Source organism: Microtus oregoni, unplaced genomic scaffold (genome assembly GCF_018167655.1).
Source record: "Microtus oregoni isolate MIOR12 unplaced genomic scaffold, Mior012 000011F_ref0000422, whole genome shotgun sequence".
Lineage (NCBI taxonomy): Eukaryota > Metazoa > Chordata > Mammalia > Rodentia > Cricetidae > Microtus > Microtus oregoni.
In genome coordinates, this window is record NW_024543070.1 from 52142599 (window position 1) to 52214303 (window position 71705).

Below are 71705 nucleotides of genomic sequence, written 5' to 3' on the forward strand. Positions count from 1 at the left end.
TTCCCCAACAAGTTCACTGCTCATCTTCTGAGCTTCTGCAGCACTGTCAGAACAGATAACATGGAGGACAAGGACAGGGCTTGGACCACTCTAGTTCTGAGTGTGACCATTCCTTTCTCCTCCCTCCTCTAAGACTCCTTTTACAATGTACCCCAGAGAAACACACACAAAGAACAAGTCCATCTTGCCCATGGACTCCAAGCCAGGGCATCTTTTCAGCAGCTACTGTGGGAGGAATCCCATCTTTTCCCAAGCACCCAGGATCACCTGTCCACTAGGCCTGGAAATCCTGGGGTCCATGCTTGGGGCTAGCAGGCTGCCTCTGGCCACTGGCAGACAACTCCTGGAATCACCCAGCACCAGCAATGAGATCCTGCGGGCGATGCTACCCTCTGGTGTTCCCTCGTGGTACTGCTGTTCCCTTTGTCCTGGAGCTTGGCTAACAAGGCCTGGCTCTGGCCTGACAAGGAAGCTCTGAGCTAGGCGGTGCTTCTGTCATTGCCTGTGCGCAGCTGGAACCAGAGGGGGCTGTGATTGACTCAGCAACTCCAGGGACTGAGTAGGGATGTCAAGAACCTCTCTTCAGGGCTGCCTCCAAGACTGCTCCAGCTGGGGTCTCAAAGTACTCTTTCAAGAGGACCAAAGATTTGGGTCCTGACTCTAGCTAGGAAGTTGCTCAGAATCCTCAACCTTCAAGAAAAATCCGAGATGGAGAAACTGAAAAGGAATAAAGATTATCTATAAACCCATAGACACCTACTGTTGACTACTTTGGAGGTATCTATCATTTGAATCTATCCATGAATTTATTCTAAAATGGGGTTTAGAATATACAGAAGGGAATTTGTGTGTGGGCAAATGTGTGTGTGTGTGTGTGTAGTGTATGTGCGGGTGTGTGGACATACCTGGAGGTCAGAGGCCGACCTTGGGCTTTGTTCCTGGAGACATAAACTTGTTTTCTGATTCACTGTCTCTTATTGGCCCAGGACTCCCCAGTTAGGTCAGGCTGATTGCCAGTGAGCCCCAGAGATCTGCTGGTCTCTGTCTCCCCAGTTCTGGGTTCCAAGTGATTACCAGGCACGATACCCAGATTTTTATGTGGGGGCTGGGGATCGAACTGAGGTCCTCATGGCTTCATGACACTTCATCTCTTCAGCCTCAGACTCACGGAGATCCACCTGCTCCTGTCTCCCAAGGGTGTGCACTACTGTGTCCTGCTAGGAACTTACTTTACAATAGCAGTCAACATTTACTGAGTTCAAGAAATAGAAAATAGAGGAAAACCAACCAACCAAACAACCAAAACCCAATAATCGGGCCACCGCCAGTCCTAGCGCCCAGTGGCAGCCTTTCTCCCAGCTTAGCTTACATTTGCGACAATGCACCTACTTATCTATTTTGCAAAACTTTAAAAAATACTAAAGGACTTGAGTTCTAGCACCTCTGATTATCCCTATAGCAGAGCATGCCTATTAATTTCTTCTAGGAACTATCTCACCACCTTCTGGAGACATCCTCCAACCTCTCTTCCCCTCCCCCGGTTGATGCAGCTCCCATGGGAGAATTGATACATTGATAGAATGTATATCAAGAGTGCGAGGGTATATTCCCGTGGGATTGCTTCGTAGGACTGAAATGGTTAAAAGGAGAGGCACGCTATAATTTTATAAATTTTGACAGATACTGTCAAACCCTTGCAGAAAAATTGTCAAACCTTGCACTCTGCAGTCGAGCGTGCTTGTTTTCCAAGTAGGGCTGCAGACGAAACGTTATGAAATTCTGAGTATCGAACACACACCGTGCCAAGCAGCGTGCTGTGTGAACCTCATTATGGCCCAGGGAAGCAAGGACTGTCTTTGCTTTACAGCCTCGGGAACTGTGCTTTGAGGAACTTGGCCTGCTGCAATTGAAGGGGCTGAGCTGAATCCAAGTCAGTCTGTCCTGCCACAGCCTGAATTCTCTCAGCCCATGGTTCTCAGGCCTGCGTCTGTCAGAACCCTCAGGGGGGTTGCTAAAAGCTGCCTGGGATCACCTGAGTCAAGAAGCAGTTCTCAGTCTCCAGGGATGGGGCACTGTGTTCCAGGGACCACTCTCTGACAACCATTGATCCTATTGCCCCGCTATGTATGGGACATGGCCATGCTAAACTTGGGTTTTGACTGGGTGTGCACTGAAACCCTGTATCCATGTGAGCAGACCCTTCAAGGTCTTCTGGATGTTTCAGGTAAGGTCTGTGGGAAACTAATTTTCTACTTTTGGCGTGTTATGTGCTGCGTGCACTTGTTACTATTGTGTGTGCATGTACATGTGTGTATGTGCACATGTGTTTGTGCTTACAGAGGCCAGAAGTGGACTTGGAGTATCTTTCCTTGGTTGCTCTCTGCCTTTATCCTTTGAGACAGGGTCTTTCAGGGAATCTAAAGTCACTGGTTAGGCTAGGCTGGTCGGCCAATGAGATTCAAGGACCTACCTGCCTGCCTAGCTGCCTCCTCAGCACTGGGATTATAGGCGCAGCCTACCTCACCTGGCTTTTTATGTGGGTTCTGGGGTCAGGACTCAGGTCCTCATGTTTGTATGGTAGGGACATTGCAGACTGAGCCATCTCCTTAGCCTTGGAATATTTTCTTGCTTCATTATTGTTGCGGGAGCTCCTTCCGCTCCCTCAGCCAATAGCCGCTGAGATACCAGCCCATTTGGGGCGTGGTCTCTCTCCCTTTAAAAAAGCAGCCACTTCCCTCCGCGCTCTCTCTCTGGCTTCCGACTCTGCTTCCGGCGACTAGACTCCTTTCCTGATTGTGCAGAGGGCTGTTGTCTGGGACGGTGATCTGTAAGTTTTTCCCTTTAAATAAATAACCATTCTATTAATCATAATTCCAAACTGGTGTGGGATTGTTTGTGACTTACGCCTTCACATTATTATGATTATTATTATGATTATTGTTATTTTGGTCATTATCACTTCCTTATGACGATTCTTATGTTTAATGGCAATAATGCTCGTGGGAACCTTTGGGGGAGTTACTGTGGAGAGTGCAGCACCATGGCCAGTTATATTGTCACTAGAGATAGGGAAGAGTTGGGCAGATATGGGTCAAGAGGCTCAGTGACCAAGTGACACTAGATATGCTGTTTTAGTTAGGGTTTCTATTGCTGCATTGAAACACCATGACCAAAAAGCAAGTTGGGGAGGAAAGGGTTTATTTAGCTTACACTTCAGCATTGCTGTTCATCATCAAAGGAAGTCAGGACAAGAACACAAGCAGGGCAGGAAGCATGAGGCAGGAGCCGATGCAGAGGCCATGGAGGGGTGCTGCTTACTGGTTTGCTTCACAGGGCTTGCTCAGTCTGCTTTCTTAGAGAACTCAGGACCAGCAGCCCAGGGATGGCACCACCCACAATGAGCTGGGCCTTCCCCGTGGATCACTAATTGAGAAAATGCCTTACAGCTGGATCTCATGGAGGCATTTCCTCAACTGAGGCTCCTTTCTCCTTGATCCTAGCTTGGGTCAAGTTGACAGAAAACCAGCCAGTGCACATGTCAATCCACTCCTCAGCCTCACATCTCTTTAGAAAGGACAGTACGTGCTCCAGTGAATCACCTCTGTCTAACTCTATCCTGCTCCGGAAGAGGCTGGGCGTGGACCAATTTGACCATCGCTACAGTTGCACTCCACCGCCACCAGAGTCCCAGGGATAACACACCTTCTCAGCTATTCCCAGATGGGTTGCTTCAACCATTTTAGTGGAGGCGATCACTGCATAGGCTGCCTGGCAGGTTCCCCATCTGTGTATGAGAGTTTCCATCGACAAGGAGGGTGAGCTGGGGTCTGGGAAGGTTTGCTCTAGGAGACCAAGTTGAGTGAGCATAAGGCCTCCATAGCCCTGGGCAGGAGTAAGGAGGGCATCAGAGGAGAAAGGGACAAGGGGAAGGGTTGCAGGATTTAGGACAGGGCAAGAGGCCAAGGTAATTTGGGGTTTATCTAGAAATAATAAATGAAAGACCTGGATCCATGAGGGCCCGAGGAGGAAAAGAAAGAATGATGCAGAAGGCCTGAGAGAAGATGAGTGGAGTACACAGAGATTGGCTGAAACAGGGTGATCATGAGGGCTTCCTAGGTGAGTTTGGTCACCTCTGCTGGGGCTCTCAAACATGGCTGCCATCCATACACGGTGGGGTTTAGCTGTTTGGGCAAGAAAACAAAAACCCAATGTGGGCTAGAACTCCTGTGACCACTCCCACCTTTTTGTCTGTAAAGAGGAGGTAGGGGAGGTGGAATTCAGGAGAGTCAGGCTAGGGACTGTCTCACAGGGCATCCCACAATAAAGGCAGCTGGGTGAGTAAGGGGGTCTGTCTGGATGCTTGGTACAGGGACTTGGCCGTGATGGCAAAGTTAGGGCTAAAGTGACAGAAATCATGGAGGAAAGAAGGGAACCATGGGACCTGAGTGAGAGGTCAGGACAGAAAAGGTGGCTCCTGTGTCCACTGGGAAGGTGATGGATTTACTTGCTACCTGTAGCATTACCCGGGGTTCAGCGAGTCTTATGGGAGTCTCTGAGTCTGCATGCCGTCAGCCTGCCACCAGACTGAGGAGCTCAGAGGCTGGAAGAGTCTCAGATGCCTGCACTGGTGGGGATGGAACTCCGTGGCATGGCACGGAGGATGAGCCCACGTGGTGGCTCTCTAACTTCCAGCGGCTAGGCTGCTGGCAGACAGGATGTGGCCTGAAGGGTGCCTGAGGGTTGGGGCAGCCTGGGGACCAGTCGGCCTTCCTGGCCACATTTGATGCAGGCCCCAGTGGGATGGAGCCTTGTGGATTTCCCATGTTTCCTCTGTGGGAGTACCACTGGCCTCAGGACAGCCGTTAACACTTGAGCTTAGCGTGTGCCCTTGTGTTATAGCTGAGGCTGCTAGGAAGACTCGGGCACCTCCTCTCAGGCATTAAAAACCTTAAAAGCCATTTTCACCAACTCCTGTGTGGGGACCATCCTCAGCCTTTTTAAGTTTCTTATATCTGTCAGTGACTGAGAAATAAACAGTTGGCCAGGACCACAGCTCCAGCAGGAAAGGCTGGGTCAAGGCAGGTATATTGGATCATGGTCTCTTGTAATCATTTTAGGAAAACAGCCAAATTTTTGTCAGTTTGCTATGTAATCTTGTGGAGCTTGTCAAAATAAACAACTTTGTTCGAGGCTATCTCCATACCTGAAATCCCTCCCCTGGCAGCCATTTTGACCTGGTTGGTAATCCCAGTTGAGTTCTGTAGCTGGCACTGCCATGTCCCCCACAGGGACCATATTGTCTACTGGGTGGCTCTGGTCTGCATACTGTGTAGCCACTGCCTGAACCCATCTGAGCTTGGGAGTGAGGGTGGGGACCTGGATGACATACATAAACATCATGTCAGGTCAGGTCATAGGAAAGACGACGAACTCTTTGATACAGGCAGAAAGATTAGCAGAACCTTCAGTCTGTGAGAGGACCCGAAGGGAGAAAGGGACGTGGACTTGGACAATTCCATCGGCTCTGGCCACTTCACGAAGGGGGCAGAGGAGGGCAGGAGTCTGCCAAGACCATGAATGAGAAGCCACAGGGAAGGAGTCGAGAGGGGTAGGCTGGTGTGTGGACTGGGACCAGGGTGAAGGTTGTGACTGTGTGTGTGTGTGTGTGGGGGGGGGGGGGTGGAGCAGGGCCTGTGATGATGAAGAAGGAGAGGCAGTAGGAGGAGGAAGAGATGGAGGTGGTCAAGAGGGAGGAGGATGGACCTTTGTCCTGAAGTGGGAGGGAGAAGGGCAGGTAAAAGGAAGAAGGCTGGCCACTGGGTGGAGCATGGGACTGTGTAGGAGGGGAAGGGACAGGCAGGGTTCGCGGAAAGGGTGGGGGTGCCAGTGACTCGGGTGGCTCCTTCGGGGGTGGATAGGGCTCAGGGTCCAAGTCCCCAGATGAAAGGGTGTCTGGAAACATCGCAGCCCTAGCGAGCGAGAGACCTGCCATATCGAGCACTGACTACAGGAGGAGGAATGGGAGAGCAGAACCCCAAAACCTGCACATAAGGGAGCTCAGACAATTTGTCCATAAACTGGTGGAAACGCTGGTGGATGATGGAGGATGTTGAAGTCAAGAGTGCCCTCTGGTGGCCATTTAGACTACTTACCTAGCATGTAATGAGGCCAGGCATATGGATACATTTTACAGCCGACACCCCAGAGGTTACTGAGGGTTGGGTTTAGACCTGGCACTGCCCATTTCCAAGCCTGTGCAGGAGACCAAAGACTAGGGCAGGCATCCCACTCAATAACCTGGGGTTAAGCAGTGGAGTAGCCTTTGGTAGTCTCCAAACCCAAAGGCTCCTTGCAACAGTGACTGTCTCTGCTCTGCAATGGAACGCTCTTGCCCTGGCATGGTGTGGCCTGGCAGGGGATCCTGGGGTTCTAGATACCCGGAAGAGACACCCGGTACCTCTTTAGACAGCGGCTGGGAAATGGACTTCCCTGAGTAGAAAGTCGATCATGTCTGGTGGAGAGAAAGATAGAGGGAGTCCCCCACAAGAACGTTTTCTGCCCCCTACCCATCGCGACTATAAGTAAGCCAGATCAAGCTGAACTGAAAAAGTAGAACTACAGGTATATTGAGCAAAGCAACACCTGAGTGGGTTCTCCAGCCCCAGAGATGGAGGCCAGAGAAGCTGCATGCCCAAGTCAGGGCAGGAAAGTTTTATAGACTGTAGCTGAGGGATGATGATATATCTGCTACAAGTTGGATTTGTGTTCAAGTATGGTCGGAGGCTGAGCACTTAGCACTCCAGGATTTGGAGGACAGAGGCAGATGGAGTTCAAGGCCACCGTGGGCTATACAAGATCAATGCTGAGACAAATCCAGGTGGTGGTGGCTCACACCTTTAATCCTAGTATTAGTGAGTCACACACATTTAATCCCAGCACTAGAGGGAATGGAAAATGGGAGAGAGCTATTTAGTCTGCAGTCGGCCAGCCTTGCTAGAGGTACGGCTTCTCTAGAGACTTGGCTGCTTTGCTTTTCTAGTTGAACTTCAATATGTGTCTCTGGGTTTTTGGGTTTTTTGGTGTGTGCTATAGTTATGTCCACTCTGGACTCCCTCATATCTATAATAGACTTTCTCCTCCTCATACCTAGCAACAGTCATGTCCTTTCCCTTTTTCTTTCTTTTTTTTTTCATTCAGAAACCATTCAAGCATTGTTTACTTTGTGCCAGGAACCATGATAACTTACGCACAGGGGCTTAGCTTTAATATTTACAGCTACTGTAGGAGGTAGCACCAGTTACTTTCTCCAAACAATCAATACACATGCACAGACATGCACACACACAAGTACACACACCTCAAAGGTCCATCTGTTCAAGATCAGGTTCCCAGGTGGCACTGTTGGGAAGTGGTGGAACCTATAAAATATGGCGTCATATTTAGGTCACTGGGGATACGCTACTGAAAGGGACTGCGGGGCCTTCTATCTTTTTCTCTGCATTTCCCAGTCACTTCAGCAGCCTCGCCCCGACATCACCAGCCCCCACTTCCACCAGTGGCCTAAGAACAGCAAGGCCATCTAACCACTGACTAGAACTAAGTAACCCTTTTCTTTTTACTAGATTAGCCTCAGGTAGTTCTTACAGTGATTGGAAGACAATACACACAAAGAACACCACTAGTCAAAAAACATCCATGTTATAAATGGGAACAACGAAGGCTGGGCCCAGCTTTTCTGACTCTTAGACCCCATGCTCCTGACTATAATCAATGAGGTGAGAACAGAGCTACAGAAGGAAAACCGGTGCAGGTCTAAAACACTCAGCCCTGGGACTGTCGGGATGGCTCAGTAGGCAATGGTGCTTGCAGCCAGTGCTGATGACCAGAGTTTGACTGTGAAGGGCACCATGACTACAGCAATTCTTACAAAAGAAAGCGTTTCCCACCATTATCATCATGGTGGGAAAGCTGGAGAAGTAGCTGAGAGTTCTATACCTGGATTCCCAGGCAGAAGCAGGAAGAGAGACAATGAGAACAAACTGCCCTGGGCATCCCCGGTGGCACTGGGCACTGAGGTCTGAAGCAGAGACTCACTCCCCTCCAGGCTCACAATCAGACTAGTGGCCTCTGTCAACAGCAGTCTCTTTGCACTTTGGGTTTTCCTGTTTTTATTCATTATCCTCAATAGTCTAAATGATTGCATGGAAAATTCCAGAAATAAACAGCCCATGAGTTTTAAATAACTCATGTATAAATTAGTTCATCATTTACCTTTCTTGCTTGTCCTTGTTATCACTGTTAAACTTGCTGTGCTTAACTCATCAATGAAATTTAACAACTGTTCTTCAAAGGGACCTGTTTCAGGGCTCCTTTGGGGGTCTAAGAACATGTCTGCAATGAAGACAGGGTACTGTCTCACAGGGGTTCCTGTGAGGTTCAAGAGGGTGGAAGCCCAGCAACCTAAAGCAGAAACACACTATTTGTTAAGGGACAGCCGGTCACACAGAGCATTGCATTCAGAGTTATTGATAAAGCACAGATGAAAGGCAGCACGGATTGTTACACTCAAACTGCATGCAAATAAAAGAGAGAGTTTATTTTCATTCTGCATTTATTTGACATTTCATCCAGTTAAACTGAAATGACACATTGGCTGTGACATTGGCAGGACACCTCACTAATACTGATAGCTGCTAGTCAGCCACACACACAACGCTGTCTCACATTGAAGAAATGTTAACTAGTCACCTTACAACCTTATTGCACTTCGTGTGGCTGTGTCTTCAGAAAAAACAGGCTTTTAAAAGACCAGCAAAGGTTGCCAATTTTTGCTCATTTGTTCTTTTTTTAATAAATCATGATTAAACCACACAGTGAGTATTCCTATACAAAAGCATTAAGAGGCCAAAACTTCAAAAATAAACTGAAAAGAGCCCAGCTCCACATCGACTATGCATTCCTCGGTACACCTGGGCTGACACTTCGGTGAGTGTGTCTGTCTCCCCACTAGCTACTGAGTTTTCATGTTCTCAGAGCTGAGTGTGCACTGGCGTGAGGGCTCAGGGATGAGCCGGGTGGGGCGGACCTCAAGGCCTTTAGCTTCCCGTGGAAATGTCCTGTAAGCACCTTGTGAGCCCTGCTTTGAGCTCCAAGCTCTCCCACCATTTACACAGATGCACTGAGGGCAACAAGGCTCATCCAAGGCCAGAATGTCACAGGAAGCCATTGTATTTCAAGTAGCTTGGCATTTAACTCTACAGAAGATTCCAGCAGCACGGGGAGGGCTGAGAGCTTCAGATCCATACATCCTTTCAGAGAAAACAGAAACACAGACACAAGGCACACCAGTTTTTCTTTATGAGGAAATTCAGTCTGGACACATTACTGGGAAAAAGGATCTACAGAAACTGGGTAGCTCCTTTTTTTCCACTTACAAACCTCTGAATTGGAATTACTGACACGGAACATCTATGGACTTCCAACACGACCTCAGCTACACTGAACAGATAGCATGTAAAATTCCTAGAGAGATGTGGACATGCCCCGTCATTTCGGGGTCTTCAAACAGAGTGGAATGCAACACGACATTCACTGTTGCTGACTTGTTCATGTATTGTCTCTGTATCTTCTCGAAACACACACACAAGGGGAGAGGCAGATAGGGACTGGGAACTATGGTTTCACGGTCCTAAAAAAACCCAATATACTCCTAATAGCATTTGGGCATTTCGGTTAATTATTTGATGGAAATTCATGATTCTTAAATACCTTTGAGGTCATATTAGTAATTTCATAATAACATTAGACAAATTGGAAAGTTAACCAAGAGAATCCAGTACCATGAACACATGCTCAGCTGCAGGGGCGGCTTCATACCCTGCTCTGTGGCTGACTTCAGGAAGGTGTATGGAGTGTTTACCCTCTGAACCTCAAGTCTCCTCACCATCTGCTATGAACTGGTCCATTGCCAAACCGGAGACAAAGTTTCCTTAGTATTTACGCTTGTGTAGTTAGTCTTAGACCTTTGGTGGATTTCCCAGTTCACGGCAGAAGTGGAAATGAAATCGGTATTTGCACAGGTAACCTTTCCAATGACTGACAACCATGTTTACTGAGCACCTAGCTGTGCCTACCAGTGCTTTAGAAAGCTCCAGGTGAGGGCTTTGAACAAATGATGTCATTAAAGTCTACCAGAAGGGTATGTTTGTAAATTACAACATGATTCAAATGTCAGGCTCCTGACCCGCACTGGGGGCTGTGTCAAGGGGCAGCTTGATTCTAACGCAGATCTTTTAGAGGCTTTTGTAACTGGGAGTGCCCGTCACACGGGATTTCCTCACTGCTGTGGCTTCGGGAGGTCCACAGATGATGGCAGGAGCCTCCAGAGCTTGATCGTGGCTTCACAGGCCCTTGTTAAAGTACACACGCTGTAATTCAGGATGACTCCTCTGGATGCTGGCTTGCAACTCATCCTCCAAGCTTGTCACAGACATGGAACTGGGACAAGGCAGAGGGAACAAGGTTATCACATGGGCAAAGAAGGGACCCTGAACTAGAAAGGGCAGGGAAAGGACACAGGCTCAGAGACCCAGGTCTGGTGTGCATGAACACACCAGGAAGGCTGCACATGGCTACAAAAGGAGCATTCTGTTCCTGCCATGAAAACAATCATCACAACAAAGAATTGCAAGAAGCCAACTGCTAAGCCTGTTCACCTCTGTTATTTCAAGCTGAAACTGTCTCCTTGCTGGTAAGCACACTGCAATGACATGCACAGACCTGCGTGTCACAAGCAGCTACTCAAGCTAAGGGCAGAGCTGAGGTCACAGAACCCCATTCATGAATGAACACAGATGTGCTTGTCTGTGGATCCAGTGACATTAATGAGTCATGCTAAAGGTCATAGAAGCAAAATGAGCACGAGGCAACCCGACTCTTACAAAGGCTAAAATGTTCTCAAATGAAACAGTAGGGGGCAGGAGAGAACTGGGTAGAGCGAGTATTGAGGCCCCACAGACCGGAGCTTGTCTGCCCAAGTCTCTTCCTTTTAGAGGTTTTCCTGGCCCGTTAGAGACCTGATTGAAATCAACTATCTTCACTTGTCTCTCCAGCTCATTTTTAAGATCAAAATTCACAATAATTCTGAAGCAAGCAAGCAAACAAACAAACCACCACCTACCTCTTCTGAGGAAACAGAGCACAGCAAAGGGGGGTGGCGAACACCAAACTTCAAAATAAACAGAAAGACAGGTCAGTTGGCTGAAGTTGTCACTTCTCGGCTTCTCTCTTTCTTTCTCTCTCTCTCTCTCTCTCTCTCTCTCTCTCTCATACATATATATATATATATATATATATGTCATAGATATATGACAACCTCTTTTCTTTAGAGCACAGAACTGCCTTACGAATATTTAATGTTTAATCGCCAAAATGGTAAACAAAAGCACCAGGAACAAAGGGGTAACTGGAGTTTACGTGGGAACACCCAAATAGCCCTAACTGTGGAGGTTCCTGTATGGACAGTTTTCATCTTTTTAATAATTGGGGCCACAAATTGCTGGCATTCTGGGTTGGTGCCATTTTCAAAACTTTTCTGTCACCCAAACTCCCACAGGCACCAAAATGACTTATGTAAGTGTGATTTCTGAGAGAACATATAACACCTACTGAATAAATACATACACAACAATAACAACAGCAGCTATGCTTTTAAAGGCTCATTTCCACTTACCAAAAGCCAACCAACGTGACTTGAATTGGTGCACTCATCCACGGGAACCTCTGTATTGAAAAACACACAGGTGTCAGAACTTGTGTGGTTCTTCAAGAGTCTCTCCTGCTGACTGAAGAGCATCCCCTTGGCATAAAACCCAGCGCAATGGGATTAGTGAGACCTTGGGCAACACTACCACACCAATTAGTCCTGACTTCACGGCCCTGAGCTATGAATGACCAAGCAACAGCCATCCCGATTGTTATTCACCTGTGTATATGAGGTAGGGAACTAGCTAGCATTTAATTATGGCTTATCTGCTGCTAGGGAGGAAGAAGGGCCCCACATGCAAGCTGGAAGACACATGAACTTGCACTAGATTCCTGCCCCATCAGCACTGACCAACTGTGTGGAAAAAGCAGGCAGAGTCCAGGGTTTGTTAGGATGCAAAATAAGCAGTCCCTCTAAAGGTGAGGAGGAAGACATGCCAGGAACCCAGGACGGTGACCGAGTGGGAGAAGCCTAGCAGAGTGGGAGGAGTCTTAGTAGACACCACCCTCCACTTGCTTGTACACACTCTTTGATGAATGCAGTTGCTGTCAAGTTAAAACTGTTTCCAGAATAAGATATCTTTGCTAGTCGTGAGCAAGTAGGTCGGCCTTGTAGGAAGCAAACTTAGTTTTTAAAAAAGGAAAACACACAACATAAAACACAGGGTTATCTCAGTAAGACCACAGAAACTTCTGCAACGAGCTGTGAGTTGGTTGGGATGCAATCAGCCACCTCAGCCCCGAGTCATACAAGGTGTTGCAAGATAACGTGCGGAGAAGGCATACCCTGGTGCCCAAGGAGACTCCTTTGCTGAAAGGGATGGAAGGAAAGAGGGAATGAAGCAGGAGAAAACGTCATCAAAATGAAACCAACCCACGTAGGCTATGCAGAGGGAGGGGAGGTTAACCTCCAAGAGGAAACTACTATCATGTGGCACATAACGACAGGATAAGTTCTGAAAAATGCATCCTCGGGCCAGGCTGTCTGGGCACTCACTAGCATACATTCTAAATTCAGCTCCCTGGGCTATATGATTTCAACACATACACTTCTCCACCTCTACACAAATGACTGTTTAAGGAGGGATTTACACAGGGAGATTGCTGGTGGCCATGTCAGAGGAGCTGCAGCCAGCAATGGAGCTTATGGGACACAGCCCAGTGGACAGCAAAGCTACTCTGGGTACATCCTGGATAGGCAAAGCCCCAGGAGGATTGTTTGCAGAATGTCCCTGGCTTCTGCTGCGCTTCCTCCTGTGGGTTGCTGCCCTGTTCCTGCTCTATTTGGCACGGTGTGGTTACTATATGAAAAGATGCCACTGTATCCAGTATAGTGTGATTGTTTCTGGGGAAGATTCTATTCCTCACTGGACAGTTCACATACAGATCATAATGAAGATGATTTTTATCAGAGTAATGATCAGTTAGATCTATGATTTAACTGGACTTTCTGAGTTAGCCTAATAGATACAGATGGTTAGAACAGTTAGTAAAGATGATTAGGGGCATGGTTTAGGTCATTCTGACAATTGCTCCAATAAGAGCAAAAATGGCTAAAAGTCACCTTCCCCTTTGTTAGATGTAAGATTTGCAGAATACGGAGAATAAAAACAAAGAGGTTTCATGCATTATAAATCCATGAATTCTGTCTGTGGAAACCAGGCTGATGAGTAAAGGAAACAGTTATGTTCCTACACCCAAGGTAAAGCCGGGTTCCTTGGTCATGTTATTTGCAGAATTAACCACAGGCCCCGGTATGCACCTCGAAAAAACAAAATTGCGCAAGGAAATTAAATGGCCCTATTGTGTGTATAGAAAATAGATGGTTAGCTGAGCATTTGTTTAAAGTTTTGTTTTATAGGATAGGAATCTGCTACATTGAAACTGCAAATTGCCTGCCAGTACAAAGGGAACTGGCTGAAATACACTTAGCTTGCTTCAGACTTTGTTAATCAATTATAAAAGAATCATTGCTATGGCGGGAAAATTAATACAAAGAAAAATGTTTACCTATTTGTGGGCTTCTAAGAATAACATTTCACTTGTGATCATATGTGATTTATTCCTGTATAAAGATTTTAATTTGTTTTTTGGAAAATATGTAACTTGTGGCTGTGAGGCCATATTTTCTTAGAAATTTTTTGTCTTAGGAGGTATAAAAGGGATAAGAGAAAAAGAAGCAAAGATATAAAAGAAAACACCCCAGAAGATGTAGAAGGAAAACATCAGGGAGGATGGAGAAAGAGAGCGTCAGGGAGGATGGAGAAAGAGAGCGTCAGGGAGGATGGAGAAAGAGGGCGTCAGGGAGGATGGAGAAGGAGAACGTCAGGGAGGATGGAGAAAGAGGGCGTCAGGGAGGATGGAGAAGGAGAACGTCAGGGAGGATGGAGAAGGAGAATGTCAGGGAGGATGGAGAAGGAGAACGTCAGGGAGGATGGAGAAGGAGAACGTCGGGGAGGATGGAGAAGGAGAACGTCGGGGAAGATGGAGAAGGAGAATGTTAGGAAGGATGTAGGAGAATGTCAGGGAAGAAGAATGAAAACAACAGGGTAGAAGAACAAAGCAGGAACAGCAGAAAGTGAAAAATAAAATGAAGATTTAAGTGTTGGCCCTCAAAAAAGTTTCATGTATATCATTGTGCCAACTCCATACCTCCTCTTTATTACCTGACCTGCTTGAGGGCTGGTCTCTTGGCAGGTGATGATAAATCCTCACCCAGATCTCCCTGGACATGAGACACCAAGGGTGACACACAGCCTTAGGGATGGGACCGCAAGCTCGAGCGGTGGTGGTGCACCCTTTAATCCCAGCACTCAAGGAAGGGAGGCAGAGGCAGGTCGATCTCTGTGAGTTCAAGGCCTGGTCTTCAGAGTGAGTTCCAGGACAGCCAGAGAAACACAGAGAAACCCTGTCTTGAACACCCTCTCCCCCGCCATACCAGGCTAACTGTTGAGTGAGCTCATTTGGGTAGATGAACTTGAGCCTGTAAGACCAGTCCCCGCATCTCTACTGGCCTCTTGTCTGCCTAAGTAAACACAGCCAGATGTATTCCAGAGTATACTTGTGTGTCACCTCAGGATGGACACACATAAGCTAAAGGCTAGCTTTGCTTGAGGGCTCTTCATAATGACAAGAACTCTGGAGAATTCTGACTTGCTTGTAAAACCCAATCCATCACTGGCCCCATTCTTGACTCTGTCTTCACTACCCCATCCTGCCTATTCCCCAGAAAGAATTTCATCTGAGGCCAGGAAATGGCTGAACTGAGGATGTCTGGGACATGTCTTGCTTAACAGACTGTATGAAAAGGAGGTATAATACACAAAAAACTTCAAATGAATTGAAAATGACATACTAAGTTTAGAAGGTATATATCTTCAGACCAATGTGGTTTGGGATACACAGTGACACGGATATGTATCTCAATGTTAATATGAGTCTCAATTCTTTTCTCCCAATGGCCCCTTTCCCATTAAATTAATGTGTACAATGTAATTTGTGACCCATATCACAGTTATGATGCTGTCATCAATAAAAATAACGAGCCCATCTTTCATGGTAAGTGCTTTCCATGCTCCTTTAGCTCCTTTGGGATTCTGCTCCTTTTGTGGTCTCTGTCCCCTGCCAAAGTTGTAGCTCTGATCTCACTATGTATTGGTTGATGTTTCCTAAGGTTTGAGTTTATTTTTTAATTTTTTGTACGGAATCTCATGTAGCCCAGGCTGGCCTAAGCAAACTTACTACAGAGCCAAGAATGACCTTGAACTCCTGACCTGCCTATCTCCACCTCCCAATTGCTGGCTTACAGGCGAGCATCACCAGGTCTGGATCTAGGGATTTACACACAGTACCTACTTCTTCTGTTTGTCAATTTTTGACTGTAGCCTGTCTGACAGGTATTTAACAGCAGCTCATTTTAATTTCTCCAATGACTAAAAGATCGGAAACATTTTCTATGTTTTATTGTGTATTTTAGTGCCTCTGCTGAACTTTTGCCCATTTTTGCCCTGCCATTTTCCTGCAGGGGGTTTTAGGTTCTTTACAAATTCTTGATTTATTTTCTGACCAAAACGGCTTGCTTCGCTACTTGCTACACCTAGTTGGTTTCTCATCTTGCACTCTCTGTCTAGTTTTTGAAAGACAGAATTTAAAAAAGTTTTGAAGTAGTCTGAGTTTTCATTTTTTCCTTTGGTCTTGTATCCAAGAAATCTTTGCCCAAGCCCTGTGTTCAATGATATTTTCTTTTATACTTGAGTTTTTAGATTTAGATCTCATGAACCATGGAGAGCTAATTTGCATTGAGGGTAGAATCACTTCCCTATGTACAACCTGACCACTCACAAATCCCCAAGAGCCCTGTTCTGTTCTCACTAAGCTTCTGCTGACACATGCCACCTGCCGGTTGGTCCTCTGTGAGTCTACACCAACTACAGCTCCCCTGTGTTCTCTGTGGGCCCACGCTGAAATCTCCTTGTGCCGTGGCCACTGACTCGGACCCTCATTCCTCCAGTCTGAGAGCCAGGCTCATGCCCTGCTTCTGTGACTCTGGTACTGAACACTGACCACAGGCGCCCAGCAGAGGGCTCAAGAGTAAATAGTGTCTGTGAACAAGTAAAGAATGTCACATTCTCATCCATTAGCAAACCACCCAGAAGCAGCCTCCGGGTACACACTGCAGTGTGACTAGAGCAACAGGAAAGATCCAGAACTGGAAGCTCCAAGCCGGACCTCAGGACCTACATCTATCAGTTCTGTTCCCAATGAAAGCGCCAGGCAGCCTGCAGAGTATGAGGCCTATTCTTCAAGATGACGCACCGTGTTTTAGTCAGGGAACTTTTCGTTAGCTGGAGGGATTTTCATGAGTCACCTGCCCATAGCTGGCATGTTTCCCGGCCCTCCACTTGGAAAAAGATAAGATGTGGGGGAAGATGAGTCATGCTGAATGTTCCCCAAGTGGTGTTTAAAAAGCTGAGACTGTTCAATGGGTTTCATGTTTATAGAGGGGTTTGGTTATCACAGAAAAAAAAAAATCTGTATTTCCAAAAACGATGAGAAAACACTCCAAACTCCAAATAAGAACACTGATAAATTCTGCCCCTGTGTATGTTTGAATAATGATCACACTATCAAACGAGCCCCAAGTGCAAAGATAATATGTAATTGGAACTTGACCCTTGAACTTGGGAGTGTGAGTACATACGGGTCCTTTAAGCACACTTAGTCTTGACCATTTCAAGGCAACCTGTTTCTTGAAATTGGGAGGACAGCAGCTGCAATCAGACTCCCTGAACCTAGGGAGGACAGCAGCTACAACCAGACTTCCCATAATTAGGGAGGACAACAGCTACAACCAGATTCTGTACTGGGAGGACAGCAGCTACAACCAGACTCTGTACTGGGAGGACAGCAGCTACAACCAGACTCTGTACTGGGAGGACAGCAGCTACAACCAGACTCTGTACTGGGAGGACAGCAGCTACAACCAGACTCCCTGTACCTAGGGAGGCTCTGGGAATGATCTTTAACTATTCTGGCTCCTGTGATGGAGGGCTTCTGAGTGAAGAGAAAGTGAGGTGATACTTCCAAACTGGAAACAAACCATGCTGCGAACTATAAATTAAGATGGGTAGAAGGCAGTGATGGGCCAGTAGGAGATGCTTGCTGGCAACCTGAGTTCAATCCCAGGTACTGACATGAAGATGGAAAGAGAAGCAACTCCAAAAAGTTGTCCTGACTTCCACATGTGCGCCGTGGCACATGTGTGCCCTCCCAATATATACACATACACAACAATACATTTTTAAAAATTAAAAAATGATGAGATGGGATAAGCGCATGACATCTATGCCTTTTTAAGTATGTAGAAGTCTAGGATAATGTGGCCATGATAATCAGAATGCTTGGTTTCATCTCGTCTCTTTTGTGTAAGAAAAGGCCAGGATATACACACAGGGATTTCCATCTATCACAGCTAGAAAAATGTGTAATATGACTAACTAGACCTTCTGCCCAGTATCTGCAATGGTAAGATGCGAGTTACCATGGTAACCATTCCAACACTGAGACCCCAGGAGTTCAAAGCCATGAGAATTACAATACTGAAGAACTGATTTTGTGTCTCAGGTTCCCCTCATGGCCATTTGTCTTCCATCAATGAGATGCAAACTCCAACAGAACTGATGTAATTGCAAGCCGTGATCAAGATACACACCAGCAGCCAGAATGTGCCCTGTGTCCACAAGCTGGAGCCAGTCTCTTCTAAATGACGTCCTTCCTGAAAGTGATGATGTTCTCAGCCTCTGCACCACCATCAGGTTGCGCTGTGCAGTAGGCACTGTTTGTGGAATCTTCCAGTTAATATGCATGGGCTGTGGGAGAGCCTACATAACCAAAGCATCAGGGGTTTACTGTGCCAGCAGGTTTGCAGCTAACAATGTGTGGGGTGATACCAGGAAAGCCTGCATGGAGCGATGCTGCTACTGAAGGGGGGCTGCAAGCTGTTTCCATGGTGACTTACAAAATCTTGTTGACCACTATCTGTCAAAGAACTAACATTTACTATTCTTTTTTTTTTTTTTTTGCAAAAGCTGTACTTTTATGCCAGAAAAGTGAACACAAAAGATGACAATATTCAAGACTAGAAATCTAGCCTCACTTAAAAAAAATAGACTTTATGATCTTTAATTATGTGTGTGAATGTTTGTCTATGTATGGGTATATGTACTTGATTATAGATGCCCCAGGATGTCAGAAGAAGGCACTGCATCTCCTGGAGCTGGAGTTACAGAATGTGGGTCCTTGGGAAAGGGATGCGAGTCCTCAGCAAGAACAGAGTGTGCCTTTCACTAGCAAGCTACCTCTCCAGCCCTGGTCTTGCTTTTACAGGTTGATAATCGCTTGCCTTTGGCAGGAGGGGGTATTTGCCTTATTTGATATGTTCTTTCATTCTCTGTTATTTTTGAAGTTATCTATGCCAGGGCCTTAAGATAAGACCAAGCAAGTGAAAAGGCTGATGGGTCCCCAGAAGTTCTGGGAGCATGGCCAGGAGTTCCTGTCCCTCACAGGGGCCCCGCGAGGTGCTCACAGTGTTTATTTGCAGCACATTTTCTTTTACACAGTGTTTATCAAGTGTCCATTCAGCACTTGGCTTTCCTTTTCCTACTGGGTCCATATGCAGTACATGGACCTATGTGTATACATCACGGTCTCATCCCAGGAGCATCTGGCCTGGGGCAGCATCCTTTCTCTGAAGCTTTATGTATGACACTCCCTTGCTTTTACAATTCTGTTTTTAAGACTCAAGCAATCGACCCCAATGGAGCTGCCATGTTCAGTGCATCTACTCCTCCAGGAGGGCCATTGCCTCTGCTCTAAAGTATGTCTCCACACTCAGCATGACACACAAGAGTCATCCTAGGCCACTGTATCCCAACTGAGCTAATCCTGGAACCTATAAATCACAATCTGGAGGGCACAGAGATGGCACCTGGCAATGCAGACTTAACTTCTAGATATAATTATCAAAGAGAAACACTAATAAATTCAATGCTCCATGAAGCTACCCTTCCAGATCTTTCCACTTCTGATATTAGAGGTAGTAACTGCCCGTGTCCCAGACTCATTGCCATCTTCTCCCTCTGACCTAGCCAGGCATGCTCAGATGACTGGGTGGACAGCCCACTCATGGCCTCACCGCAGCAGAAATCTTTATGTACAAAAGCCTTTCCAGTATCTGAGAGTGGAAAGATGTTCTTAGAAGCATCTTTGTATTGACACAAGTGTCCAAGGGAAAGTGACCTTCAGGTTGTCTGTCACTCACTAATGCCAAGTCTGAAGAGTTAGGAAAAGGACTCACAGCCAGGTGTGATGGCACACACCTTTAATCCCAACACTTGGGAGGCAGAGACAAGTACATTTCTGAGAGCTCAAGGCCAGTCTGGTCTATATAATGGACAGTAAGGATGTGTAGAGAAACCCTGTCTCAAAGAAGAAAGAAAAAGAAACAAAAGCGCTCACAAATGACCATGTGATGGGTCTTACCTTTAGGAAGGCTTTCTTTTCCAACGTGTTCATGATAAACGGGGGGATGGCTGTAATAAAGACAAGACCATGTAAGTCTTCACTTAATGCCTGTTTTTAAAAAGTGGAGTTTCCCACACAAGCTGATAGAAAGCTGTGCCACTTTTAGGCTATTTCCATGTTGGCAGAGTGAACATCTCAAACCAAAGCAAACGCAGGACTGGAGCCAAGTGGAAACTGGGGTGCAATACTGTTTTCAGGCAGTCTAGAAATCAGGGCTCAGACATGTTGGCGGCTTCATAGCCTTCTCTTTGGGATGATAAACATACCGGTCCCTAGATACCTTCACAGAACACACTGGCATCCCACTAGAGTATAGAGGGGTCTCGACTCCCCAGTTAGCTGAAATGCAAGATGACCATTGCTGTCTCTCGGAATCTACAGGGGACTGGATTCAGTACTCTTGTGGTTACAAAGTGCATGGGTGCTCATAGTTGCTGTCATCTATAGGTGAATTGTAGCCTATAACACAACATAAATGATGTGCAAATCATTACACTATTGTAGGAATAACAAGAAGAAAGTCTAAACGTGTTCAATACACACGTCTTCCTCTTTGATAGCTGGTTGACTCTGGATGCTGAGCTGTGTACACACAGGGTCAACGGTGGAATGTCCCTCAGTTTTCCTTTGGGCACTTTCCTTCAGCTTTTGTTGTCCATTCAAAGCAGCCAGCTCAGAGCATCCTGTGACAATAGCCAATAGCAGCTGACAGACACGCTTCATTCGAGAGCATCTTGTAATAGCCAAGGGCCATTTGCATGCAGCTTAGGTGAAGAGATTCAAGAGCATTAACTCCTGGGTTTCTTTCTTTGTTTTCCCTACATAGAATGCTGTCACTTTCAGGCCCTTTGATTTCTGAGTGTCTAAGAACCTTCTCTAGGCCCCCAGAGTAGCCTAGAGTAGCCTGGAGCTTCTCAAAAGGTCTTAATATGTCACAGATGTCCTCTGCTCATGCTGGCTCCCCACTATATAAATATCACAGCAGTGGCCAGATACACAGTTTCTAACAGCTGCCCTCAGCATCACCGTTGTCCCATGTTCCAGGGAGAGCTTTGGTAGAAAGAGCTGATCTCCATACACTTCAGAGTCATCTTAAGATTCACTCAGTTCACACCACACCCCACTCCACTCAGTTCACACCCCACTCCATGCAGTCGCACCCCACTCCACTCAGGTCACACCCCACTCCACTCAGTTCACACCCCACTCCATGCAGTCGCACCCCACTCCACTCAGGTCACACTCCACTCCATTCAGTTCACACCCCGCTCCACTCAGGTCACACCCCGCTCCACTCAGGTCACACCCCGCTCCACTCAGGTCACACCCCGCTCCACTCAGTTCACACCCCGCTCCACGTAGTCGCACCCCGCTCCACGTAGTCGCACCCCGCTCCACTCAGTTCACACCCCGCTCCACTCAGTTCACACCCCGCTCCACGCAGTCGCACCCCGCTCCACTCAGTTCACACCCCGCTCCACTCAGTTCACACCCCGCTCCACTCAGTTCACACCCTGCTCCACTCGGGTCACATCCCACTCCACTCAGTTCACATCCCACTCCACTCAGTTCACACCCCACTCTACTCGGGTCACACCCCACTCCACTCAGTTCACACCCCGCTCCACCCAGTTCGCACCCCGCTCCACTCAGTTCACACCCCGCTCCACTCAGTTCACACCCCGCTCCACTCAGCTCACAGCCTACTCTACTCAGTCTTATCACTTCACTACATCACTGTGGTCCAACTAGCCATGGCTCGCTGCTTGTGGTGCTGAGGCAGCCTCCTGAGCCTGAGCTGTCTCTACTTACCACGGCTGCACCCCTTTAATCTAGTCTCACATAGCACCCATATCACATAATTACCAATTATTGGAATAATTACCAATTATTCAAAACTGTGTGTGGTGCTCTATCCCTCAGACTAAAAGTCAGAGCTTGTAATGCCCAAGTAGCTGACTCCAGTCTCTGGGGCCCGTTAAAATCCTTTCTCCTTTTCCTCCTTTGCAGATGCCTCCCACAAAAAGGCAAGCTCCTGCCCCTCTGCTGATGCCTACTCTACCTCAGATTCATGCCTGCTCAGTATGTTCCATCCCAGTCCCTTGCCTGGCCATTGCTGCTTCTCCCATCCTTACTCTTCCCTTCCCTTAGCTCTCATCACTATTTTAGATACAGGGTAAGCATTCCTAATCAAAAAAGCCCTCAGTTCTGGGGGCTTGAGAGATGGCTCAACAGTTAAGAGCACCAGCTGCTCTTCCAGGGGACCTGGGGTTCAATTCCCGGCACCCACACAGTAGTTTAGAACTATCTGTAATCTAGCTCAAAGTGATTTGACATACTCATTTAGACATAAATGCAGTCAAATCAGCAATGCATATAATATAAAATAAATACAAATAAATCATAAAAACCCCTCAGCTCTGAAATGTTCCAAAATCAGAAACTTGCTGAGAACTAAATGATGTCACTTCTTTCAACTCACACGCATGAGTCAGGATGCACACCACCTGGTGCATGTATGAAACCATTAGCAATACTGCATGAAACTATTTTTAGGTCATGTGTACAAGATGTATATGAATCATTAATAAACTTCAAATTTAACTTTGGGTTCCTGAGAGGTAGCTCATTTTATATATATTTGTAAATGTTCTAAAATTCAAACAAATCCTAAACCTGGGGCACTTCTGAAAGCCCCAAGCTTTGGGTAAGGGACGCCCCACTTGTACTGTGTATTATTTACTTGTTCAGTTGCAGACTCCACCAGCAGAAGGTAGTTTTCACAAAGAGGAGTGCTGTTGACCATTTCTGTTTACCGATACGTAAAGGTTTGGCATGAACTACACAGCAGGACCTCCAGGCTCACTCACCCATGCCAGGGGCCGCCATGAGGATCCTGGAGATGACCACCTGCGTGATGGCTTGTTTTGCAGCATTGGTCGATTCTCCCAAGCGGGTGCCGTTTTCATCCGTGACAGGAATACCGACTTTGAGTTCCCTGAAGGGCAGAACACACGCAGAGGGGTTCACAGAAGCTGCAGGCAGCATCCTGAAGGAGGACTCTGTTGAGAAAGATCAAGTGCCTCCTTCATCCAGTTTCCCACTCAAGTGTCAATTTTGGCACTGATATATCTATTTTTAAATACCATGAACAGGTTCAAGCCTCCTGGGATAGACGCAAAGGGAAAAATAACAGTACTCTTTTTTTTCCCCAGAAGGATGTACTTTTCCAATAATATGATTTGAGGGGTGGATATGTTAGCTCAAAGGTGAGGTTAATTTCTATGCTCATGTACAAATCTGAACAACCTTCTAAATCAGAAATAGATACAGTACATAGTGTTATTAGGTATCTCACGTATTGACAGTCATTGCAACACAGCCCTGTTGGATATTCATTAGTTACACAGGATTCCTAAGGCTGGGAGCCCAATTCCTGCTACTGCCTTGTTCTTTTGTTATCATCAAAATACTTATTCTTTCTTCTCCTTTAATTTCTGTCAGTTCTAAAACAATATTTTTATAGATAAAGATTAAAATTACCTTATGCTCCTTAAAAAAAATTCCAAGGGAAAACCAAGAAACTTTTGGCTTTTTCCATCTCTGGTTTCAGTCTTACAGATTTTTTTCTGGGCAGAGGGTGCAGGCTAGAGACACACCTTTGAAGTAGGAAGGCTGTGCATCCTAAGCCTCTAGGTTTTCTTCAGCCCACTTCAACAAGTAGGAACCCAATGGGCTTGGCCTTACCACCCTACCCCAGAGTATTCTGAAACAAATCTCAGATTCCATCTACACAAGAAACTCCCCGATCAAGTGCAAGTCCCTGCCCAGTGCATGCGCTCTTCTTACCTTTGCCTCATTAGCGGGATATTAATGCAGTTAGCAGCAGCGACAGCAGCAAAGGGGACAAAACGTCCTATCAGTGGTGAGACACGCTGTAGAAAAGATAGTTCCAGAAACATCATCTCCCTTTTCCTGAACGGCTAAATGGAAACTCTCACATCTTCCTAAAAATACCGCAGCCCCGGCTGCATAGGGCCAGGCCAAGGGGCCTCAAACGTGTTGCTGAGAGGTGCTTCTGCATCTCTGGAAGGACATACTGAGACGACAAAGCTATCTAAGACACTTTGATGGCTTAGTTCATGTGGCTGGAAGCACATCCCTAAGTCCCAGAACTTTGATTTCAGAGCCAGCGCTTCTACCTCTTCAAGGCACCCCTCTGACAGTCTCAGGAGGAATCTTTTAGAGAGAGGGGTTAGAACTTAATGCATAGAGCCAGGAACATACCATAAGTCTTTGTTGCTGCTACTAGTTACCATCCTTCCCCAAATCCACTAGAAGATACAATTAACATATGCAGCTGAGGATGGCTACAAGAAAGCCAAGTGGTTGCAACTCTTCTGAGAAATAACAGAGGTGCCCAGAGTGACAGGTGAGAACAGTTAAGATGCTCCATCACGGAAAGAAAACTAAAATACCTTGGTTAAGGCATTGAGTCCCAGGGCCGTCGCTACAGCACCGGTTGTTGCAGAAACATAAGCCGTCCCCAGCTCACTGGAAAGAATAAAGACACTGTGTAAATGATGCATGTACACCAGGGAAGAAACCAAGGAGACAGGAGTGTATGATCAGCAGTGGGGAGTCTGCAGAGCAACGTCTGGGGTCACTCCATCAGCATGGGAGTCCAGAGAGAAGGCCAACACATCCCTGAAAACGGGCTCCAACTCCAAGCAGACAGACGTGCAGACGAAGCACCCATGCAGATGGGGAAGGAGGGGAGCTGCGAGTGTGTGGAAAGCCGTGGGCAGAGGAAACAGTCTGGGCTAAGTGTCTGGGGCACATTTGTACAATTCAAAACTAATATTAAACGTAGAAAGCCAAGTGCGGCAGGACCATCTTAGACGGTGTTTTCACTGTAAAAACAGCCCAAGTTTACCCCTAAAGGGCAGTTGAGCCTGAGCGATTCTAACTGTGAGAAACACCACTAGGTGGCAGGTATCAGCATCCTTTCCTCCATTTGATGCTAGCAGAATACAGGCGTCAAAGGCAATTTTCAAATATAAACCAGAAAGTGACTTGTTTCAAGTGTTGTGAAATTATATCTATAGTTTTAGCTAATTTTGGCTTGGCAACACTCTCTCTCTCTCTCTCTCTCTCTCTCTCTCTCTCTAAAACAGGAGACAAATTCATAAATGTGCTGTCTTTGGACTCCAGCAATGACCCGCTTTTGAAGTTAAGCGTCTATAAAGGCTACACCACTGCAAAGCCTCTCCTGCGTTGACTCATGCAGCCCTGAGAGGAGTTACAGGACAGAGGTCAGGCCCGAGGGCTGTTTGGTAGACATTCTGCAGGACCCCGGAGCTTGGGATATAAGAGACAGCACCATCCCACTAATAATAGCACAGATGACATCAGAAAAGGCAAGACAAAAGCAGAAAGTTATCTGGATACAGAGGGAGGAGAAGAGACTGCACAGAGCAAACTAGTGTCTAAATGCATGGCTACTTATGGAGCACAGGCTAAGGGAGGGCGGGTTGGCCCCACAGCCTTACTTTACAGTGAGAGGAGCGTCTCCGCTTCTATTGGTGTAGTTGACAACGGCATTGAAGGACTGGTTTATCCACTGCCAGAAAAGCACAGCCGGTGTGGTCCTAAAACAGAGTACACTGTCACAAACCCTCTAGCAGCAGTGAGCTGTCTTCAGTACAGTCAGTTAAACACCAAACACCAGCAAGGAAGGGGACCAGGGAGGGAGGAAGACACAGATTGTCTACTTTGACAATTCAAAACTAATATTTTCCAGTTTCCTTATCACCAAGCTCACAGGCTTTGGGTTTCTATTGCTGCCATAGACATCATGACTAAAATCAGCCTGGCTTCACTTCCACATCACCGTTGATCATCAGAGGAAGTCAGGGCAGGAACCTGACTGACGCAGAGGCCACGGGGGAGCGCTGCTTACTGCCTAGCTCCTCCTGCCTTGCTCAGCCTGCTTTCTTAGAACCCAGAACCATCAGTCCAGGGCGCCAGGCACAGTGAGCTAGTCCCTCCCATATCAATCATTAATCAACAAAATGTCTGACAGTCAGTCTTGCCTACAGGCCAGTTTGATGATGGGATTTTTCTCAATTGAAAGTCTCCCTTCCCAATGACTGTAGCTTATGTCAAGTTGGGGGGAAGAAAAGAAAATAAAACAAAACAAAAAAACCAAAAACCAGCCAGGACAGCTTTAATCAAGAAGAAATAAACTTATAAAAACCCTAGTACAGAGTAGACTGAGAAATTCGCTTCTCTTGGGCAAATAAAACAAAACAATTTAGAGCAAAGCAGGTTTGGCTTTCTTATGCTGGGTCTATTCCAACACCCAAATGCATCTGAGTCTACGGAGAGAGGGAGTAGAGGAATTTGTTTCTAGACTCCTTTTTTCCTATCTTATTTTCTTTAGGGTCTAAGACTTAGGAAAAGTGTCAACTTCTTTTTAAATAAATATATTATTTACTATCTTTAAAAAAGTTTTATTTTTTTTATCTTATGTGTATGAGTGTATTACCTGCATATATGTATGCGCACTGTGTGTGTTCAGTGCCTGCCACAAGGTGCCAGATGCCCTGGAACTGGAATTACAGACAGTTGTGAGCTGCCACATGGTGCTGGGAACTGAATTGGGGTCCTCTGCAAGCACAGCCAGTGAGTGCTCTTAACTGCTGAGCCACCTCTATGGCCCTGTTTTATCAACATTAGAGGCAAAAACACTTTTATGGTTTATTCATTTATTATTATTATTATGGCTGCTCAAAATGACCTCAAACTCATGATCTCCAAGTGCCTTAGTATCCCACATGCTAGGAGTCCAGGCATGAGCCCTCCATGCCCAGCTATTTGTGTTGAGTTTCACGAATCATGCCAGATGCTGCTTAATAGAGTGGCAACATCTACTCGGAGTGAACTAAAGATGAATGATATCTTTCTCAATGTTAAAGCAACACACCTCATTTTACTGCCTGTTTTCGCTGTTCCTGTTCGATAAAGACAGGTGTCAGCTGTACAGCCAGGCTGGCCTCACACTACTCTCGGCCTCCCAGGAGCTGTGGTTGCAGGCGAGCCCCTACAAACCACCTCCACCTATGTTCAGCTGTTATACGTTCCGGTTAATTTGTAATTAAATTTTTATTTATTTCATATGCGTGTGTGTGCACATGGTGGTCAGAGGATGCCCTGCAATAACTGGGCTCTCTACCCACGAAGCACTTCCCAGGAAGCGAACTGCGTGTTCAGGCGTGGCAGGAAGTGCCTTTACTCACTGAGCCATCTCGCCAGCCCTCCATTTACTTAACTCCTTTTATTGGAAATATTTATGGAGCGCAACATGTTTTGACACACTGTAGCATGAACCCATCATCCTTGTTAGCATAATCACGGTGACACTTACTTCAGCAAAATGTATATTAAAACATTCTTCTGATGATTCCTCCCGCGCTCCTGTGACTCACCTGTAGAACGTCATCATGCAGCCTGTGATGGTCATGTTCATTGGGACCTGGGCCGACATCCTTCCTATCAGGATCATCTTTTCGCCCGTGTCAGGATGGAAAGCTGAATCGTACACGTACTTCGCCCTCCACAACTCATTCTCCGTGAGGCCGGCGGGAACGATTCCTTGTCTAGAAAATGACAACGAGAGTCCTAGCCACTGCTCCGTTCAGAGATCTCATCATGACCTTCATGGTTTGCAAAACCTTCCAGGTCTGTCAGAGCATTGGTGGGAAGTATGATTTTTAACTGTTTATGTGTTTGGGCGCTGGGGTTGAACCCAGAGCCTCAGGCATACAGCGTGTACTCCTACCACTGGTCTTCCTGGCAGCCTAAAGAATAAGAACAAGAACACGGCTACAGTGAACTCAGACCCATGCACATCAATTACCTGTAATTTGGAAGATAACAGAAAGCAATATGCATATTAAGGAGTATTCAGCTTGGAAATAGTCATTGTCTTAAGTGACATATTAAAATTGGAGTCTGCACTTCCTACGTATAACCCCAGCAGCACAGACATTAAGGGCCTCATTGAATAAATGGGACCTCCTGAGACTGAGAAGCTTCTGTAAAGCAAAGGACACTGTCACTAAGACAAAAAGGCAACCCACTGACTGGGAGAAGATCTTCACCAACCCCGCAACTGACAAAGGTCTGATCTCCAAAGTATATAAAGAACTCAAGAAATTAGACCGTAAAAGGCTAATCAACCCAATTATAAAATGGGGCACTGAACTGAACAGAGAATTCTCAACAGAAGAAGTTCAAATGGCCAAAAGACACTTAAGGTCATGCTCAACTTCCTTAGCAATCAGGGAAATGCAAATCAAGACAACTTTAAGATACCATCTTACACCTGTCAGAATGGCTAAAATAAAAAACACCAATGATAGCCTTTGTTGGAGAGGTTGTGGAGAAAGGGGTACACTCATCCATTGCTGGTGGGAATGCCAACTTGTGCAACCACTCTGGAAAGCAGTGTGGCGGTTTCTCAGGAAATTCGGGATCAACCTACCCCTGGACCCAGCAATACCACTCTTGGGAATAAACCCAAGAGAGGCCCTATCATACAACAAAAGTATATGCTCAACTATGTTCATAGCAGCATTGTTTGTAATAGCCAGACCCTGGAAACAACCTAGATGCCCTTCAATGGAAGAATGGATGAAGAAAGTATGGAATATATACATATTAGAGTACTACTCAGCAGTAAAAAACAAGGACTTCTTGAATTTTGCATACAAATGGATGGAAATAGAAAACACTATCCTGAGTGAGGTAAGCCAGACCCCAAAAAGAAGAACATGGGATGTACTCACTCATATTTGGTTTCTAGCCATAAGTAAAGGACATTGAGCCTATAATTCACAATCCTAGAGAAGCTAAATAAGAAGGTAAATCCAAAGACAAACATATACGCATCCTCCTGAATATTAACCTTCATCAGGTGATGAAAGGAGACAGAGACCCACATTGGAGCACCGGACTGAAATCTCAAGGTCCAAATCAGGAGAAGAAGGAGAGAGAGCACGAGCAAGGAACTCAGGACCGCGAGGGGTGCACCCACACACTGAGACAATGGGGATGTTCTATCAGGAACCCACTAAGGCCAGCTGGCCTGGGTCTGAAAAAGCATGGGATAAAACCGGACTTGCTGAACATAGCGGACAATGAGGACTACTGAGAACTCAAGAACAATGGCAATGGGTTTTTGATCCTACTGCACATACTGGCTTTGGGGAAGCCTAGGCAGTTTGGATGCTCACCTTACTAGGCCTGGATGGACGTGGGTGGTCCTTGGACTTCCCACAGGTCAGGGAACCCTGATTGCTCTTCGAGCTGATGAGGGAGGAGGACTTGATCGGGGGAGGGGGAGGGAAATGGGAGGTGGTGGCGGGGAGGAGGCAGAAATCTTAAATAAATAAATAAATACTGGAGTCTGAACTCGGCAAACTCTCAACAACCATTTTTTAACCAATCAGACCGAAGTTAGGGCACTCAAGGCTGTTCCTTCATTTTAAACCTGCAGTTGGCAAACTTAGGTTTAGGACTCTGTGGTGCAAATACAGGCCTTGGTGCACAATTTGTCAGATTTTCCCACCCAAGCAATACTCCTTGTCAGAGATTTGGAAAATATACAAACTTCGTGGAGCAATGAAGTTACCCTGGGCCTATCTACCATGGTCTCTGGCAATATTTGGGAGAATACTTTTTCAATTTTCCAAGGTGTTTAAGATCTGACCCCAAACCAGAGGCTCCCTAACCATGACTTTTATTCAACAATACTCTATAAATATTTCTTCCCGTGTTTATATAACATTCTTCTAAACCATCATACGTTGGTTTGAATAGTAATTCCCAAATGCATGTTCACATAGAAGAACAGGGTGTGTGCCTCTATAGATGCCATAAGCCAAAGTGAAGTCCTATTGGACGAATGATCACTAAATCCAAGGGACAGTGTCTATGTACAAACAGAGAAGGCAGAGTACAGTGATGTATCTACAAGACAAGGGACGCTGACAATTCCCAGAGCCACCAACACCCAGGAAGCCTTCCAAGGAAGTGTGACCTTACTGTGCCCTGGCTCAGACTTCCAGCCTCCTAATTGGGAAGGGGGCTACACCATCCTTTAAATACTACAGATTATTCCACAACTTGAGTTTTAACTGGGATTTTAATTTATTTGGGATTTTAATTCTTCCACTTTATCCACTTGGAAATGTAGGGATAAGCCTTCATAATAAAGAATTTTCCCCACACCCAAGATTATCTAGACATAAATGAGTCAATGTGCTAAATCGACCGCCATGTAAAATATTAAATGTTCTTTGCCTTTCTCCTTTGTACTTGAGTTTGTAGAATGTGGAGGAAGCCCTGAGAGAACGTATATGACAAAGACCAGCCTTTTATTCGTGAGAAATTGGCAAAGCCACACGGGCCAGGCTCAAGAGGGATGGCAAGGGATGGGTCTGGGTATGAGCAGTTGGTGTGTGCCAAGACTGGCAACTGCAGCTTCCTCCTGCAGGGTGTCTGGAGCCTTAGAGTGCTCATCAGTGGAGACCCCCTACCTAGAACAGTCAGCCCCCCTCTGTGCTGTACCAAATGAACACCTGAGGTTCTGGGTTGCCTGGTAGGCGCCCTCCATCACAGCCCACATCACCTCCTAATCTCAGCTATTGTGTGTGTGTCCTTTCTTCCTGCCCTCCCTGCCCCTAGTCAGAGTTCCAGGAGCCAAGCTGCAGGTTGTGATAGCAAAAGCTATGCCTTTTGCCTTTTGCTCTTAAGACTGAGTTTGTCTTAAAAAGCAGAGGAATTTATCGTAAAGGTTTCGATTGCTGCAATGAAACACCATGACTAAAAAGCAAGTTGGGGAGGAAAGGGTTTATTTGGCTTACACTTCAGCATTACAGTTCATCACTGAAGGAAGTCAGAATAGAAACTCAAACAGGGCAGGAACTTGGGGCAGATGCTGATGCAGAGGCCATGGAGGGATGCTGCTTATTTCTTGCTTTTCTTGGCTTGTTCAGTCTGTTTTCTTATAGAACCCAGGACCACCCGCCCAGGGATGACACAACCCACCAAGGTCTGGGTCCTCCCCCACTGATCACTAATTGAGAAAATGCCTTACAGCTGGATCTCATGGAGGCATTTCCTCAACTGAGGCTCCTTCCCCTCTGATGACTCTAGCTTGTGTCAAGCTGACCGAAAACCAGCCAGTACAGTATGAAAATGTGAAATTTGCTCAGTTTTACTCCCCATGGACTGGTTTCTATCAGCTGAGGTGTAAGAAGCACTGGGCTTGGTTTCTAGGCTTCTGTTGTGTCCCTGTTCACCTGCAGAGTGTCGGGGTTCCTACAGCCGGAGCTAACAGGTGTTTGTGAGCTGCTCTGGGTATGTGCATCAGGGTGCAGATGCCTGCAGAGGCCATGGGTGTAGGGTTTCCTACAGCCGGAGCTAACAGGTGTTTGTGCTGCTCGAGGTGGGGTGCTGGCTACCGAACTGGTCTTTGGCAAGGGCAGTATGCACTCTTAAGCTCTGAGCCATCTCCCCTGCCCGTATTTTGTATTTCTAAGTGTTCTGATGCACATGAGCCGCTGTCACTCTGCGTGCGGATGCTTTATGTGGATTGAAGGCAGACACTCTCATCACACTGATTTGTTACAGGTTTCAAGTCGATTAGGATATTGTCAGTTGCAAAATACAAAGGCTTCATCTTTTTAATACCTATACCTCTTAGTTTCAAAGTGGTTTTGAACAGTGAAGATTAAGGTGTCCTGGACTTGCTCTTATTGTTGATGCCTTGGGGTGCACACTTTCCTGCCTGTGTTCCCTTAGGCATTAATAGAGGTTACAGGAAGAATAAAGGCCTATGCTCAAGTTTAGGAAAATGGATTAAAGAGTCCTACAACCCCAAATCCTAAATATTTTGGAACCTGAAAGCAAAGTGGGGTGGGGCAGGGTGGTATATGACAATATGACATTCTCAAGACTGGACCTTTCTCAAATCTCGTTTGAGCAAACACTATCTCCCTCCCATAGCATGTCCTGCTACACAGACTCACTAGTGTGGTGCTGACTGCTGATCTGGGAGACATGTTATTTTTGCTTTAACATACTTATTACATTTGCCATCAAAAAATGAGAAAAGTGGACTTGGTTAGAGAGATGGCTCAGCAGTTAAGAGCACTTGCTGGACAAGCACGAAGATGGGAGTTCAGATCCCAGCCATGGGCACAAGCCTGGATCCTTGGCATGGGGTGTGGGATAGTGTGGGGGTGAGCCGAGACAGCAAGACCACTGGGGCACGCTGACTGCTCACTCGGGTGAGAAGTGGGGAGAGCTCCAGGTTCATCGAGAGAATCTGTTGCCAAGGCAAAGGCAGAGAGTAGCAGGAGGACCCTGAAGAGGCAGGTCTTCTGCTACCTTTGAGTCCTGGGAACGAACTGGCTTTTGATGTTAAAAGCCCTTTGCATCCTTGCTGAAAGCAGCACAGGTGAGGGTACAAAGCGCACACTGCAGTCAGACCTTCGGGTTCCCACCTCCCCATCCCTTCCCAGCAGCAGGAGGATGCTGAGCTGGGACAACAGTCTCGGTCCATCCAGTGTTGGACTTAACTGTTTAACCAAACACATACATTTTCCACGGGAGCGCGAGTCCTTACGAGTTTCTATTAAAGGATCATTGTTCTCACTGTGTAGTTCTATCTGGTTCCTCTTTTGGGAGTGAGAGAAGGTATTTAAAAATCCTGGTGTGAGCCGGGCGGTGGTGGCGCACGCCTTTAATCCCAGCACTCGGGAGGCAGAGGCAGGTGGATCTCTGTGAGTTCGAGGCCAGCCTGGTCTACAAGAGCTAGTTCCAGGACAGGAACCAAAAGCTACGGAGAAACCCTGTCTCGAAAAAAAAAAAAAATCCTGGTGTGGCAAAGGCCTGCTTGTCAGGCTTTTAGCGTCACAGAGCCAAGTCAGATTCCTATGTGTTTCTAGTGGTTCTTTCTGTGCAGCTTCAGCTGGCTGCTGAATGCTGTCTGGCTGAAGCTCACTAGAGCTGACAGCAACAGAGGATTTTTCTCTGCCACTCACTTTAAATGGTCCCTTGTCTGATTTCAATAGAGAAATTCCTTCTTCTTTGATATTTTAATTTTTAAATTTCACCTCTTGTCTACTCAAGAAGAGTTTTCTAAGACTGTGGATCTGAGATTCTGCCTTTGCTAATGATGGCAATCCGGTATAAATCGCCTGGGCTGCAGCCATGGCTGGACCTCCCCTCCCCTGCACATGCTGACGCCACATCTTCTGACACTCAGTGTGCAGATGACAGACAGACTTTCCTAGCGTCTGCTCTTTCCTGAGAACTTTTGTATTCTGTTCATGGAGGCCAATTTAGAGGACAAATGGGATTAACAGGAGGGGGAGGGGGAGAAACAGCAGACAACAAGGCTTTGTGGGAAAATGCTCAAACTTTTATACTTACATGAAAATGTCTTTCTGAAGGCCAGTACTATGAATACACACCAAGAGAAAAATGTTACTTTTAATGGAAAAAAAAATTTGTTTAGGGCTTGAGAGATGGCTCAGTGGTTAAGAGCACTGGCTGCTCTTCCAGAGGACCCTAGTTCGATTCCCAGCACCCACATGGTGGTTCATAAACATCTGTAAACCCAGTCTCAGGAATTCAGTTCCCTCTTTTGGTCTCTCCAGGTACCAGGCACCAGGCACCCAAGTGGTTCCCAGACACACATGCAAACAAAATGCCCATAGATCTTTCCTCTGTAAAGAGCATGTCTCTTTAGCTTTTAGACAGGTTCCTTCAGTACAGAAAGTCTTTCTCTGTTGCAGAGATCAGGGTTTTCTTGGAGCAAATATCTTCATCCTCTAGTCCATAGTCCCCTTATATAATCACTGCAGATGTGACTGGATTTGGAATCCACCAGGAGATCAGAAAAATACACCTCTTGGTGTGCCTTTGAAAGCATTTCCAGAGAAGATTAACTGTGTGTGAGCATCTATATGTGCGTGTGTGTGCATGCATGCATGTACATCCTGACTGTGGGTGCCAGCATCCTTGGGCTGGGTCTCAGATGGAAACAGGAGGAAAGAGCAGAGAGTGCTGACCTCCCTCCTTCTCTGCAATAACCATGGAAAGAGCGAGCAGATTGGAGCCTCCTTTAAGTCAGGTGTTTTGGTCAGAATGACACAAGGGTAACTGCTGAAGTAATGGATGTGTGACCTTTTCATCCGTTCCGCTCTCATCTGCTAGGGAATGACAAGGGCAGTTCAGAGCCTGACCTGTGTGCTCAGATCAGCTGGACAGTTTTAGAACGTCCGCCAGAGACCATCTCTGCCTAAAAATGCCTTCTGGGCCTCTTAGAGTTTGCTGCCCTCTCACTGAGGTCTGTGAGGAGCCCATCTGGTCTATTCTCTGCTTTGTCTGTTGCTAGTTCCCCAACACTGTCTCCAGCCAAGGTTTGACGTTTTTTATGGCATTTTAAGTCTCTTCATTATGTCAACCTCTTCACGTCAACCTGCCCTCTCTGTCTTTTGTCCCAAATCCACAAAGAACAGGGATTGTCCTGAATTCCTGAAATCATGCTTATGGTCTTTCTTTGTAGACGGGCACTAGTCCCTTCCTAACTGCCTAGCCAGCGCATTATTCCTGGCATGTTTAGGTGCAGAGCACCTGACAGTCAAATTCCCCATATTTGGTTGGCTTTTCCTTAGATCAGAAATCAGCAAATTACTGTCCATGGTCTGTCTGTCCCCCAGATCACAGGGATTTTACATCAAAAGGGTTATAAAAAAGTTAACAAAATTATTATGTGACTAAGACTCTTTGAAGTATACAAAGTCTAAAGTATTTATTTTTTGAAATTTTTTTTTATGTGTATAAGTGCATGTGTGTAAGTGTACTATGTGCATGCCTAGGGCTGTGGAGGTCAGAAGGAGGCTTCAAGTACCCTGGGACTGGGTTACAGGCAGTTATGAGCTACCACGTGGGTGCGGAGAACTGAACCTGGGTCCTCTGCAAGAGCAGGCTGCTGTGGAATAATCCTCCTGTACACTGTAAAGATTTGTCACTTGAATTGGTTTAATAAAACACTGATTGGCCAGTAGTCAGGCGGGAAGACCAAACTAAGAATGCTGGAAAGAAGAAGGGCTGACAAAGGGATGCAGAGGGAGCAAAAGATGAACATGGTAATAAAGGTACCGCCACGTGGCAAAGCATAAATAGAAATATGGGTTAATTTAAGTGTAAGAGTTAGCTAATAACAAACCTGAGCTATTGGTTGAGCATTTATTAGTAATATTAAACCTTCAAGCCAATTGTTTGGGAAGCAGCCTCTGGGTATTGGGAACAGGTGGACAGGAGAGAAACATCTGTCTATAGCAGGTAGTTCTTAAATGTAAGCCTCTCTCTGGACCCTTACAGTATTTCTGATTCAGTTTTTTAGATAGAAAAATACATCTACTTCTGAATTAGCTGTCCTCAAGGATACAAATTCTGAGATTAGGGTGTTTTCTATAGGATGCATGATATTAGCTTATTTGTATCTAATCCCATACATTCCTTACTTATTTTCTGAGATGGGGTCTTACAGTGTTGCTCAGGCTTGCTGAGCACTGGCTGAGTGAGACCCTGCCTCAGTCTCTTGAGTAGCTAGGACTCCGGCAGGCAGTACCAAGTCTGGGTTCTTTCTCATGTGCTGATTCATCTCTAGACTACCTGCTACATACACATGATACATCATATACAAGAAATGCCCTGTACAGTTAGACTGCATTCCTCATGGAATAGTAATAAAAAAAAAAAACTGTTCAAGTCCAATGCTGAGAAAAGACATTTTCCAGTGGTTTCTGCCAGAGAACTGGTGAATGTGGAAGATGGACTGTCCCCGCATAGGTGGCTCCTCTTATCCGTGTGTGACTCTCTTAGCTGATGAAGTGCATCTCCCCTCTGCATCCCTGAACACCATCAGAATCGTTCGCAGCTGAGTCTCCCTCACTGGGGGTGAGTCTCAGCAGCAATGACCCTACCCCTAGTTATCAGGAGCCAGTTTCTTGAACAGTGCTGTGTCCCTCCGAAGACAGAAAGGTGCCTGGGACAGTTAAGTTAGAGAAGAGGTACAGGATGCAATGAACACGGTGATCCCGTCACGGGAAGGCAGCAAACGCGGCGCCAGCCTTACCTGTAATCGTGCACCACTTTCCTTGCATTCTCCAGCTGGTCGTTAGTTAGAAGGATGTTCCTCGGGTCCGTGACCGTGAAGAAGTGATTGGCTCGGCCGACGAATGTGCTTTGGTCCCATCGAGGCTCCTTGATATTGATGTTGGGAGGTACTTCCCCAGACATCGTCCCGGATCCTGGAAAGGGAAGGACAACACTGTTATCACAAGCACAACATTTGGCAGTCACGCTTAGCCTGTGTGTACAGATGGCTCAGTGGGTAAAGCTCTGTCTCGCCGGCATGGTTTCCTGCGCTCTGCTGCTGGAACCTACATCAAAGGTAGGTGAGTCAACTCCGCAGACGCTTCCTCTGACTCTCTCAGGAGCGTTACGGCATGAGCTTACAGCCCCCCTGCATGTCACATACACAACCACTCTCTCTCACACAATAACTAATCAATTTTTAAAAACCACACAAAAATACCTCATAATATTTAAGTTAGTTTTGACTTTGTGTTCAGTCACATTCATAGCTATCGTGGGGTACATGTAGCCCCCAAGCTGCAAGTTGGAACCCCTTTTAAACCAAAGCAAGCTGTTCAAAAATCTCAATGAATCTCAACCAAATTTCAGGAATTCGCCACATCTCTCTCATTGTAAGTACATAGTATTTAATTATCCCTTTTCTGTAGGAAAGCCAACGATATTCTACATAAGATAAAAACACAAAGCTTTAAAGTAGCCAGGGCTGGAGGGATGGCTCAGTCAGTAAACTGCCTGCCACACCAAAGTTCAGGTCCCGAGAACTCACTGCCAGTCAGTCTAGCCAAATGTATTAACTCCAGGCTCATCACATCATGGAGAGTGACAGAGGATGCTACCTGATATCTGCCCTGGCCTCCATCTGCACGTGCCTTTGAGGGAAGCAGTGGACGTCAGTTAGTGTTACCACTTCTTGGTCTAACAAATGTCATCCCTGCTCGGAGTAACTGACAATGCACAAGAGCACAAAACTAACAATAATGATAACAAATGCTAGTGAGTATAAACTGAAAAAGAAGGCAGGTTCTTTCAGCCTGTCCAGTGCATAAACCACCAATCAAAAATTAAAAATCATCTCCATCAATTTACCAGAAACATGGAGACAAGCAACACACCCTGACAGCCCCACAGCGCAAACCCGGCTGCCGTCTTCCCTTCTGGCTCAAGAGCATTTTTCCCGTGTTTGTTCACTTATTTCTGAGTCATTACTGCTCCTTTCAGAACTGCGCTGGAGTGTTTTACTGCTTGTTTATGGTATGCTGAAAACCACAAGCTTATTATGCAAATAACAAAGAAATAAAATCTCCCCAGTCCAGCCTCCCTGTAACAATTTTTACTGTCTTCAAAATTCCTTTGATGACAAGCTTTTCAAGTTTAAAAAGCAATTTGACAGGCTATCTTTTAAACTGTAGAATTTCATACATGAATATATCCATTCCTCCTCAGTCTCTCCTATGTCCCCTTCTACATCCCCCTCTCAAATTTACGACCTATCCTACAACTATGTGTATATATAATGTGCTATATATAAACATACCGAGTATATCCATGGGTGTAGTGCTAACCACTGGGGTACGGGCAACCTATCATACGGTTCCCCTGAAGAAAACCGATTCCTCCTTCAGCAGCTGATGAGCACACCCAGCAGGCCCTCTCCCACCCCCGCCCACTGGCTCTTACCATCCTCCCACCCTGTTCTGGGATAGCCATTTGCATTTGCTTCATGAAGCCCTCCAGTGACATCAGAGCTCCACTCTGGAGCAGTTCTGTTTTAGTTCTCAACATCACATATAACACCACACCCTTGTCTGGGGCCCTCATCCCTCATCTCTGGCGATTTTCTCAGATAATCTCTGGCGTTGGTGAGTCAAAGGGGCTGGTCACTTCACACGATCCACATCTGGCTTCACAGAATTAGTTTTCTGCTTCTTCTCCTTCCCTTTTCTAACGCCAGCTCTACCCATAGCTTTCTTTAGCATTACATGAATTCTGAGGACCACTTAAGACATCAGATGCAAATGTTAGCCAGCCCTGTAATTTGTCCTCTGTCAAAACACACAAATGACACATCACTGACCAGCGGATCAAAACTGAACATATCAGTCAGCACCCAAGCCTGAAGCTATTGATAAAATGGGTTTGGGCTTGAGCAGCAGACACAGTAGGTACAGAGCCAACCCTTTCCTCCAGCTACAAAGTGTCAACAGCTCCATCTGGATGATCCCACATCCTAGTTGGCAACCTTGTTTTGCACAGTCACAGATGCTCAGAAACTCTGCTGTCTGAAAGATAAGGATGAAATTCCCCCTCCCTTCTACCAGAGGGGTCGCTGAATTCTCAGGCCAGGCACAAAGCTTCACATTGAGGACCTTCTGGACTCAGCATCCTAAGTCCCTCTCAACACTGTGGTTTCCAAGGAAACAGGGATGCGAGTCCACTTCACAGTGCAAACTTCTTTGCCCAGTCATGGTTTGTGTCCACCATAATGCTGAAGCATTAAGCTCCATGTTCTCCATAATGCTATGGTAGCCGTCATTTTCCTGCTAGGCTCGTAGACCCCACATAACTCCTCTGGTCATGATCTTTCTTATCACAGCAAGCCAGAAAGTACACCATTAGACAAGAGCTCTGTCTCTGCCGGACTTTGCCTGACAAGGTTATAACATAACATAACAACATAAAATATAATATAATAGGCCCTAAGTATAAATTAGAACAATTTATAACACGCAATTATTGTGTGTGTTAAATCCAGGGACAGAGACATATAGTACATAGCTACCCCCCTTATCTGAGGGGGTTCAAGTCTCCACAATGATATCTGAAACCACAGATAGTATGGAACCCTATATATAATGTTTTTTTTTCTGTACATATGTGCTTTGAATAGGTTAATTATTAAATTAGGCATAGCAACAAGTTAACACTACCTAACAATGAACAATGCACATGACAATAATCTGTGTGAATGGGTTCTCTCTCAAAATATTTTGCTTTTGAAGTATTCCATTCCATATTTTTCGGTCATAGTTGATCATGGATCACTAACAGATAAACAGAGCCTCATGGACATCAGAGACTTTGTCACTGCGTGGAAACTTGGATTATTTTATAACCCACAAATAGTAAAATAAAGACTCCAGTTTTATGTAGGAAAGCTTCCAGACTCGCCTGCAGAGATGAGCCAAGGCATCTCAGCCACCTCTGTAATGAAGCAGAGTCAGGAATGTGGGTCCTGGGTCCCGAAGCCTGTCTTCATCTCAAGCCCACCTGACCTGCCTTCAGTGTCTGTGTTTGGGGATGATGGTTCTCAAGGGATCCCTCCTGCTTAGAAAATGGTAATGATAATAATAATAATGTTGATGATAGCTGTAAGAGATGACAACTGAAGATGGAAGGGACGGTCACAAAGTCCAGAGACTCTCACAAGCAAAGATGGCAGCGAATCACATCAAAGCCTCCCTGCTCAGTTCATTCCGACAAAGACAGCGGAGAAAACAGGCTCTAAACCACAGGATACATTATGTGCAGAGCTTTAAAACACACAAACAGGCCTTCTAGAGAGGCTCACACTCTAGGTCTGAAGGAGGCTGTCTGGATATGTGTCCCTGCAGGTGCTCCGGGCACAAACCTCCAGCTTGATGGGCAGGCACGGACCATGCTCTACATGGGACTGTCTGACTGATGCTTCCTCCCTCCCTCCCTGTGAAATCCTTCAGGTGAGAGCAGACTGTCATGGTCCCCAGGACACCCAGGATGCCTGATTTTTCTCTGGAGCATTTTTTCTCCTTTATGCTTAACAATAAGGCAAAGATTTAAATGTAGCGTTCACAGAGCAACAAACCATGGGCAATGTGTTAAGTACAGGCAACATTTTGGCTAAATTGTCACCAACATGATGCCACTATAACAGAATGGATACTTTCTGGTAGTGTTGCAAAAGAACTATTCAGGATCTCACAAAGGAATCATTCTACAAGTTCACCACACAGATCAGGAAACTGAGACTCCAGGAAAGGAACTAGCCTGTCCCCTGAAATGGCTGAAGGTGAGAGGGGACCCCAGGATGCTGGCTAGCATCATTACTTTTCCTCACCAGTCTCTTTAGCTATTTTAAAGGATAAAACCAGTAAATGTCTATAGAGCACTGGTGTCTCTGAGGTCCCCTTTTCCCTTTAAATAAGAACTTGTCCACTGCATTGGGCTTCCTCTGATATCATGACCTCATAGGGTACAGCCCAATGGAGTCAGGAACGCTGCAGAGGCCTCTGCTAGTGTCTTCTCTAAGAGACAAAGATGGGCTAGAAGTGAGCACTTTTTTGTTTCTATTAAAGACAGGGATAACTGTGGATGCCTAAAAGCAGGTGCTCTCCCCTCAGGCCAGTGCTGGAGTAAGCCAGCTCTTTTCCCATAAGAGCCGTGCCCTTTCCATGGAGTACGGAAAATATTCTAAGAGGCCACTCCCAACCCACAGAGGAAGGGAGGAAGCAGGGCAGCTTTGCCTGAACAGTGACTTTCACATTCTAGGTTAATCTGTCAAACCTCAGAAACCACAAACCCCATGGATGGCCTTGTCCTTATGGGCAGAAGAATGGCCTCTTAAGATGGAGACAGCCTGGTCTCCAGGAGCGGTGAAAATGCTGTATTCATGGTTTAGGACTTTGTTGAGGGGTTTCAGCCCCCGAGACTGATTATCTAAGGACATCCAGAGTCACAACAGGAGCCAGATAAATGAACACAGTTACAAGCTGTAGTTGAAGTGAGGCCAGAAAAGCCTCACTTTCCCAGTGCCTCCCGGTGGCAGGCTGCCCCAGTCAGGCTTCTGACCTCCAGCACACTAAGAGAATAAATAAATAAAGCTGTACGAAATGTGTGGTTTGCTAGCGGGGCAAAGGGAACAAACAGGGCTCCATTCCTTTTCTGTGAGTTCAAGTAGCTCTCTACCGGCATAAACTGGGTGCAGTAGCCAGAGCTTCCCACTCCCAGAAAGACTATCCAGCAACGCCACATCAGCATTCTGACAGACAAGGCTGATACCAAGTCAGATAATATTTAATTATTTACTATGGTCAATTATGCAACCCCCCTTTTAGGTATTAATCTCCGCCTCCAGACATAGCTTTCACTTTTTCCACTTGCATTTTCTCCAGGAATTGGTTTTTATAATCAGCCTTCCTGCCTCTTCCCACACCCCTGCATCCACCCTGACTCCGAAGTTCACCTGGGTCAGTCATGGGCAGGAACAGGAGCTGCTCTTGTACTTGGTACCCAGGAGCAATGTGTCAGCTGGAGGAGGGGAGGAAGAAGCAAAGCTGAGATGACGCCTGGGCCAGCTTCACTCTGGGTTGAGTGGGCCAAGAAAGGGGGCTGCTGCGAGGGATTGTGGGCGTTTCTCCTTCCTCCTGCCCATCTGGTCAGACCACAGTAGCACAAACTACCAGCTGGATGGTGACACAGGGTACCTGGGTTAGTGGCCTGAATGACATGTAGAGATAGGCTGCAGGGGCATCCACCTGGCATGCTTGATCCTGACTGGTCAGCCTGACTGGGAATGCCATACACACACATCTTTGAAGAAGTGAGGTTGTTGTGGGGAGCAGGATATGGGTGGGGCGTGTGAGGTAACAGGGATGGACTTGGATTCCTGAACGTTTGGTTAACATGTAGAGGGAAGCCGTCCAATGGCTGTGGTCATAGATGTGTCCTGAAGGTTGAAACCAGACGAAGTTCAAACCATTCTTGAGCCAGGATTTAAGCGGTTCCTGATGATCAGTGGTACTGGTTCTCCAGCAGATGAGGCAACTGGGAGAGGCCGGTGCCTGCCTGCAGTGGCAGAGTTGTTGCTTGGCTTCATGCTGATACTGGGGATAGAATGGATGATCATGGGGCTACAGACAGTTCAAGATGTTGGAGGAGATGCACATTTCCAAACTGCAGACAGAGGCAGAGAAAATGAAAAATGCCCTCTCTCAAAAGAATAGACTGTATGCAACCCCAGAGAATGTTCAAGAACATCTCAGCTTTGATACACTGGAGAACACTGAAAGGTGCCCAGAGAGACAGGAGACAACAGGCTGGGTGTACATTCTCTTTGCCACATCTATCTGAGGCTGTGACAGTTCAGACTGCTAAAATGAATCTCTCTAGTCAGCCAGCAAGGATACAAGAACCTGAGGGAAATGACCACACTCCGTGCCTGTGACTAAAGGCAGCAGGCAGAGGAGGCGTCCACGGGCATAGGCTGACCCCAGGGCTGAAGACAGTAAACACAAAAGGTTCAACATACCACACTGTACACTTCTCATGTTTCACAGTCTGAAGAAATCCTGCAACAGGGAAGCAGTGATGCAACCAAGCTAGATGGCCTGCAGCAGCAGAACCACCGGGGCAAGAGGGCTTGCTCACAATGCATTTCAAAAGCCAAGCTCTAACTTCTGGAGTTTTGGTCAGTGGGGGGCCAATTTTGACTTGAGTTTATTCTGCTGACGCACAACTCCATTGGTTAATTGAGACACTAATTCTTACTTACTAAAGGACCTTTTCTAAAGTGATTTTAATCCTTAGATCGAGCACCTTGGCTTTTAAAAACATTTGTTTTATTAAGAGACAAAAGGTGAGATTTAAAGCTATTTTCTGTAGTTTACTAAGAAGAGAAGTGAATTCAAGCCATTTGCCTGTGAATAACCACTACCTTTTACTAGACAGTCTCACGGACAATTTAGGATGTCAGCTACTAGGAACATTAATACTTATAGCATTATGCTGCTTTTAGAACTGGAATTACAGATGGCTGTGAACTGCCATGTGGGTGCTGGGAACTGAACCCGGATCTTCCGCTAGAGCAGTAAGTTGTAGGAGGCACAGAGGCTCTTGTGCTCACGGAGAGGAAGAGGGGACCCAGGAATGTTAAACATGCAGCGTTGTCTCTTCCTTTGAAGAGACACATTACCTGTATTCTGCCCAGAAGGCTGCGAGTGGAGATGGCTTATAGCCTGGCGACCTTTGCACTACCTGTATGACCAGGACCACACCAACTCCTTCCCCAGACCCTTTGGTAGTCAATCTATAACACTCATTTGTACGGAGGCTGTCACATATACTTTACAAAGAGTTCCGATGTAGTCATGTCTTAAGCTGTATTGTGCACATGGGCCTGAGTTAATTATTACCAGAAAACTTTCCCCAAAGCTGTGCTCTGCTTTAATATGCCTAAAATGAACTACCAGGGGTCAGACTCTCAAAGTTTGAACCAACACTGGCTACTGAGTTGGGCTGAAGTACTTCCTTCTTTCTCCACTCAGACAGATACTCTGCCTGCTCTACTGTGTGCAAGAACACCCACAATAAATGCTCTTAGCCACAGAGGCAACTAATTTAATTGTTTTTTCTATTTTGTTATGCTTATCCATTTTGCACAAGTGTGTGTGTGTGTGTGTATGTAAATGTGCATGCACACACATGCACATGGGAGTCATGTTGCACAGGCCAGAGGACAACCTGTAGGAGTTTACAGTGGTCTATTATTTGAGTTTTAATAGATAAAGCTTGCCTGAGGATCAGTGCAAATCAGCCACACTAGTAAGCAAGACAGGCCAGGCAGTGGTTGCACATACCTTTAATCCCAGCAGCCACATTAGTTAGCCACAGAGGCCAGGAGGTGGGGGTACATAACTTTTTTGGGTGGGGGAGGATTTATTTGGCTTATATCTCCTGATGCATGACTTTAATCCCAGCACTAGAGAGGAATATAAAATGGGAGGAGATAGCTCTCACCCTCAGTGTCAACCTGAGGATTCCTGGAGGCAGGATCGCCCATTTTCCGTCTGAGGTAGAGGTAAGAGCCAGTGACTAGCTGTTTTGCTTTTTTGATCTTCAGGTTGAACTTCAATATCTGTCTCTGGGTTTTTATTATTCGTGGTACAGGAGTTGGTTCTCCTGAAGGTGGAGATCCTGGGACTAACTCAAGCTAAACACTAGGTACCTGTTAGTCATTGTGCCAGACCTCGAAACAGCTTTCAAAGGGGACAGGAACTCTCAGTTCTAATATTTAATCTCTTAGCAAAGGTTCATGGAGCCTCATCAAAACACAGTTCTCCAGTCTTTGTAGACATTCATTAACAAACACAATCAACAAATGCAGCCAGTGCCCACCGAGGCTTTTCACTGGCCTAGGCTTGTTTCCAAAGTTCTTAACATGCAAAACATCAAGTTGAAAAGCACACACATTATAACGGAGACCATCCTACATTCATTTCTTCCAATGTGCATGCAGAGACCCTTCACACGGCACGCTCACTAAACCGAGCCTCATCCAAGCTTGCCGAAAAGTCGTCATGAGACCACTAACCCAGCAAACCGTGTCTGAGACTGGGATTGTGCTGACTGGTGTCCACACACACTGCTCAGAAACACCCACCCTGCCGATGGGCTCAACCTGCTTTAAAATTCACAACAGCCAAGTCACCCGCATCTCAGACTGAGGAGCACAAAGAAAACTCTAAGTCAGCGCATGTCCTATGGTGAGGCCAGCGGCTGGTCAGCTCCCTCCCAGCATCAGCCAAGGGAAACGGAAACAATGACTGAGCTAACTTGTTCCTGGCGCTTAGAGGCCTGTTTTTCACCATTTCTGTCTGGCTACTCTAGCCAAAGAAATATAATTAGCTTATAAATTATTCTTATTGACAACAAGAAAATATCAAAGAAAACAACACTCCTCATCCAACCTGACCATAATGTTTCTTTAGATATTGTGGCCCCCACGGCCTCCAAGCATCTTGGCTCCCTGAGGACTCGTGGACAATTACAGAAACCACCTCATGAGAACTGGTTATTGCAAGAATTAGTGACCATTTGGGCACTCACCTGGCCCTAAAATTAGATCCCTTAGGAATGTCAAGTAATTTTTGTATCTGCAGCCCTGGCAGGAAGGAATCTATATGTAAACCTTCCAGCTCACCAGCTTGAGGCCAGTAAAGTTCATTTGTCTCAGCCACTGTCTCTCCTGTTCTTAGCTTCACTGGGTAACAGGGGACCCAGACTCCTCGTGTTTACAACAGAACATGCCCTAATCTTCACGAGCAATTCTCTGAGAATACCACTGCCTCCCCTCTAGGGAAGCATCTGCCTGACACCATACTGGCAGCCTACAGCCGGGCATCCTGGGGTACTTCCTTCACACACCTCCTCCATGACTCCAGGTTAAGTTTGTTAAGATGGGGTGCTGTCAACTGGTGGGGCGGTTACTTGAATTGACTTGAAACTCTGTTCTGTGGCACACACGCCACCCTATCTTTGCCTGCTGTTGTGTAACTTGGGCCCTAGATGGAGGAGGGTGGGGTGTGCATGAGAACTTCTGCTTGTGGGCTAACAAATCTGAGCTCAAATCTCAGCTTCTGCCAGTGGCTTGCCAACTACATGTTAGTCAACATTGTCAAAATCTGTGTAAACATTTCTTACCTGATATTGTTTATGCTGGTTGTAATTCTAACTTTTATACTTGATATTTGTTCTTATTGCATATAGTTTTGTATGAGGCTTAGAATTCTCTTAGACAAAAGGGGGAGGTGCTGTGGGAACTCCTTCAGCCAATGGCCTTTGAAATGCTAGCCCACTTTGGGCATGGTCTTGGGTATTATGTATGCAGAGGTAGGGGCGTGGGCAAGCCCCCTGGCTGCTGGATTCAGTTCCTGTTCCCTGTTTGTGCAGAGGACTGCTGATTTGTGAGTCTACCCCTAAGTAAAGAGACCTTTATTATATTCCATTCTGAGCTAGTGTGGGACCACCTATAATTTACTCTAAAAACTGCCCTCACAGCACCCTCTCCCCCATCTAAGCCTTGGAGCCATTACCTCCTGTTGTTGGGAGCTATAGACCCCTGGCCCCTTGACTTTCTTTGCCTGCAGCTGCTCTGGGCACAAGACCCTGATGAGCCTCCAGCTGAAAGGTCCCGAGAGCTGGGTGTGGCTAAGGATCCCTATATAAGCTGCCCCTGAGCACAACAAAGTTTGACATTTGGCATTCTTGTATCAAGGATGACCTGGTCCCCATGTCTCTCTGCCTGTCTTCGTCTCTGTGTTTGTCTGTATGTTTTTAAACTCTCCAGGCTTAGTTCCCAGCTCACGTACTGTCCTGTAGCACAGGCGTTACCTCCTGCAGCACAGGAAAGCCGTTCACAAATTCAGCAGTGCCCCAATGCGAATCTAAGTCACCTGCTGTCAGGATCTCTACTCCCTTGAGAACCGCCTGTGACCAGGGACCGTGTCACCCTAGAATGTGACCGGGCAGAGCTGACATAAACCTAGTTTGTCAGATGACCCAGAGTTAAGACCTTTAGGCCTGAGCTAGAGCAGTCTAAATATTTCAGTGATGCCCCAGCTTGCGCCTGTTGTTACTGGCATGTTTTTCCAGGCTGGTTCCTGCCTAGGGAGGACAGTTTATGTAGTGACCTATCTGAGAACTGAATCAACCCCAGTAGTTTACAGAACAGGAGCCTCACCAAGTGAAGGTGACTTGGATTCTCTAACCCCACAAAGTGGGAGTTAGTTTTCACCCTAAATCTCATTTTTCTAATGAAGAAACTGGACAAGCAGTCTAGTTCACAGGGTTGGTAGGATCACCAAGTAGAGGGCTATATTGACCTCATAATCAGAAATCGCCAAAGGTAGGGGCCACTGAGAGAGCCATGCTGGAGGGCGGAAGTTGCTGTCCTCACTGATGGCTGCTGACGGAGAATGGAGCAAGGCGGCTCCAGCTTCCCAAAGATCTTCACAAATGTCTAAGCAAAAGAAACTTTCATAAAAAGAATTCAAATTCCAAACTTTGAGATACATGTCAAAACATGTTTGATTATTAGTTAAAAAAAAAAAGAGTTCTCTGAAATTTCATAGAAAATAAACAGGGAAAGAACTTTCTCAGAGTATCGGAGACAAACCTTTAAGCCTGGTAAAGATTAACAATGGCGATCATATTACTGAACTGGAAAGCAGGTTGTTGGTTAAAACTGCTGTTCTTTGGGGGACATTAAGCAAAGGCTGGGGACGTAGCTCAGTGGCTGAGCATTTGCCCTGGCTTCATTCCCAGCACTGGAGATAAAGGTGGAGCTCACTGTTCAGTTGGCTCCCTTGAGGCTGGCAAGTATGACTCACTTCTGGGGGTTCCTCAGGTTCAGATATGGGGCTATCCATGCAGCAGTAAACTGCTAAATCCACATGGCCTCCTCAGGTATCTTCCCAAGGTGACAGCCTGGGCAATTCTGTCCTTACCACAGTTTTGGATGTACAAGGCGATCTGTCTGCAATGGATAATAACACTAAACTAACGCCAACTATTTACTAATTTCTGTTTGGCTTTTAGCCAGTTACCTGTGTGCATACTCACCCCCTCCCCCGCAGTCCTTTCTTATGGTCATGGTCATTCAGGAGATTAAACCATAGATAAGAAAGTTAGGTTCTGTGTAAAGAATTATACTAGTTTGAAGAGCATGGTGAGATGCCTCAGTGGTTAAGAGCACTGACTGCTCTTCCAGAGGACCTGGGTTCAGTTCTCAGCACCCACCATATCAAGTGGCTCATAACTGCCTGCAAATTGCACACAATCTCATGCAGCTGCACACACATGTACATAAAATTAGTAACATTAATAATAATTTTTTTAATAAGAGCATGTCCAGTTGTAATGGGTTTGTGCTGCAAATCCATTTCCTTGCTTTCAAGGACAGTGCTGGGTGCAGATGTAGGCCCTGCTGCTCTGCCCCCAATCCCCATGCACATCTGTCTGCTGGCACTCAGGTGACAAGACAACCCTGTTCATGTTCCAGCAACTCAGCCTGGGCTGTTTAAGCAATCACCTAGAGCAAGGTGAAAATATACCCAATTAAAAAAATCTATTGATTTCTACTTGAGATAATGGCACTACCCACCAAAAATGCTAAAACACTACCCAACTGTTAACAGAATATTTTGGACCTATTCAGTCAAATGATTTATTACTCAAAAAGAATCATCTTGGTGTTGGGAGTGAGTTTAACTCGGCAGTAGAGTGCTTGTTTAGCAAGCACAAGGTCCTTGATTTGGTCCTTAGGCAGGGTGGGAAGGGTAAACTCACAGATTATATATACCAAAGTCTATGAAATGATGTTACAGATTAATAGTATCAACTAAACAATAAGTTTGATAAGTTTGGACTTTGTACAGATGAAGTACCTGGGCATATATACATACACACTCAATTAGTGATATATAAACTTCCATACTGATAGATTCCTAAGGAAGAATTTTAACTTTCTAATGAATATCTACAAAAACAAACAACAGGGAAAAAAAAAAAGACTTCTTACCTTAAACTCCAAACCATCTATTGGCCTATGCACAATTCTACACAGCTAGAGCTGCCATTTCTGCAGCGATAGATACTTTGTTTCATTCTCAGCCATCAGAAACCAATAGTTACAAGGTCGGGGAGAGAGACAAGCTGTCAAGAACACTTGATACTCTGTTTCAGAGTACCTAGGTTTGGTTCTTATCTCCTGTCTCCCACATCTGGCAGCTTGCAGAGGTGGGCAATTCCAGGGGATCTAATGCCCTTTTCTGGCCACACACACAACTTTATGAGTCATTATGGCCTGGCTGTCTTCACAACTTTCTTTGCAGGAAGTTAGGAGGGGCAAGAGGATGTTCCTCTCAGCCAGTAGCTTTGGTTGCATATTCTGGGGGTTTTCACCAAACTTTTACAGAAAACTAAATGCACTCTCTACATTTTACAGACCTTTGGCTGCACCCTACACCTAACCCTTGACTCCACTGATGAAGCAATTCCTTATCAGAGCTGGGCGGGAACTGACAAACTCTTCCCAAACACTGCCATTTTTAAGAACAGGGCAACTACAGTCTTGAGGGAGAGGAAGAGGCCTTGAGGTCCCGGGACTTCCTGCCGAAGTTCCATTTGTTCCCCAAACAGCTCTCCCTTGCAAGCCCGAGTTTAACATTGTAAGAGCCACAAAGTCCCCTTGTTTACCTGTGTGCCTGCCCCTTCCTCTGCCTGGAAAATGGACAGAGAGAAAAATCTAGGCAGTGGTTCTCAACCTTCCTAATGCCGTGACCCCCTCATGTTGTGATGACCCCCAACCATAAAATTATTTCGTTGCTACTTCATAACTGTAGTTTTGCTACTGTTATGAATCATAATGTAACTGATACCAGCCACAAGTTGAGAACAGCTAACCTGCTAATCTCGTTTGCTGCATCTTCTTTGAACGCAAAAGCGGGACCAGGAGTGTGAGAAAACTGTAAAGAAAGGGTCCCAGGTAAGTGATCAAACTCCAGGCTTTTCCAGGAGGTCTCTCAACAAATCTTCACTGAGAGCATACTAGCAAAAACTACATATACTCGGATTGCCTTGCTCTTCCCTTGACCAGCTGTGACACTTTAGGCGAGTCACTCAACTTCTGAATATCAATTTTCAAATCTGGATTATGGAGAGAATATCCAGGATTTGGCAGCATTGGATGAACACAAAAGTCAGAGATCTAACCCAGTAGGCACAGACCTTAGTGTGGTTATTATCATTCTGGGGCGGCTAGACCTGGGATGCTCTGTAACATGATGTGGGAGCAGAGGGTGCAGGTCCCACAGATCTACCTGGGACACTTTGGTCCCCTGCAGAGATTATGAGCTGGAGGGAGGCCACCAGGTAGTCTCCTGACCGAGCCCGGGGTTCCAGCGTCTAGGAGCCACCTGGTCACCTGGCAATTGCCATCCTCGTGGAGACCGTCCCCCGGCAGCCATCTTGGCCGCTTGCACCCAGCAAGTTTCGTCACGCGGTGGTTAGGGACGCGTGGCAGGATGCGTAATGCTCCCTCCCATGGGGGAGAGGCGAGACCAGCTCCACGCGGGGCCTCCCTAGCCACACGCGGGAGCCGAGGACCCACGAGGTCCCCGGGTGTAGGGCACCCGCCCCAGTATCCCCAGCGCGCGTAGCGGACCCCGCTGGGTCCCCCGCGGAACCCACGACCGAGCCAGCCCACGAGCCCCGCAGCCCCCCCGTCACTCACCGCCTCCCCGGCAGCTACCCGCACCGCTCTGTCTCGCTCGGCGCCGCCTCCCGCTGCCGGAAGCGCCACGGTCCCGCGCGCCGCCCCCAGGAGCACGGCCCCGACGCGCGCTCACGACGCGCGGCCCCGCCCAGAGGCTCCTGCCTCTGCCTCGGTGTCACTTGCTGCCTGGGCTGCAGAGCTCCGCGGTCTATGCACGCCCCTCGTGCTCGCGCATTTGCTTCTGGCCTTGCTAGGAACGCCCAAGTTCATCCTCGCCGCGCCGTGTGGCCCAGGTCAAACCCACTGTAGTTCAATTTGATTTCCCTTAGGAGACTACCCTTCGTTATTAGTTTATCTACTACAGCAAGTCCAATAACCCGCTCCTTCATTCGTTTTGGGTCAGTGTTTCTTCGTTTGACACAACTGTCGCTCTAAGGAAACTTAGATGATAAAAGTGCCACCACCTTCGAAAGAGTCACTGACTGCTGGACTGAGACCCGAACGTGCAGACCAGAGGCCTTTTCTGGAGTTATGGAGGCTACTGAGCTTAGTCAGGTGGAAATGTTGGTGGCAGACCTCCTTGGACTAAGAGGAGGGATATATTGAATCCTGGACACCCCACCTCTCTTCCTCCCCCCTCCGTGTGTGTGTGTGTGTGTGTGTGTGTGTGTGTGTGTGTGTGGTGACTTTAAAATGTATATGAGAGAAACAGCTGAAGGAGTAGATTGTCCTCCAGTTACAAAATTTGGCACAGATCAATGGTAAAGAAGGGAGGAAGTGTGTTTGTACCAGGATCAATGAGGAGCTCCAGTCCAAACAGACATGCCAGACCCGGTGGAGAGATGGGAAAGGGATCACACTCCTGGCAGGAGCCTCTGCCTACAAGGCTGGTCGGAGAAGTCTCTAATAACACTGTAAAGAAAAGCAGTGTTCCTTCTGAGTGTGGAGGGCAGAGGAGTGATGTGACCAAGCCCACCGATCAAATTAGCTGCCAGAGGGTATGGAAGCGCTGCTGCCTTGGAGCCCGCTGAATGCCATGTGACCCTCTGCTTCAAGCTCTCCTTGCCTTGACTTCCCCAGTGTGATGGACTGTTCTTTTGAGCTATGTTCTAAAATGAACCTTGCTCCTCTGGGTTGCTTGTGTCAGAATGTTAATCACGACAACAGAAAAAGAAACCAAGACAGGTCCCACATTAAAACCTGGTCTAAATCAAGAAGGCAGTTTGTCTGTGGCTGCATTGGTCCATTGTACTATATTCATTGAACATGCCCCTTCCTACTCAGTACCGGTTTGTGTAACTTCTTTTACTGCCCACTAATTCCACACCAAAAGATGTGGCTCCTGAATTGCTGTATCACAAGGCAAAGGTGAGATGTTTGCTCAATATACGGCGATCAGGGGACTCCCTGCCTTAGCCATCATAAAACTAACTCAATTGCAGGTGAATTCATAAATCAAACATGGAAAGTAAAACTCTGGGCAATATTCCATGGATATTTAGAATAGTATTCATTGTTCTCAGAACTCCTGTCTATCCTTAATCTGATTATAAAATGGATTAAAAAAGGATTGCAAAGGAAAACAAAGGCCCAATCCTTGACTGTTTTATGTCAAGTTGACACAAACTACAGTCATCCAAGACGAGGGAGCCTCAATTGAGAAAATACCCTATAAGATCAGGCTATAGGCAAGCCTGCGGAACATTTTCTTAATTAGTGATTGTTATTGGCGGGACTACCCATTGTGGGTATTATCATCCCTGGGCCAATGGTCCTGGGTTCTATAAGAAAGCAGGCTGAGCAAGCCATGAAGAGTAAACCAATAAGCAGCACTCCTCCATGGCTTCTGCATCATCTCCTGTCTCCAGGTTCCTGCCTTGTTTGAGTTCCTGTAGTAACTTCCTTTGATGATGAATAGTGATGTGGAAATGTAAGCCAAATAGATGCTTTCCTCCCCAAGTTCCTTTAGTCAAGGTGTTTCATCACAGCAATAATAACCCTACTAAGTCACCTCCCCCCTCCAGCAAAGCACAAAAGAACCTTTCAAAGAGCTAGTGGGCAGAAAGGAGAGAAGGCAAACAAGTATTTAAGACAAATGGTATTAAGCAAGTGTAAAACTTGGCAACTGTAGAATTTCTAACTTGACATCTTTGCAACAGTATCTGTAACTACGGCTATGCAAGCCAGATAGGGGCCACCAGATTGGCTGCAGAGCAGAAGGCGTAGTAGATAGATACAACTCACTAGTTTCCTGTTGCTACAGGAACCACATATCATAACTCCACATCCCCAGGCTGTACAACAGTAACAATGTGCTTTAATACTAAGTCTATGGCTGGCTGTGTGTTTCTGCTTCGTTGACCTGTTCTCTGCTAGCTTACTTCATCCCTAGATGGCTAGGGACTTTGCTCATCTCTGCATCTGAAGCGTTAGCTAGAGCAGTTGACTGCCTTTGCTCTGTTCCAGTTTCTTTTCCTGCATGGACGGTCCTGGGCATGTTTGTATAGCAAAGGAGCAGATGGCAGGGAAGACAGAAGAGGCCACTTGCACTTCTGCTGCAGTCTGTGGGTCCAAGCAAGCAACAAACAGATCACATTCATGCCAAGCAACATTGTGAAGGTGAAGAAATGGGTGTCCCCCGAATCCTGTTGTAAATGGATGTTTCCTATTCTGACTGCCCAGTCCCAAAAATCCAGTAGCCACTTCCCAAGTAATTGATTTGGAGGCTTAATATTATTTATAAATGCTCAGTCTATAGCTCAGGCTTGTTGCTAGCTAATTCTTACATTTTATGTTAACCCATACTCCTTATTTATGCTCTGCCATGTGGTGGTACCTTTATTAGCATGGTACAGTAATCTCCTGCTTCTTCTGAGTCTGGCTGGAAACTCTTTTTTTTTTTTCTGTTTTGTTTTTTGTTTTTTTGAGACAGGGTTTCTCTGTCTAACCTTGGAGCCTGTCCTGGAACTCGCTCTGTTGGCCTCAAACTCACAGAGATTCGCCAGCCTCTGCCTCCCAAGTGCTGGGATTAAAGGCGTGCGCCACCACTGTCCGGCTGGCTGGCAACTCTTGCCTCTACTCTTCTTCTTCTCCAACATTCTCTCCCGCCTAACCTTATTCTGTTCAGATATTAGCCAGTCAGCTTGCTTATTAAATCAATCACAGCGGCAAATCTTTCTAGTGTACAAAGGGATTATTCAGCAGCACCCTGTCATATGTCTTTGCCCTTTCAGCACCTTGATTCTTCTGGGAATAGATGCTCTCCCTCTTTCCATTCAATCTGTCAGATGATCCCTTATGGGGCTTTCTCCTCTCAGATCGGCCTCAGCTGCAGGTATATGGCCCATACTGGATCAAACAGACTCCTGGCCCGAATTTGTATTAAATACTGTGGAAGACACCGATCCTCTCCAGTCTGTCTGCCACACATGAACACAGACTGAAGGTGCTAAGCTGAGGATTTGAATCAAGGGAGACAAGCAGCCCTTTTGTCAGTCAGAAGTGAACACGTTGAATGATTAAGAGGGGGATCAGATGTCACATCAAACCTTGGGCCTAGCCAGGCCTGAAACTAGGTCCATCCCTGGGCTTCTGGTTTTAGGGACAAGACATCATCTGTACCTCTCCATCCTGAGTATGTCTTTTGAGATGGATTTCCAGCCCTAGTTGACTGGGGATTCATGATAAAATCTGAGGTGAGGGGCTGGAGAGATGGCTCAGAGGTAAAGAGCATTGCCTGCTCTTCCAAAGGTCCTGAGTTCGGTTCCCAGCAACCACATGGTGGCTTCACAACCATCTGTAATGGAGTCTGGTGCCCTCTTCTGACCTGCAGGCATACACACAGACAGAATATTCTATACATAATAAATAAATACTAAAAAAAAATCTGAGGTGAATAGAACTGAATTTGAAAAAGTAGAAGGCATAGGTGGACAAAGGAGGGAGAAATGAGAGGGGGCATAGGAAGAGGAAGTGGCATCCCCACATGCTTTCAGCATTGTTTTAAATGGCTGGGCTTTGTTGTTTGGTTGGTTTTCCCCAGAAGTAGCTTTTGAGGGACTAAACCTCCTGTGCTTGGTATTGAAACAAAAGGCCCAGGGAGTTTTGCTCTCCAGCTCTGCTGAGGCTGTGAAAACTTTGCACTTGAATGGACTTTGAGCCACTCAGGGGACAGCTTCAACAGAGCGGCAGTGATGTCAGCAAAAGCGGGGGGGGGGGCACATTTCTGAGCATCATAAAGTTTAGTGATCTGAGTGAAGATGTTGCTGAACATAGTGCAGTGTCAAGGTTTCAGGGCGTGGTCACTCATTGAGAATCCGCTCTGCACCTTTTGTGAATGAAGCCTTCCGTGAACACTTTCAATTCTGGCTTACATAGTCCAAGATACTTTTGATAATAAAAGAAATATATAATCATATAACCTTAACGTCCTAGTCAGGGTTACTATTGCTATGATGAAATGCCAAGACCAAACACAACTTGGGGAGAAAAGGATTTATTTGGCTTATACCTCCATATCTCTGTTCATCAAGCAGTCAGGACAGGAACTCAAGCAGGGCAGGAGCAGACCACGGAAGAGTGTTACTTACTTGCTTGCTCCTCATGGCTTGCTCACCTACTTTCTTGTAGAACCCAGAACCACTAGCCCAAGGATGACCCTACCCATGACAGGTGGGACCCTCTCACATCAATCACTAATTAAGAAAACACCCTAAGAGCTTGCTGAAAGCCAAATTTTACGGAGGCTTTTCTCAATTGAGGATCCCTTCTCTCAGATGGCTGTTGCTTGTGTCAAGCTGCTGAAACTAGCCAGAATACTCGAGAGGCATGGGAAGAGAACAGGTGCACGGGACCTCCCAGAATCTCCCTGGAAGAGCACAGGTGCATTTTCACCAGGACCTCCCTGAATCTCCCTGTTAGTGTTTTAGGCTCTTTCTGTAAACTAAAGCCACACCTGCGTTAAAGATTCCACATGAAACCGGCTGGCTGGTTAGAAGTTGGTAATTGCACAGAGTTGGAATGTTACAGAAACAGACACTAATTAACTTTAGTCCGGTTAATAGCACCCCATTGCTGCAGCCAGCGCAGCCTGGATAGCCAAGACTGGAGGGGGGTGCCGGGATTGAGACACGGAGGCTTCTTTTCAGGTGGAAGAACAGCAACCTTTATTTTGCCCAGCAAACTTTTATACTTCTACTCCTTCTGTGGAGACCCACCAGCCAGAAAGAACACAAACATCTTTGTCAATTACAGACCACAAGGAAGTTCCCCTGCCGGTCAGGAGGAGTGAGGGCAGCTGGATCACAACACTCGTTAGCCATAGCATAGTAAAACCTTTCAGAAGGTAAAGGCAAGAACGCTCAGATGGTTGTTGAGGCCAATAGCAGAGGCTTCCCTACCTTGCTGGGACCATCTAACTGATGTTCCCATCAATGTGTTTGAAAAATGCGGCAGTTTGTGACTTTCTTTTATTCTATATTTGTTAGAAAAATCGTGAAACAGTCTCCACATTGGAACGTGTTATTTGGGGCAAACTGTCTGTGTTTCTAGGTCATGGTGGCTCATATTTGGCTCAAAAATGAACTACCTCTTATTTCTTTTAAGGTAAGGGCTGCACTTAAAAAATTAATTTAAAATTTATGTGCATGTGTGTGTGCCTGCACAAATGTATGTGCACCACGTGCATGCAGGTACTTACAGAGGTCAGAAGAGGGTGTTAGATTCCCTGGAGCAGGAATTAAAGGCTCTTGTGAGTTGCTCAGTATGGGTGCTGGGACCAAATTCAGGCCCTCTGCAAGAACAGTTCACATTCTTAACAGGTGAGCCATCTCCCTAGCTCAGAGAATGGTGATTTTTTTAAAAAAATTATTACACTTCCTTCCAATATTTCCTTTTCTAACCCTTTAAACGTCTGTTCACTGTGCGAATATTATCACCTCTAGACAGCCATGGACTGTTCTATTCACTCTGTCTGAATATATCCCCTCTAGACAGCACTGTGCCTGCTGTGGTTTGAATGTGAACTGCCCTGTTAGGTAGGCTCACATGTTTGAATGCTTGGTCCCCAGAAACTGGTGCTGTTTTGGAAGGTGATGCAACTTTAAGGAGGTAGAGCCTTGCGGGCGGAAGTGAGTCCCTGGGAATTGGCCTCCAGGATTTAGTTCCTATCCTTTTCTGCTTCCTGAGTGTGGATACAGTGTGACCAGCCAGGCTTTTGCTACAATGCCTTCGCTGCCTTGATGGACTGTCTCCCTCTGGAACAGTAACTCAAAACAGACCCTTTCCCTCTTAAGTTGCTTTTTTTTTTTTTATCACAGTCAGGAAAGTAACTAAGTAACGAAAGTGCCTTCAGCAAGACAACCTTGCAGGCAGGCTGTCTTGGCTTCTGAGTCCACCTCTGTTTTGATGTCAATGAAACCCAGACCAGTTGGTACCTGAACCTCTCCATGCCTTGGTGTTTTCAGCCCTAGGGTGAGTTAAAGCACATATCAGGGCCTAGTGTGAAGATGACCAAAGTTGTGGACATCGAAGATCAGCAGGGCACCAGGCTCCAGGGAGTAAGGATTATTCAAAGTGTTTGTATGAGAAACTTTAAAGCACAGGGATTAGACAGAACTTAGTCCCTCACACACGGTAGGCGAGTGCTCCATTGGTAAACTATAGTTGGGATCTGTAAAATCCGTTTAAAACAAGACTCTTAGTTTTTTTGTCCAGCTTTATATCCCTACAGTCAAACAGGACATCCCTTGGATTAAACACGTACTTGTAAAATATGATGTTAGACACACACCTGTGTTTTATGCTCTCCTTCCTTTCCTTGAGTTAGAGTTCAATATAATTCTTTACTGTTCACTCATGATTTATACTCATGGATATGAACCTGCTCATGGCAAATGCATCATCTCATGGTGCATCTTCCAAGTGCTGGAGGAGCTGCCCCGGATGGAGCAGGTTTAAGCCCCTGTGTTCAGGCAGATCTTAGACTTGGAAGTGAAAACAGTATAAGCACAAAGGGAAGTGAGACGCACAGCATGCTAGCAAGGGAGCACCTGTCATCCACAGGTGAACAAAGGGGGAGGGGGCAGGAATTGTGCAGCTGGCCCCATGGGGAAGGTTCCCGACCTCCTGTGAAGAGCTGTAGAGAATCCCATCTTATCTTGGGAGGGCTATGTTGGTTGGTTGTTTTCCCTCCGGTGATAGAGCAATCTAAATGTTCTGATTCCAGCAATTCAGCAGAGCCTAACAGATAGGAGGAGACTGGCAGGAAGCAGGTGCCCACCGTGGGTGGGGCATGTACTGTGATGAGCAATTTCCTCTAGTTAAAACATAACCATTCACCAAGGTAAAGGACTGAAGAACTGGTCTATTCACAGAACTGGATTTACGCTGCTTCTAGACTTTTCTTCACAGGAAATACATGTATAGTTTGTGGATGTTAGGATAGGCTATTTTTGCTCTAGGAATGATAAAGTTGTCACTCATGCTAACTCAGTGGTAACAGATTATGCGGTGTAGAGGCATTTCATTTGTATTTTAATAAATAAAGTTTTCCTGAAGATCAGAGAATAAAACAGCTGCCCTGGTCAGCCTTACAGACCAGGCAGTGGTGACACACACCTTTAATCCCAGTAGCCACACTAGTTTGCCATAGAAACTGGGCAGTAGTGGTGCACACCTTTCATCCCAGGCCTGGAGAATATAAAATGGGAGAAGACAGCTCTCAGTCAGTCTCATTCTGAGATTCCTGGAAGCATTTTGTACTGAGGTAGAGGTAAGAGCCAGTGGCTGGCTGTTTTGCTTTGCTGACCTTTAGGTTGAACCCCAATATCTGTCTCTGGGTTTTTATTAATTGTGCTACAATGCATTTTGTTATAAATGATTTTATGAAGTTTGATATTTTAAGACATAAGTTGGTATGCATATATATACTATAAAATTATTAAGCTAGAACCAGTATTTTTCATAAAAATCTAACAAACTTGCTAAATTTTGAGTCTCTATGACTATCGACTATTAGACTTAATATTACTAAAATATATGCTATCTAATTAAGTCTCTGAGCAGACTTACTATTACTACAATATAGTCTATATAATCAAGTTTCTAACAGATGCAACATGATAAAAACTCACTAGAAATGTTACTTTTTATGGTTTTGAGATGTTATTTTAAAGAAATATATAATGTTTATGTGTATAAATGATACCCATAATTTGTCTGAAGTATGTAGTGAAAAAGCTCATAAACTAAATCTTAGAGGCTGGAGAGATGACTCACCGGTTAAGAGCACTGGCTGCTTTTCCAGAAGTCCCAAGTTTAATTCCCAGCAATGGCATGGTTGCTCACAACCATCTGTAATGAGATCTGGTGCCCTCTTCTGGCATGAAGTTGTACATTTAGATAGAGCACTAATATACATAACATAAATAAATCAAAAAAAAAAAAGAAAACAAGCTCAGTAAGAAAGGTAAATCTTAAAAGAAAGATTTATATGAAGTTAAGTCAGTAATAACCAAAATGTTGTTTACAACAAATCTTAAAATGCTTTGTAATAAAGCAATTTGATGGTCCACGTGCAGTGAAATTGAGAAGGATCTGTCTCACTGTGTTAACTGTCTTTAACAGCACAGGCTCGGTCTTATACTAACCAGCACAAGCAAGGTTAATCAGTATCACAGGCTGGAGGTCAAAGGCTCAGAGGCTGAGCAGGGTCAGGATAATGAGAGCCACACAGGACATGGTTCTGGGCCAAGTGAAGATGGCACAGCCACCACCCAAGGACTGGGTGTGCACAGTGTCACCGTGGGAATGAGGGATTTGCTGTGACCACCTTTTCTGATTTGCTCCAACAGAAGCCATAGATCAGGACTTTCAATGCAAAGTTTTCTAGTGTTTTGAATGTTGGCAACTAAGTTATTATTAAGGTGATATGGCTCAAAGTTGTCACATACCAGGCTTGTGACTCTGGGCAGTAATTTGTGCCTTGCATGTAGGGTTTTCCTATATAAAATATGCATCCCGATAAACCTTATTTGGAAAGAATAAAAACAAAAATGATGAAAATAGGCTTGCTTGTAGCTATAATGCTGATTGGCCTGTATCCCAAGGCCCAAACTCTCAGTTCCTCACTGCCCCATGTCAATCATGATGTTCTAAGATGTTTATCTTAGGTGAGGCTGAGCTCAGGGTGTTGGGAACATTGGGGTGAGTTAGATACAGTTCCCCAATCAAGTTATTCATACTGAAGGAGCAAGGGATGAAAACCCAGACTAGAATCAGGTGATCTCAGCAGAAGACAGGCCTAGAGGAACTGGTCCATCCTGGGAGTGTACTGGGGAGGATTCTGGGAATAGGGGACAGATTAGCCAATGGTCAAAGGATAAACTGGAGAAGAGGTGGGGAAAGGGACCAACCAGCATGTGTGACTGCCTGAAGCCCTGTGGTGGTAATTCATTTGTATTTTAATAAATATAGCTTGCCTGAAGATCAGAGAGTAAAACAGCCGCCCTGGTCAGCCTTCAGACCAGGCAGTGTAGATTAGTGAAGGATTATGGAGATAGACGCTTTCTTTAATCAGTCGTGCCTCTTATTAGTGAGTGATCTCAGGCAAGTGTCTTCTCCTTTGAAATAGGCTGATAAAACTTGCACCAGAGTTGGTCCATAGAGGACACTAATGGAACAATATTTCCTTCTTGCTGCTTTTTTTTGGTATGTGATGTGTTTCATTTTAACCAATATGAACAGTAATAATGACATTTATCACACTGGGGTGAAAATAAAATATTTTTATGCTGACTTTGACTCAGAAACCCCCATCTTCGGGAAATTGGCTTTGCTTTGATGTAGTTTCATACAGCTAATTAATTCTGTAATTTGTACGTTAGCTTAATGACCTCTTACCCTGCCATTGAATCTTATACACTAGTTATATGCTCAATCTGGATTTAGAAATAATGTGTACTGATACGAAGCCTGTTTCGTTTCAATTTATGAATTTGTTTTCACTCTTCCAAGTAGTCAAAAAATTCTAATTAAAAAAAATGATGTTGCCTCCTTGTCCGAATCTGTGTGTTTGAAGAGTTAGTTTTGACTCTCTAGGGATTGATAGAATACTTACTCTGTTATAGTTAAGGATTGCCGCAGATATGGCTTCATTGTGTCCCCACAGGTTCATGTGTTAGAAGTCTCCAGTGCGCCATGCTGAGCCAGTAGAACCTTAAGGATATGAAGCCGAGTGGGAGGTCAGCGGGTCCTAGGTCATTGCTGTAGGAAGGGTTAACACGGCTCTTAGAGAGACTGGCTTAGTTCCTGCAAAACTGAGCTGTGGAAAAGAGAATGCCTGGGCCTCCACTCTCTCACTCCCTGCCTTCTCCTGTGACCTTTCTTTCTTGCACACACACCCGCCTTCAGACCTGTCACTTTGTGATAGAGTCAGAGGTCCTCTCCCAAGAGCCAAGGAGACAAGCACCCCATGCTCCAGAATCCCCAGGACTGTGAGAAAATTCCATCTCGGCTCTGTTTAAATAAACCTGATCTTAGATATTCATTGTAGCCACGGAAGACGGACCAACACAGCTTCCTCTCTTCGCCAAGTGGAGATTGTGTCCACAGAGTCTTAACCAGAACTTTGTTCTGTGGCTTTGGGCAGACACATTTCCCTTTCATCCCTCCATCTTTCCATCCACACAGGATTCTTATGGAATATTATATCACGGCTAAAACCCAAGACCTTGCAGGTCGGTGGTTTTGACTTGTTACTGAGCTGGGGTGCACACATGTCACCCAGGGAAAAGTAAATTAAGGATGCTCCTTGCTTCTGCCACATCTTGCAGCAGTCAGTTTTTCAGATGATCTTCTCTGGCAAAAATGAGCCAACACTGGCTGCCTCAGGCCACAAGAGGGCTTCATCGTGCAGGTGACGGATGAGTCCACAGGCCAGAGAGGAGCTCTGGTCCACCAGGCCTTACTGACTAGCAGCAACACCCTGGGGGTGCAGCAACAACACCTAACAGAGGGGGTCACTATTGTTGGTTCAGTTCTGACATCTTTTTTTTTTTTTATCTTATTGTGATAAAATAACACAAAATTTACCACGTCAACTGCTCGAAGCACACTCACATTGCGGTGGCCTCATCACTGCCAGCTGCCACAGAACTCTGTTAATGAGAAAATGAGAACCCCCCACCCCCACCCCAGTATCTGTGTACCAGGGTCAAACACAGGCAGTTGATCGAGGGAAGGGAAAGACACACTGCTTGATTGTTTAATCTATTGCATGTGGTTGATGTTAAGGACGGAATTTTATAAATGAGATCGGGAAGATGTGTTAGCAGGTAAATTATGCAGGCTAACCTGTCAGGGAGAAATCCTGGGACTCTTTGTATTCAGCTTTTCTCTTTGCTGCCTAGGCAAATGAAAACAATGCTCGCAGGTCATTTAAATAAAAGTAAAACACGACATATGCCCTTCCTCCTCCTCCTCCTGATCAGAGGCTGCTTTCTGAATGTGAGCCACATGAGTTCACCGTGGCTATGCTAAGCACAGGGGACTTCACTGGATGGTCATACTAGCTGGAGAGGTGGCTGGAAATGGACCAGGAAGCAGTGAGCAAACCAGATGCAGAAATGGTTTTCAAGACCTCAAGGCCCACCTCTAATGACCAACTTCCTGCAGCGAAACTCCACCTCCTAAGATTTGACAACTTCCAAAGGAACCGTGGGAAAGGCCTGGGAACAGGAATTGCTTCCAGAACCAAAGAGTCCCTCTGGGGACTGTCACATATCTTTTGGGCCCAGTGGAAACTCTCGTAGCTTTAGTTTCTTCACAGAGCATCCATTTCCAGCCTGAAGAGTTCTGTTTCAGCAGTATGTTCGCAAGGATTCCTGTCAGGCACCATATTGTCCATAATTGGGTACAAAAGGCTCTCTGTAGGGTCTGAGACAGTTTCTGAACACAGTGTAAAAAGCTTTTGTGAATTAACATTTATTGTATCTTGGCTTAGGTCTTCCTTCTCTTTCTTTTTTTTGTTTTTACTAAGCTCCTTCTTTGCTTTTTACACAAGAAGGACCCACACTGTCCTGTGTGCAAAAGGTAGCTGTCGTCTAACACTGAAATAGAAACTCCATGATCATGGAGATGTTTGCTTTCTTAGGGCTGTGATCTTAGCACGTGCTAGCTGGCTAGTAACAGATGCTCAATGACATTTATAGATGATGACATGCTGACATTTGCAATGGTTATATCTCTTATCAAAGAACTGACTATGCTCCTGACCCCCAAAGCCAGTCTAGGCCAAATAAGATTCTCCATCTCTCAAACTAAGGGATTTAGATGGGAGACAGAGAACTTGGGTGTCCTTACCACAAGAGGGGCCAGGGCTAGGACCTGTGTAAGAGCAGGTCAGGACCATGAAATGGCAGAGCTGTGTCAGCAGAAAAAGAAAACCCATGGGACAGCAAGACAGCTTAGCTGATAAAGGCGCTTGCTGCTCGGTGGGACAGCCTTAGCTTAACTCCCAGAATGCTCACCCACCGTGGAAGGAGAAATGTCCCATGAGTTGTCTGTCCTCTGGTCTCCACATGTGTGCTATGGCACATGAGTGCCTGTACAGGAATATATAGATGTAAAACATGTTATTAAAAGAAAAAATCCAAATGAGAACCCATATCCCCAAGCTGTGTTGTTCACCCCCCAACTCCAGTTGCCCTTGCCTGCCAAGAATCTTTTGCCTTTTTAGGTTTAAATAAAAAAATATCAAGAATAAAATGTAAAAGTTGAGATCTTTCTTTGCTTTTTGACATCAAACAACAGAGGACAGTAAAGTTCCTTTAGATAGGAACCCAGGGAGGACAGTGATTCCCCCAAGATGGGAGACCAGGGAGGTGATACCGGCAGACAGGTACATCCACTTCCTGCTTCAAGAGAAGTTCCCATCCATGATGCAGTATGGAAGACTCTCCAAACTGAAGAGTCAAAGAAAATGTCTAAAATTGCAAGAGAGAGGGGAAGGGAGAGAAACAGAGAGAGAGAGAGAGAGAGAGAGAGAGAGAGAGAGAGAACCTCTTTTGAGTTCATCAGGGAACTAACCACTCCATGAGAATGAGGGAATGTAAAGGAGAATTTGATGGGCACTTACAAAGGGCCATGGTCAGTACCTGCTATCAACAGCCAGACTCGAAAACCCCTCCACTCAAGGGGCATAGGGCAGAGGGACACAGAAAAATCCATCTTGTCTCCCTTTTATAACAAAAGCCGTGGATCAACAATGGCCTTCTTCTACTCAATAAGTCTTCAATGCAAGATCTGAAATAATCAGGCCTTTTCTGGGTAACTCTAGGACTCTTGGAGTTAAAAAGGTCCAACTTTTGAGGTATAAATGTTTGAGGAGACCCGGACGAACGCCATTATAATGCCCTTTTGTATCTATGGGCTAACCTGTCAGTTGGATGTAGGCTGTTAGAAGATGGATTTCTGCATCTCTATGATGCAGACTCAGAAGGTATCACAGACATATAATGGCTTATAAAAAATAAAATGATAAAGGAGATGCAGTGACATTATACAACAACTCAGGTTTGGAATGTGGCTCAGCTGGAGTTTACTTGCCTAGCGTGTGAGAGGTCTTAGGTTCAGTCCCGGGCACCTCCAAAACCAAAATCAAACCTTAGCTAACCCTCTGAAAGAGAAAAAAAAGAACGAAATAACCATAACAAAAACAATATGCACTCTAGCTGCCAAGACCTACCCAAAGGGAAGTGTACTGATTTAAAGCTATCAGATAGTCACGGAAGCAGAAAACAGACTAGGGACTACGGATCCCAGTGTTGTTGTATGTAACAAGCATTCTAGTTACTTGCTGATGACCAAGCCATCTACTCTCTTCATAGCACTGTAAGCGATCATTTTAGGTATAAAGCCACTTTTAATAATCCCAAAGCTGCCTGCATACATCATGTGAGAACACTCGTCAGTGCAGGTGTCTGACAGTGCCTTCTGTACCCACTGACCTGTACAATCCCCAAATAAAAAAGTTATTATTTAATCTCTACCTCCTCACCATGCATAAATCACAGTATAGCTTCAAAGACATGCTGATTTGGGAGACAAAGATGCTTTTGTGTTAGTGTCTACATTCCCAGCAAGATCAAATGCTAATATCTGCGTGCATTTATATTCATGTTCTTACTGTTTGTAGGGAGATTTTTAAAGAACAAAATGGAAGCTTTGCTTCACTTTGACTCCAAGGGGGGCAGGCGGGGAACAAAGCAAAACAAAACAAAATAAAAAACCCAAATCTCTAGGCAAACTTTGGGATCCTCTGACAATCACACCTTGCACGGTGAAACCCTGAGATTCAAGCTACCCTTTATTCTTCCCTGTTCTAGTAATTGCATTCACACGTCAGTGAGCTGAGCTGGCAGGAAAGGGTCCTGGGTTTCTGTTTCTGAGTTACAGAACCATAGGGGACTAATCCAACACTCTTCGTTTCCTGCAACGAGGAACAAATCACCCCTTCAGGAGCACATTGCTTCTTCTCTTCCTTCTCTGCTCTTCCCAGGCATCTTCTGTTTGCTGGCTTTGATATAGAAAAGGAGACATTTTGATGCTTTGACATGGAAAATGGCTGACATTTTCTTGTGGTAGGGCGTTACCATGAGCAAAGTGACACCCGACACAGGGTTGGGCTGCTTTTAATAACTCAGAGAGCCGGGCGGTGGTGGCGCACGCCTTTAATCCCAGCACTCGGGAGGCAGAGGCAGGCGGATCTCTGTGAGTTCGAGACCAGCCTGGTCTACAGAGCTAGTTCCAGGACAGGCTCCAAAGCCACAGAGAAACCCTATCTCGAAAAATACCAAAAAAAAAAAAAAAAAAAAGAATAACTCAGAGACATTTTAGAACAGAGATCTCTCTGAACAGCTGCCAGTGTTGAAAGAAACCATGGTTGCCCAGTGCACCACGACCAGCCTTTCTTCCCAGTTTACGTGAATGCTTTTGCCGGGGACTGGTGTTGCAGGCAATGCGATGCCCCCTGAGAGTCTTGTTATGGTTGTCACCCTACTTTTAATTTAAAGAGCAGTGATCATTTCCAGGGTTGTTGACTTGGGAGCTCAAGGGCAGCCCTAAAGGGAAGTTTTACCCCTCAGATTGTCCCCATTGCCATCTCCAGCTTCTGTTGCTATACTCTTAGGAATGTTACTGTAGAGCCTCCCCTCCAAAGGAGTGTCACTGTGCATCCCCCACCCAGAGCGTCACTGTACTGCCGTCTCTTCTCCAAGTGCTAGCTACAGGAGTGCTTTCCCTCCCTAAGGAGTTCTTCCTCTTACAGCATGCTCCTCAGTCCTGCCCTAAAGGACCCCAACGCTTCCTGTGCTGTCAAAGGTGCCCTTATCTTGCTCATTCCAGACAGTGGCGGGGTAGGCAGAGTGTGAGGAGTTACACAGTTTCAGACTCACCCGGCCATCTTGGACGAGAAACATCCTAATCTGTGTGTACTGATAAGAAGGGAAGAAAGTATAGTGAACTGAATTTCCAATTGCTTAGAGAGTGACTGTCAGGGGGCTGAAACTTGGGGATGCTGCACTGTGCTGGCTTAAGGCTTTAAGGCAAATGGTTGTCAATCTTCCTGACACCGTGGCCCTTTAATACAGTTCCTTATGTTGTGGTGACCCCCCAACCATAAAATCAGTTCACTGCTACTTCATAACTCACTTTGCTACTGTTATAAATTGTAATATAAATATCTGACATGCAGGATGTCTGATATGTGACCCCTGTGGGGATCATGACCGACAGGTTGAGAACCGCTGCTCTAAAGGGGTTCTTGGGGCATCTATCTGATGGCTAGCCCGTGGAACTTGGTGTGCGGCAGCAAGGATACTGGTGGGAGGACAGAACTACGTGCCCAGGTGGAGGAGCATCTGTGTCAACCACATGGGTACTGCACCTAAGCCCAAGATCAGATTTCTGCTGGCTAATTAGGATGGCTGTTTAGATAACTGAGAGAAAATGTTGGCATTCACTGGGGTGTGTGGTTCTCATGGAGACAGGACTATTCTTTAAAAATAAAAATGATTTCAGAAGGATTTCTGCCCATGAAATCCTTGTCTAGGTCTGTATCTGGTGCCCCAAGCCTTCTGGAATAAGCATCTCATTTAATACTTAGAGCAGCCCTCATCAGTAAGGATGAGAATCCAGGCAGAGTGACTTCCGGGTCCCATGGTTCATCTCTTTTCACAGAGATAGGAAGACTCTCTAATGTCTCCTCCAAGCACTGACACATTTCCTGGGGCCAGGTATTCCCGTCTCCACTTTGCCCTTGTGGTAATTGTTCAGATTTTGGATTACATACTAGACGTGGTCGTGTTGAAGAACATGCAAGCGGAGGTCAGGCGGACAGGTCACTATGCTCGCTAGCTGATGTGTTAACTTTGAACAAGCCCCACACATTTCTGAGCATTGTTTTCCACAGTTGAGCTAGAGATGTGCAGGCCTGTGAGGAAGGAGTTTTGCCAGACGTTCAATGTCAGAGGGTATGTGCACACGTGTGTGTGTGTGTGTGTGTGTGTGTGTGTGTGTGTTTGGGGGGGCACAGAGGCTTTTGAGTTTATGCAAGGTCTTTGTTCACTTGCAGAGTAAGATGACACATTGTTCATTACTGCTCCAACCCTGGCACACAGTGGGCACAAAGGCGAAATCCTGGCTCAGTGAATAACATGCTAGCCGAAGGGACGTCCTGCTCTTGTAAGTTTTAGTGGTATTTTAAGTGAAGGAGTTCAGAATGTGGAAGACCGTGCCTCTAATCTTTCAGATTCTGGTTGTCGGGGATGGGGGAAAGCAGTGTCTAAGCCCTGAATCTTGGGGCTACCATAGGCTGACGTCTCTGTGATCTGCTCCAGTTAGGGCGCAGGCGGGGTGCAGGAAACCATAGGCGCCGGCAGAGGGCGCCAGATTCCCGCAGAGCATGTGGCACGGCGTTCGGGGTGCTTGCGGGGCGCGGGTCACGGGCTGCACTCGTGAGTTGACCGTAGAAGCGCCTCGGCGGGCGGAACACGCAGAGAGCGGCCCGGGAGCTGGCGCAGGTTTGGCAGAGTCGCGGAGCGTGGCCTCCCGGAGCGGTAAGCACCCGTGTCCCGGGGCTCCTCGTACCCCAGTTGCGGGGCACTCGGAGACAGCGCAATGACTGAAGCGGGCAGCTGTCCGGGGCTTGCGAGGCGTGGGTGTGGGCAGCGTCCGCTTTAACCCCGAACTTTGGATGGAACTTGGGGTTGACCTGGAGAGGCGCTGAGTGCAGGGACCCAAGTTCGGCTTACTAAAGATTTGAACGTCAGGGTTTGTCCCTTGGGTTCTGTCTTGATCCGGGGTTCCCAGGGTGGGCGAGGTAGCCAGAGGAGGCAAAGCGATCACGTAGGCGTCCCAGAGCTCTGCTCCAGCTGCGCCATCAGGGACCCACGTGTGGCTGTAGCCCGCCACTCTGCCTGTCAAGCTGAGCCCATCCCCAGGGCCAGGAGGGGATGCAGAGGCGGGTGGCCCATGCCCTTGCCTACCTGCAGCTCTTGCCACTGCTGATGGGGTGCGCCACGGGGAGGCTCGGGGGTCCTTCCCTAAGACCTAGGAGCCGAAGGGAGCCAAGCACTGGGTTCCCTCAGACAAAACAGAAAGCTGTCCCAGCCCTGGTGGTGCCTCTCTGAGAGCTCCCGGGGCAGCGATGTGTAGGTGGCCAAGGTAGCAGGAGGGCACAGCTTCCTTCGTACCTGGTCTGGGATTCCTTACCCAAATCCAGCCCAGAGAATTTTTTTGTGCATCAGGAGGGGAACCACTTGCTAGGCCGCCTGGACTCACTTTGGGAGCTCCAGAGGTTTTGGGAGAGGCGACCCCAAAGCAAGGTAGGTGGTCTTGACAGACTCGCCCAGGAGTTGATGAACTGGTATTTAACGTTGCTAAACATGCGAGCTGTATATCATCTTGGTGAACGACTTTGTATTTTCCTTTGCTTTTTAGGGCATCGTGATACATGGGGCTCCAGGGACTTGGGGGAGAAATACATGTATTTTAGGCTGTGTCTCAGAGGAAGAGACAGCAACCCTGAAAAGTGACTATAACTGACCAGGAAGAGGCCGCAGATTCTCGAGTTAAAGGCTTAGTATATGCTGAAAAGCGGTGCTATCCTTGGGGAATCTAGGGATCAGCCAGTGCCCGGGAGAGCGACCTGGAGCACGGAACCCAGAAGATAGATGGAAAGCAAGAAGGTCCTTTTCCCGGCATGGCTTGGGTTGCTACAGGGAAGCTCCTGATGGAACATCTCTGTCCTTTAGTCCGGGCAGTAATTGGGTCTGGGCAAGGGGCTGCTGCCTGGTGAGTGACCAGAGGAAGTCTGGCTAAGCCTGCTCAAGAACACAAGGACCAAGCCACCAGAAGTGCTTTCTGTCTAGAAAATGGCTCTGAACACTTCTACCATGGATGGAGCAGGGCTGGCCGTGGAGAGGGATTTCTCCTTTCGCATCCTTACGGCCTGTTTCCTGTCACTGCTCATCCTGTCCACTCTCCTGGGGAATACCCTCGTCTGTGCGGCTGTCATCAGGTTTCGACACCTGCGGTCCAAGGTGACCAACTTCTTTGTCATCTCTCTAGCTGTGTCAGATCTCTTGGTGGCTGTCTTGGTCATGCCCTGGAAAGCCGTGGCTGAAATTGCTGGCTTTTGGCCCTTTGGGTCCTTTTGCAACATTTGGGTAGCCTTTGACATCATGTGCTCCACTGCATCCATCCTTAACCTCTGTGTGATCAGCGTGGACAGGTACTGGGCTATTTCCAGCCCTTTCCAGTACGAGAGGAAGATGACCCCCAAGGCAGCCTTCATCTTGATCAGCGTAGCCTGGACTCTGTCTGTCCTCATCTCCTTTATCCCAGTGCAGTTAAGCTGGCACAAGGCAAAACCCACGTGGCCCTTGGATGACAATGCCACTTTCCTGGAAGACACCGAGGATGCCAACTGTGACACCAGGTTGAGCAGGACGTATGCCATTTCATCCTCCCTCATAAGCTTTTACATCCCCGTAGCCATTATGATCGTCACCTACACCAGTATCTACAGGATTGCCCAGAAACAAATCCGGCGCATCTCAGCCTTGGAGAGGGCAGCGGTCCATGCCAAGAATTGCCAGACCACCACGGGTAATGGCAACCCCGTGGAATGCTCTCAATCAGAAAGTTCCTTTAAGATGTCCTTCAAGAGAGAGACTAAAGTGCTGAAGACCCTGTCGGTGATCATGGGGGTGTTTGTGTGCTGCTGGCTCCCCTTCTTCATCTCGAATTGCATGGTCCCCTTCTGTGGCTCTGAGGAGACTCAGCCCTTTTGCATCGATTCCATCACCTTTGATGTGTTTGTGTGGTTTGGGTGGGCAAATTCTTCCTTGAACCCCATTATCTATGCCTTTAATGCTGATTTCCAAAAGGCATTCTCAACCCTCTTAGGATGCTACAAGCTCTGTCCTACGACGAATAACGCCATAGAGACAGTTAGCATCAACAACAACGGGGCTGTGTTTTCCAGCCACCATGAGCCTCGAGGCTCCATCTCTAAGGACTGCAATCTGGTTTACCTGATCCCTCATGCCGTGGGTTCCTCCGAGGATCTGAAGAAGGAGGAGGCAGGTGGAATAGCTAAACCTCTGGAGAAACTGTCCCCGGCCTTATCCGTCATACTGGATTATGACACCGATGTCTCTCTAGAGAAGATCCAACCTGTCACACACAGTGGACAGCACCCGACCTGAATTCTGGGTCCTCATCTCTGAAGCTAGGATTTCCCTCGAGCTTGCTCTTAAGGAATTACAGTCTGGTGGGACTGTGAGCCACCATGAGATTCCCTCTGTTGCTTCTGAACAATTGCAAAACTTTCCAAATGCATCACTTCCAGTGTGTTTTCTAGGGACATGCCAAGAGCTGCAGGGGAAGTGACTTTGGCTCTGAAATCATTTTTGAAACTTATTGTCTCTAGGATGTTACAAAAAAAGCTAGAGTCAAGAGTGAACCGTAAACAGCTTCACTTAGAAATCAAAACTTTCCTAGGAAGGAAGGGAGAGAGTTGAGTTTGCTGTGTCCAAACAGGTGCTAAAACTGTCCGAGCAGTTTTCAGATTGTAAAGGTAGGTGCACGCGTTCGTTAACTATTTCTACAATAATCGAGCCTTACAGCAAGAGTGGAATTTCTCTTTTTCAGGGTTGACAGATGTTCTGTTGGTAATGGTTTTATTTATTATTTATTTATTTATTTATTGCATTATATGGATATTTTAAATTTATCATAGTGAATCTATATTTACCATATTTAATAGAACAAACCAGTGTGTTCCGTGACTGAACAGTCCATTGTACTAGCACTTTATGAGCCCGTGAAACAAAGACACAGACTCTGAGATTCTGAGTTGTGAATTGCTTCTAGAAAACACAGCAAAGACTGTTGTGGTGGCTGCTTAACTCCACACGGACACGAATACATACAAGATGAGAAGTGACTAATGCCACCAATGCTCTCGACCCTAAAAATATTTTGAAAAGATTTTTTTTTTTTTAAAAAAAAGAAACTACTATTGTGTTCTGAGTGTCTTAAAAGGCAGGGGCTTTCCTGGGGTGAATTTGCACTTCTGTAAATATCTATGTAAAAGGCAGCTCAAGAAGGATACAACTTTTCATTTCTGTCTTTGGATGGTGAGGAAGAGCATATGCCACTTTGTATTTATGTAAAATAATTGGCCCTCCCTGTCGTTCCTCATTTCATGCTTGAAATAGCTTTCTGAAACAAGCAAATGGCTGTCCAGGATTAAGATCTGCAGTGGGCATGAGCTGTAAATTCATGGGTCACAGCTGCCCCTCTGCTGGGAAGCGTCCATCACTGGTTCTTCAGCTGCTCGTGTCTAACTAAGCCGGCTGCTCAAGGGGCTACTTTTGTAGAGATTTAATCTGAATTTAGTATCCCCTTTTCGAAAGAGTTCTTCAATGTTGGTGGGAAGCTAGCTAATGAATGGTGCCCCATCATCACATAAGATGCTTCTGCTGGTGGGAGGACCAGAAGAGGCCCTTCCCCTGTGTCTTGAGCACCCCAGAGTTATCAGTATCCCTAGTCACAAACGCTATTTTTTTCCCTCTGTGGTTTTGAATCTAGTTTTCACGTCACAGCCTGGACTGCAAAAAGTACCATCAAGTCCCCTCATGTGGGGATGCAAACTCATGTGAGGCATGCAACAGTTTCCTTTCTGAAATGTTTACAAGTGTTCTAGCTAAGCAGTTGGTTCCATGTGGACCGGACTGATGAAAAGGGAAGAGCTTGCTGTCAGCAGCTCCTGCCTCGGGTCTGTGTCATTCTGTATTTCGAATGTTTTCTCAGCTCTGCTGCTTGTATGCTTTCTTACAATAAAAAATATTTTGTGAATTCAAATCGACCTCAGTGGAGCTGTGTTGCATTTGTTAAACACATATTAAAAGCTAGGCTGTTTCAGGTCGACAGCTAGGGGAGTGAGGCCGTCTCAGATACGCTTTCCTTGCTTAAGACGGGAATCTCTCTTGTATTTGCCCCAAGCTGCTTTTGGTTATTTCAGTGG

The 71705-nt window shown here is 46.2% G+C and overlaps 2 protein-coding genes across 2 annotated transcripts; one reads left to right on the forward strand and one right to left on the reverse strand.

The window, feature by feature from the left end:
* Window positions 1–8571: 8571 nt before the first annotated feature.
* On the reverse strand, window positions 8572–50250 carry Sfxn1 (sideroflexin 1). The gene is made up of 11 exons (XM_041660593.1): window positions 50132–50250; window positions 36065–36239; window positions 27336–27506; window positions 25398–25496; window positions 24324–24399; window positions 23695–23780; window positions 22716–22843; window positions 19804–19853; window positions 11732–11781; window positions 11180–11227; window positions 8572–10497 (listed from the first exon to the last, which is right to left on the reverse strand). The coding sequence occupies exons 2-11, from the start codon at window positions 36226–36228 to the stop codon at window positions 10401–10403; spliced, it is 969 nt and encodes a 322-aa protein (XP_041516527.1). The 5' UTR covers window positions 36229–36239; window positions 50132–50250; the 3' UTR covers window positions 8572–10400.
* An 18036-nt stretch (window positions 50251–68286) lies between these two features.
* Window positions 68287–69969, forward strand: Drd1 (dopamine receptor D1). The gene has a single exon (XM_041660497.1). It carries the CDS (start codon window positions 68545–68547, stop codon window positions 69880–69882), a length of 1338 nt encoding a protein of 445 aa, XP_041516431.1. The 5' UTR covers window positions 68287–68544; the 3' UTR covers window positions 69883–69969.
* The last annotated feature ends 1736 nt before the right edge of the window (window positions 69970–71705 follow it).

Excerpts from the sequence above, each read along its gene's own strand:
- Drd1 (XM_041660497.1), top strand. The coding sequence starts at position 68,545 with ATGGCTCTGAACACTTCTACCATGGATGGAGCAGGGCTGGCCGTGGAG.
- Sfxn1 (XM_041660593.1), bottom strand. The coding sequence starts at position 36,228 with ATGTCTGGGGAAGTACCTCCCAACATCAATATCAAGGAGCCTCGATGG. Across the intron at positions 27,507-36,064 it reads AAAGTGGTGCACGATTACAG|ACAAGGAATCGTTCCCGCCG; the intron begins GTAAGGCTGGCG and ends GTCATTTTCTAG. Across the intron at positions 10,498-11,179 it reads GCTCTGTTTCCTCAGAAGAG|TTCCATGTCTGTGACAAGCT; the intron begins GTAGGTGGTGGT and ends GCCTTGTCCCAG.